At 40.4% G+C, this 72,089-nt stretch overlaps 1 long non-coding RNA gene across 1 annotated transcript; it reads left to right on the forward strand.

The window, feature by feature from the left end:
- Positions 1-417: 417 nt before the first annotated feature.
- On the forward strand, positions 418-43,468 carry LOC107542975 (uncharacterized). Its single transcript, XR_001603761.2, has 3 exons — positions 418-528; positions 12,137-12,189; positions 43,344-43,468. It is a non-coding gene; the product is annotated as an uncharacterized LOC107542975 (long non-coding RNA).
- Positions 43,469-72,089: the final 28,621 nt, after the last annotated feature.

The raw sequence follows: 72,089 nt of genomic DNA on the forward strand, positions 1-72,089 counted from the left end.
AAGCCCATTTATTTAATTTACACCCGAGCTTTTGGCACTGTGTGAAGCCTTCCTCTGGAAGAAACAGACAACAAGCTAATGTCCTGGGGAGAGAGGGACAATTAGGTAATTCATGAATGAAGGTGGTAGTTACAGTATACTCTTTTAGCCAAAGATAGTAATGTGTTAGCTTAGCACCAGACCAAGATGACCAGTGTTACTAGAGAAAGTGCTGCTCAAGGGTAGGTCAAGCCACAAGTTATAAAACTGAAATTCAGGGATGTTTGGGATGCCCAGAGATATTAGGATTTACATAGGGGATTTTGCAATAATGACAGAAAATCAAGCCTGAAGCAAGTTATTATCCTGATCAATAGAGGTATAAACAGGAATAATAATTATTATTCTAATAATTTTTAAGGAGATAATATGATGTCAGAGCTGGAAGGGGTTTGAGAGTTCATTTAAGAACTCATTTATTCACACTTTTTTTTTTTAGATATGGAAACTGAGAACCAGCGAAAGGAAATGCTATGGCCAGTTCCATAGGTACAGTAAAATGTTTCTCATCTTGATTTTCTTCTGGATGAGGTGATGGGGCTTATTGAGAAACATAGTTTATAGGAGTTCATAAAGCCAGAGGCCTCGCTAAATTTAGATTTGGTTCCTGCTTATGTAATTTTCCTTGTGTTTTCAATTATTTATACAAATACATTATTTATATATGTCTGGAACTTGTGCTTTTAGCACTCAATAAACAGGAATAATTTATAGGATTATGGAGTGCTTCCTGTCCTTACCTTTCAGGGCATGTTCTTTTGCATTGTTAATTAGTTGTTATATTTCAGCCTTGTGCAATTTCCTCTCCCAGCAGTCTTGTGGTGGTACTTAACTAGCCAGAGAGAGCTATGTTAGGACCTACCTTCATCTTCATCCACAACCCCCCAAATCCAGGTTAATTATCCCATGAGCCATTTCCCTAGCACAGCTACCTGTGGGGGCTTCCTGGCAGGAGCCCGCCGATCACATTCCTCAGGTAGAGGGAGACCACCCTGAGAGGAAGCAGGCTTCCCATCCTAAATAGAAATTGCCTCTGCTTCAAATTTCTTCTTTGCATCTGTTTTTTATTTTTAAACAGTCGAGTTCTAAACATACTCTTTCCTCTACTCTCCCTCATCACTCTTCCTTTTTACTGCCTGGCCTTGACTTCAGGTACCTGTGTCCTGGCTCAGGGGGATGGATCCGGATTCTACCGCCAGAAATCCAGACTCATGGGTTCCCCACGTCTGACTCCTAGTCCTTGGTTCTTACTTTGTCTTGGATGTTGGAGGTTCTTGCCCTGGAGCCCAGGACTGAATGACAGTTGCTGAGAAGAGCCAGCACAGCAGGTGCCCCAGAGTGGTGCTGATATGTAAAGAGGCCTCAGCAGGACGAGGGCTGGGCAAGATGGTAACTCAGTCTCTGCCACTTGGGCCCTTTCTTCACAGCCCCCTCAGCACTCCCCAGTGCAAATGGAAAGGGGTCCTTGGTTGTTTCTCCCTGAGCCTAGAGGGTAGAGCTGTCTAATCAGTTTTTAGAAGAGAAAATATAGTGAGATACATAAACTTTCCCTCTGTGGAAAGAACAAAGATTTGCAAACGAAGATGGGCTGTCTTTTTTTGCTGCTGTCACTCAAAGGTATGAGGTCCTTGGCTGTGGCTTAGGCCTTAAAGCAGGTCTTTACTGGATTCCTTCTATCCCTTCGTTGGAGCCAACAGGTGAGCAGCCCGCTCTGGAACATTTAATCTGAAGGCAAGAAACCACCTTGCCACAGTCATGAGTGTTTATGGGGATATAGACGAAATATATCACTGACTTGACATGGAAGGACTGCTGTGATATAAACAAAATAATTCTTAGGAAAAGGGGCCATTGAGGGAAATTTCTCTTTCCTTTTCTCAGCATTTCGGTAACTTATTTTCCACATAGAAATCAGCCATAATACTAGGTGTGAGGAAGGGCCAATGGGTGGATGAAAGAGCATCTCAGCTAAAAATGTGGAACTCTCTAGACCCGAGCTCATTCACAGCCTTGAGATACTTTATATATGTCAGGAGCCCTGACAGCATCTTTAAAGGCTTAAGGAGCGCACCTGGGATGTACCTAGTTTCATGAGACTGACTGGCCACAGCACCGGCTGCTGGGAGCCTCGCTCTCAGGGCTATTTGTTCTCTATCACACTTCGATGGATAGCTGCCAGAAGGTTCTGGTGCACTGTGGGGCCAACTAGGTGGCCAGGGAGCTCCACCCAACCCTAGCGGAACTGGCCAAGTAGCCAGTAGTTAATTGTGTTAAAGGTGAAGGAGAGGATTCTGAGAAAGATACTCTGAATGCCCCGGCCAAAGAGATTTTATAAATTCCCCTGGCTATAAAGTGTATATCAGCTTCATATTTCAAACATCTTAAATCTTAAGAGTGATTTATGTTTATTGTAAAAGGTACAAAAATTATGGATGAATGAAACTAGGTTCTCCACCTGTGTGATGCTCTATTCCCTCACCTTGAGCAAGCACAGCTTCTTGTTTATCTCTTCGGGGATGTTCAATGCATGTGGCACTGGTATACCTAACAGGCTAGACTAATGGGGGGTGAAATCAGAAAAGTCATTTGCTTTATTCTCTCTCTAACACAAGCCCTTCAAACTCACTCTATAGATCTCCCTGCACAGCACTTGGACAGTATCTTGGGCAGATCCTGCAACTTTTTCAAACACATCTAGATGTTCAAATAGTCTTTTATTTTCAAATGCATTTAAAAGGGCAATCTGATCAAAATCAAGAGTTCTTTCTTACATTTAGTTTAAAATTTCCCCTCTTCTGCCAAACTCCTAAGCTGGTTCAGAAACCTGCAGGGAGAAAGAGAAGCGTGGGAGGTGGCTTTTCACTCTTCCTTGCTTTTCTACTCCTCTGGATCCTGCACTGAACCCTGCTGCCCCTGGATCCTCCAGGACTGGGCTGAGGAGAGGGTGGATGTTTCACAGGACAAGGCCTTGCTCAGCGGGTGTTATGTTATCCAATATCTATGCCCTCTGGGTGGTGGGTACCTAATGCTGGCTTTGTCTTACATGGGATGGTTCTGTGGGTTTTTCAGAGGCTCCCTCTGTCAGTAAAAGACTCTGCGCTCTGGCCTCGGAATTGTTCTCTGTGGTGGGGATGCTTCCTCAGCCCAGCCTCTCATGACTCTCCCTCAAGTGCAGTCTTATGATTCCTCTCCTCTTCTCAGAAGACTTCTGCTGGGGTTATTTTGCCCCAGCAGGCAAGACTCTGGGGTAAGACCTTTGCAAAATGAGACTGGCCTGGCCACTTTCCAGGGTGATCGCTTAGCTCATGGGAAAACTTGGCAACCTCTGGCCTTTAGCCTTTTCTAGGCAAGAGGCAGGCACCTCATTCTGTGCCCCCAAGTTCTAGGGAACATAGATTAAATTCACTCAAGAGCTGCCTCACCACATTCTGTTGTAGGAGCAGCATGGAGGGAGCCATCTGAAATTTTGCATATTGGCAAGCAACAAGATGGGGGCGATATGCTTTTTCTTCCTCTGGCAGGCCCCGCCATCCTTTCTTTTCTCCTCTCGCGGCACTCCATTCAGCCTCCTTCATGAGGAAGAGAGCCCACAGAACTATAAAGCTATTAGGCCAGTGACACGTGTCCAAGCTCTCTGTATTCCTCACTCTGATCTCCTAACATCCTCTTTGATAGAGACCGAAGATGGGTGATGAGCAGAGGATCACAATTTAGGGTGTTGTTTATCTTTTAATAAGTCCCGAATGGACAATACAGTACTTCTATTTAGAATACGGGGGAACATATCACTTACTATTATTAATATTGAAACCTCAGCCCAGATTCTGATTTAAACAAAACACACACACACACACACACACTACACATGTCTAAATATTATAGATCATTTAAAAAAATTTTAAAAATATATCTTTATTGATTTAGAGAGAGAAATGGAAAGGGAGAGAGAGATAGACACATCAATGATGAGAGAGAGTCATTGATCGGCTGCCTCCTGCACGCTCCTTACTGGGGATTGAACCTGCAACCTGGGCATGTGCCCTGATGAGAACTGAACTGTGATCTCCTGGATCCTAGGTTGATGCTCAGCCGCTGAGCCACGCCCAGCCGGGCTATAGATACTTTCTTAACCTCAAATGGGAATAGACTATGTTTACTGTCCTAGAACTTGTCTTCTTAAGAATATGTCTGAAACAACTTGTATTGTAAGTCCATAGGGATCAGTGGAGCATTACACTCTACGGCTCTTTCCAGATCTCTGTTATGACAAATAATGCTAAAGTAAGGAGTCTTTGTACACTTTGGGGAGAATATTTGCAGAATAAATGCCTAGGAGAATTACTTCCAATTCACAAGTAAAATTTTAATATATGTTGCCAACATGCCAATTTTTAATCAGTTTTCAATCTAACCGTTAGAATATGGAATGCCCATTTCTTTACACTTCTGCTAACCAGGGGATTTAAGAAGCACTTAAATATTTGTCAACCAGATAGGTAAAATAATTGGTATACCTACATTATTTTAGTTTATATATTTTTTTCAATTATGAGCATGGAGGAACATCTCATACATTTTGGGGGAACTTTTGAATCTTTTTTCTGTGTTGCCTGTTCATTTCCTTTGCTCATTTTTGTATTCATAATTTTCACATTGATTTTTAAAGAGCACATCATATGTTAGGGACATTTGCCTTTTTCTGATAGGTAAATTGAAACATTGCCTCCAGTTTTTCTTTGATACATTGACTTGATGTGTACCTTCTATTTTTCCTGTAAAAAATTTTTACAATGCAGTAAATCTACAGTTTTCCCTTTGTGGCATTCAGATTTTATGATATCCTTAGAAAGGCTCCAAGGTTCTAAAAATATTCACTCATATTCTTCTAGTGTTTTTATGTCATTTTTTTTTTTTTTTTTTTAACATTTAAATGATTGATCCTTGTGGAATATATTTTAGGGTAAAGTGTAAGCCTTTTTGCACCTAACAAACCTTTGCATTCTGACGTCTCTAGCTTCTCTTTCTCTTCTTCACATCACTGAATGAAAATCTAGGTTAAACTCAGTCCCTCTTTAAATACATAGCTTTTCACATAGTTAAATACCAAGGTAAATAAAATTAAAAAAAGGTAAAACATTTTTTTTTGTTTTACATTATACCCACTGCCCATTTTCTAGGATTCTTAGCCTGACTTACATGGGCATTCGTCTCTTAGACCAGTGCTTATTTTCATGGCAGTTACAATGCACTTTCAAATGCAGTGGTGAAAGAGGCAATATTTGCTCCTCCCTGTTTTTACAGCGGGTGCCAGGTGAGGGGAAGTAATAGACCCCAGGTCACAGAGCAATTTAGAGTGTTGAAATCCAAGGTTCTGTGCCATCTAGCCTGTTGCAGTAATCATCAGACATCATGTACAAAGCACAGGTAGAAAGCATTCTTCCTCTGATTGCATCACTCACTAAATTACATAATCCACAACAAAAACAGCTAGAGGGCAGCGGACAGGGTGAAGCTTAGCCCATTGAAATGTGCAGATGTTTCAGTGAACCAGGAAAATGGCCTGCTCATAGAGATCATATATAATATTTGACAATGTGAGTCAGACTTGGGCATCATTCAAGATTAATCTTATCCCCTTAATGAAATAGCTGATTGTTTTGACTTGCTCCTCTCTGCCTGTTCCAAGTTGCCTGACAGTGTGTTATAGAGACAGTCTTGCTGGTCTGAAGCTCTATTCGCAAATGCTGAATTATGGAGTCCATTAAGAAGTTCAAAAGATCTGTTTGGAGAGGCAGGAATCCAGTAAAGCTTCTAATTTTTCCATGATGACTGATGGATTTGGAGCACTCTTAAGGGGCGGCTGTATAATGCTAAGTGTTTAGTGTGTGCCAGCTTTGTCACCTTACATGAACCCTGTAACTACCTTTTCTTCCAACCTCATCTTCACAGGCTGTGTCTGAGGGAAGGAGAATTTCTGACTTTGGGAGCTGGGAGAGACTGAAGGGAGGGTGGGCACGGGAGGGGGAGGCCCCGAAGAAAACCTGCCTGTGTCTTAATTACCTGGCAGATTCCCTACTTTAGTTTCATAGGTCATTGGATTTCTTCCAGAACCGTTGTTTTGCAAAGGGTGTGCAGAGTAGTGTAGGCCCTCTGGTAAATAGGACACTCCTTCCCAGCAACAGGATATGGGCGAGTTCAGCACCAGGAAGGTCCCTGTGTCTAAAATGGTGGGGAGAAGTCGGAAATGGTCTCTGTCTGACCAGCTGCTATTTTCTCTAAACTCAAGTGGCCCTGGGGATTGGCCCCAGCACCTCCTAATACTGGGAGGCTGTGTTTAATCTGAGGTGCCTGAAGTCCTTCAGTTAGTCTGTGGTTTGTGCGGTCGGTGCTGACAGCACCGGCTAAGTTGGAGTTACAGGCAGTGATTGTGCTGGTCATAGAAATGGTTCATTCCTTGATGTGCTTTCAAGCGCTGTGTCCTATGAATCCTGTTGGCAACAAAAACCATCCTCCACCCTAGCACTTAGTTAATAAATATGGCTTGAAAAGCAGCCAAATATGCTTATGTTTGCTGTGCTGTTAGATTTCTTTTTGAAAGGGAAAAGCTCTTCTGATTGTGATTCACAAAACATTCTATTAATTAGGAGACCTTATGTCTCCCTATAGAATAAAGAAAAACAATAGCCTGCGTTACTACTCCACTGGTTCCTTTGTTGGACAGAGTTTATTGCTCTTGCTTCTAGCACAGAAATTGCCACTCTGACCACTCAGTTGTGTTTCTTATCCTCGCACTGTGCACACACAACTATTCATTAATGTCAACAAGACGTCTGAGTGCATATCCGGTGGGGTGGAGTCAAGGGGACTAGATCCCAAAGTCAACATCTTCGCAATAGATTCCAATATGAAAATGATGAAAGTCTCATTACTTGTAAGTGACTAACAGAAAAAGTCAGCATTTACGATACAGGTTAAAGATGAAGCAGAAGATTTTAATTTTCCCCCCTGAATCCTGTCTATGTAGATACCAGGCTGTAAAACATTTCAACTCAAACTTGTCCCTAGGTATAGCAGGACAGGGTCATTGCAGCTCACTGGGAAATAGAATTTCTAGAAAGAAATTTAAGTTTTCAGAGAGCTGAAGGAGAAAAGGGCAGCCTCCCCAGGCAGAAACCAGGCACTAAACATCCTGAAACACACTAGTCTATAATCAGAGGAGATGTGTGTTGATTGAAGGAGCTGGGGAGGGGTGTTTGTGTCCCTGAGGAGACAGAAGGGTTTCTTAGCTCCTTTCTGCCTGATGAGTCTGTAGTTAGACTGAGGAGGGCTGCAAAGACACCTAATCTCAACTCTAAGAACAATGCCCCCAGACCTCCATCTTATTCTGAGGGACAGTATATCCCTGTGGTCCATTTTTCTTTGCCTTGTATATTTTAGGAGCCCCCAAAGATTGACACCTGACTCTTCTCCACTCTGAGCCTTATGAAGCTGATGCATATGGACTGAATCAACTGGGCTCCCTTTCCTCTGGCTTCTGTTTGGGTTTGACTGATGGGAGGGACTGGCAAGAAGTCAGGAGGCAGCAGGAAAGCAAGATCAATCTCCTATTCTCCACAGTCCTTCCTGCCAGGCCTCAGGTTTTTAGGGCTGTGTACTTTTAGAAAAGGCCAATGCTCCTGTTGGGTCTCTTTCCTACAGAGCAGGTCTCACTGGGCTCCAGCAACTCTTTCCCCTTGCCCTTCAGGCCTAGATTTCTGGTGCTGTCCTTCCCTCGCTAGCCCAGGGATGATTTACCATCCTTTGTCGACATTCCTTAACCATAATTACTCTGGCTCTCGCACTCCTTGAGTGGGCCATCTGTTTTCTGCCAGAACAATGACATGTATGTACATCTTTCCACCTCAGCCAAGCTGGGAACAGAAGCAAGCAGCCAGCCCCTGACCTGGGTCCAAGAGCTACACTTTATAGCATTGTGATTCCCGGTAGTTGTTCTATCTTTGGAGATGGTGTTCCTAGGTCCCCACTTTTTAAATTTTTTTATTAAATATATCTTTATTGATTTCAGAGAGAGGAAAGAAGAGGGAGAGAGAGAGATAGAAACATCAATGATGAGAGGGTCATTGATCGGCTGCCTCCTGCACGCCCCCTACTGGGGATGGAGCCTGCAACCCTGGCATGTGCCCTGACCGGGACTCGAACCCTGATCGCCTGGATCCTAGGTCGACGCCCAACCGCTGAGCCACGCCCGGCCGGGCCTAGGTCCCCATTTTGAATCGTCACTTTGCGCTGTGCTCCGCCTCTGTCCTCCGGGAAGTGGAGATCTTGGCCCACCCACTCTCTTTCTTGCTTTGGATAATTTTAGTACATGCTTCCTAGGAGGCAGGTACTGCGCTGAGCTCTTTACCTATATATGTTATTTATTCTTCACACAGAGTAGTTACTGTCTTTATCCTCACCGCACAGGTGAGAAAACTGAAGCTCAGAAGAAGTGGCCCAAGGCCACACAGCTGGAGAGCGCGGATTCCGATCCCGCCCTGTGGGAAGCCAGGGCGCTGGGACCCGCGACCCGCTGGCGCGGGAGCTCGCGCAGCTGCGGCCAGCCTTCGGGACGCGCCGGGCCTCCGCGCCTCCTCGCCCTGGGATCCCTGGCTGTCCCCCTCGCTTACCGGCTCCCAGGCCTGGCCCATCTCTTGCTCCTCTCAGTCTGGAACTTAGTCTGCTAGGGCTGCCCTAACAAAATTGAACAGACTGGGTGGCTTAAACAGTAGAAATTATTTCTCAGCGTTCTGGAGGCTGGAAATTCCAACATCCAGGTGCTGGCCAGATAGGTTTCTTTCTGAGGTCTCCTCTCCTGGCTTGTAGGTGGCCGCCTTTGCCGTGTGCTCACATGACCTCTTCTTTATAGGCACGCAGAGAGAGCGATATATCTGTTGTGTTCTTCTTTGCATGAGGACACCAACTCTATAGGATTAGGGCCTCACCCTATGGCCTCAGTTAACCTTTATTACTCCCTTAAAGCCATGTCTACCTAATACAGTCGGTTTTGGGTTGGGGCTTCAACAAATAAATTTTGGTGGGGACACCATTCAGATAACAGTCTCTCTCCCTAGGAACCTGGACTTAGCATTGAATCCTGATCCATCATGTCAAAAGCAAAAATCAGACCTTCTATGGCAGGAAAAAAATGTCCGTTCTCTCATACCTACAAGGTAATTAATCTTTCTAAATCCTTACAAATAAGTGTAAAAGTTAAAAAAATATGCCTGGATTTGGAAATATCATTTAATCTCAGTTTAAACTGTACACAGGTGAGGACCTTGACGGAATATTTATGGTTCGAGCATCTTACCCTAATTTCAGGCAGAGCAACATTACATCATCCTAGGAAGATGTGGTCCATGTCACACTTAATGGTTCTATGTTGAATTTATACATTTCTAAAGTGGCCAGGTTGCTTCTACAACGTGAGAAGGCTATGAGGATGAGAGCTAACAGTCATAGATAAAACTTGATTGGAGGTGCTTAATTAAGAAAACAAGAGCCACATTGATGAATTGAAGGGGTGGACGAAACATTTTGTCCTTTGACTTACTTTTCGTGTGATAAATCATAGGACGAAAAAGGTGGTCACATAAACAGCTTACCTCCCTTTCCTACAACTCCTGCCTTTGCATTCCCTTACATATGATCAGTAGTTTTTTGTTTGTTTGTTTCTGCTCAGTTCTCTCTCTAGAGAAGAAGACAGATTGACTATCTACAGTGGACCAAGTTGGAATTAGCTAGTTCCTGAATTAAAGTGGGCATTTTTTGATGAAGACTCTTTAAATTTTAGGTTGTCTCTGCTTTTAAATAACTGGCTAATCTGGTAGAAATATCATAGCTCTAAACAAGAGCAATTTATTCCTTTGTTTGGAAAAAGAAAATGTATGTTTTTACACATAGAGAGAAAAGTTTGCCATTTCTATATATTTTTCAGTTGGCATGTATAGGGGTATGGTGTCTGTCAACACAGATGAGTCTTTTTGTTTACACTTTGTGTATTGTCTACACTTTAGAAAGGAAATCTAATTAACACTAGTGATGCCGGCTATTGGGGCAGGGGTACACCTCAGAGCAGGCAATCCAAACCACTTGTTTCTCCAAGGTCCTGGGTGTGTTTTGAACTGAGATGGTAATAGGAAGAAGGCAAAAGTTTGGGCCTCAGGACAGTTACAGGCCTGGGGCAACTGGCTTCTTCAGTATGTGAGGCAAAAATCCTTGCAGAGACACACTGATAAGATGTTTCATACACCTGTGTGTCCAGATATTACCGGTGTGGAAAATCCTGGTCTGTTATGACTAACCTTTTTAGGAAGCAGAACCCACGGTCTCTCTCAGACACCCCTTTTGGTTGGTAGTTCACTCAGAATCACATAGATCTGTGTAACTCCAACCACTTAAGCTAAGTCTAAGCTCATTGTCTCTTGCTCTGTGTCTATATTGAAGCTAAAAATCAACTAGTCTGCATAATGATTCTTGCCATTAAAAACTTTCTCTTCCCTTTATTAAATATGCTTTCCCCCTTTGGGTTATAAAAAAACAACAAAGAAAAAACAAAACAAAAAATGGGTGTGGTATTAGATTGAATGTCTTCAGAAAGTTCCTGTACCCTCTGAATTCTGACTTTTTTCCTCTTGCTTATCCGCTTGCGTGTGGGGATATAGGGACAGAGAACCATTTTTTTCTTCATGAGCATTGGGAGGGGTTTTGTGAATTAAAAAGTTAGCTATAAAGCCGTGAGGAAATTATGACTTGATATCACAAATGCAGCCAGATTGGTTAAACTACAGCACACAGCTCCTCTGTCTTCACATAAGCACAAAAGGATCATAGGGAAGCTACTTTTGTGGGAAGTCCTTTTTCCCCCCCTTTTTTTATAAAACGAGAACGTGGGGGAAGAGTTTCAGCTCTTAGATGTCGGCCTTTATAACTTCCTTGTTGAAATTGGGAAGTTTGAAAGTTAATGTCTCCCTCAGGGAATTTCCTTGACAAGCTAAACAGTTCTCGCCTTATTCTTCCAAGTGGGGCGCTCTCAAGGGGGAAGGCCCCTCAGCCACTCCTCTTCCTGGAACATCTCACCACCCCACCCTGGAATGTGGGACCTGTGGGGCCTGTGGCAGGTGGGAATCCCGGGAACACAAAGCCCGGTTGTGTTGCTTCGAGACTGCTTTGTCTGTTCAGAAAATGTCTTGATTGAGCTGCTGTCCTGGCAATGGAGGTGCCATGAGAATCTCTGGGAGTTAATTCACTTAGGAGTAGACCCCAAGGATATTGGGATTAGGCGATGTGCTGTCTACAACCCATTCATTCATTCATTCATTCATTCATTCATTCATTCATTCATTCATTCATTCATTCATTTTTTCACTCACCTGTACCAATAGGTATTTGTGATGGGTAATTTTTTATGTCAATTTACTTAGGCCACAGTACCCAGATATTTGCTCAAACATTATTCTAGATGTTTCTGTGAAGGTGTGTTTTTTTAGATGAGATCAACATTTAATTCTGTACGTGTTAAGTAAAGCAGAATGCCCTCTATAACAGGAGTGGGGAACATTTGGCCCGGTGGCCAAAATCATTTGGTCTGGCCCTGCAAAGGCAACCACAGGCAGGACTTGAAATTCAATAAATCTAGGAGCTTTTTTTATAGGTAATTTTTAAGTTGATAATTTCGTATGGCCTGCAAATGATGTTATAATATCCAAATTGCCCTTGGCAGAGAAAAGGTTCCCCACCCTTTCTCTATAATGTGGGTGGGCCTCATTCAATCAGTTGAAGTCCTTAAAAAACAGAACAAAACTGACCTAACCCAAAGAAGAGGAAATTCTACCAACAGATTGCCTTTGGACTTGAATGCAACTCTTCCCTGGGTCTCCAACACACACACACACACACACACACACACACACACACACACACACACACTCTTTAGGAGAATCCTGATTAATATGGCACTGAATATACCTTAAAGTTGGTTATTAAAACTTGATTAGAAGCATATTTGTGAAGTTATTTGTATTATATCTTGATAAATTGACAATATTTTCTTTTTCAGGCTAGGGTTCCATGTGAGACTACTCTGAAATATGTAGCCCTGGAGAGACTCAGGTAGGGATGTATTCTCCACACCTTGGCTTTCTAAAACTATTATGTTATTCCTGTGCTTAAAATTTTTTACTACTTTCAAGAAAAAGGTCAAAATGATTAGCATGGCCTATGAGTAGTGTGGTCATATAATTATTCACATTGGGACACTTTTGAGAGTTAAAGTAAGTGCTATAAACAGGATCATCGGGATCTGCAAAACCTTGTTCTGAACACCCCGTTGCTTCCTCTAGCTCCGCTTTCCCTTCCACTCGCCTGGCTGGGCCCATGCTTCTCGCGGCAGGGCCTTTGTCCATGCTGATCCCTCTGCCCAGAACACCCCTTTCCCAGGTACCCCCAGCTGCCTAGCTAACGCTACCTCAGCCCTCAGATTTCACTCACTTGGTTACCTGGATGAGGCCCAGGTGCTTTCAAAGCAGCATGTGCCTTCCCTTTGTGGCCCTTACCACTTCATAACTCTAACTTTTTACTTTTATTTGGGTCATTACTGGATTCAAGTTTGTCTCCCTGACTGTGGGTTTCACTAGGGCAGGGATTGTATCTGTGGTTCAAACTGCTTATGTGATTGGCACATAGTATGTGCCCCCCAAATATTTATTAAATAAATAAATGAGGGAATCTTAACCACTTGAATCCCTTAAAAGGAAATGTTATTTTTGCTGGTTAATAATTGAGGAAACCAGGGTTCATATAACATGCCCTTGGTCACACAGTGGGAACACTGATGTTCAATGCTAGGGCTGCTGACTCAGAGCTCCTGCACTTTCCACGTCACCAAACTGCCTTTCTCTGCAGCCTGCAGAAACCATAGGCAAGGTGATTGAAAGAAAACACTCCAACTGTGGACTTCCCTGATTGCTTTAACTGTACAAACACACCCCAATTCTTGACACTATCAAGAGAAATAAGAAATCTGTGTGATGCTTCCAAATAACCAAGCATCATAGTGAAACATCTCACTTGAAGGTGGGAATGATCACATGAAGAATCACGAGGGAGAGAGTAAGACAAAATGTATAACACCTTCACATTTCATAAAAAAGGAAGTTAAAATCTCATGTCTAAAACGGTCATTCAACTCAAAGGTGTTTTTTATATAATTCTAAAGGATCAAAGCAATTGATTTTTAATTGATTCCTGTCCCGGTTGTGAAGCAGATAATTCCATTTCAATTTAGAAACACAACAGCTTAAGAACTGTGCAACCTTCCTTGCCTATCATGTAATGAGGAGACAGCTCAGACAGGGAAACTTGCAAAAATCTAATCAAAATGCCTTACAAAGCTGTCTCCTGAATTATAGACCCACAGGGCAGTTTCACAGCCAAGTCTGAAAGACTTGAAAAAACAGGGTTAGCTTGGAAGTGCTGACACAGGCCCAGCAGAGAGAATGGCCTCACTATATTGCTGCAACAATCTGAGAAAAAAAATGAATAATTTTTTTGTCTGCATTAATCTTCAAGCTGCTTCTACGTGACTTGAGATTATGCCACCGAAACCAACATAACTTGGCCATGTCAATTGTGTGCACATTCCTGGTGAGTAGGGCCCTTGATCGCATTCCTACCGATTATGCTGTTCTCAAGAAGATCCGCGCTGGGCCCTAACATGTTGAGAATGCTCAGGGGGTAAAAAACAACAACCGTGGAGAATTTTGCTTCTCTGTTATAAAAATAGAGGAAGGAGGGGCTTATGGCAACAGCAAGTTAAGACTTTTTCAGGCAACTTCTGCTGAGGTGCAGTAACTGATGGAGTCATTATTAGGTGAGTTTAGGGTTATCTCGATGACAAAGAGCTTCAGGCTCTTCAGGAAAAGTCCCTTTGGTTATACCTGTGCTGCCACAGGACTTGGCTTTCCTCTCACGGCATTTGTCTTACCCTGGCCTGCATAACAGGCATTTGTGTTTTCTGCTTTCCTTTCCATATCTTTACTCCCACCTCCAGCCCCTTAGATCTGAGTTGCTGGAGGACAGGAAATATGTTTTATTACTCTTTAAATCTCATATGGCACTCAGCTAACTGCAGTAAACATAGCGAATACAGAACACACGTTAACCGACTTCAGTACTATTTAGTCACTGGCGACATGTACAGTGTGAGATACGGGCAGAGGAGATATATTCTGGAAGATAAAAGTATGACAGCTCTTGAAATTTAAAAAGCCACCTGGGCCTGAGAGTCTTTGTGTGTTTTATCATGAGTTTCTTGAACACCAGCGCTCTTGGCCTGGACCAGGTCGCCTGTCAAAGCAAATGGACAGCGTTGTTTTTCCTTTAAAGGAGCGCTCAGAGCTGCAGTTAACAAAGCCATCGCCACCGCACAGACTGAGTTTCGGGAAACTTCGATTTGAATCCCCGCTTTGCCAATTCCTGGCTGTGTGACCTTGGGCTAATTTCTTAATCTCTTTAAGGGAAATTGTCTAGACAAATCCCAGAGGCGAGTGCCTCTGGCTGGCGGGTGTCTCCTGTGCATTTGTGTGGGTGAGCTGGGTTCATGTAATGGCCCCAGGACAGGACCCATTGGAAGCCTAGGCACATTAGGGACTTCCGAGAAGAGTAGGACTTGGAGTTTGGTCTACAACTTTGGCATCATCATAAAATTTTCCTAATTTTATCTGGGAAAGTAGGATAGAGAATAACAATCACCCACCATATCTGGATCTGGAAATGGCTTCTTGCAACCTTGAGGGTTTCTGGCCATCCTGCACATGCACCAAATGTCATCCTCAAGCTCCCCTACTGAGGTTGCTGCTGGGAATCCCAATGTCATCTCCACACCCTTGAACTGTGCAAGAATTGTGGAAACCCCCAGATATTCCTTCCTCCATGCCGACCCATGATAGGAAATTACCATGCTACATACCCTTTTAGGCTTTTTAGGATTGAGGAAATGGAATTCACTGACATTTCTGAGAAGTCCATGTGAATCACTCTAAAAACCTGAGGTTCCAGTTTAGATTTTGGTATCTCACATCCTAAGCTCTACCCTATGCAGTTCAGCTTTCCGTATATGTTTATACTGGTGACAAAGTGTCACTGGTGGCACAGATGTGGTGGCTGCTCCTGGGAAGATCTTACCCTCATTTTACAGACAGTTGAAAAGGAGACCTTGGAGTGGAATGCTTGTGTAGTGCAGGCAGGAGTCTCAGGATTTTAGGTCCAACTGGTTTGATGTTCCAGGAGAGTCTTTTCAGGATTGGAAAGTGGGGAAGCTACGACATGGCAGAGCCTTTCATTTCTGACTCTTTCTGAAATGGGCCGCATCATCTGACTCTCTGAAAGTAAGTTCACTTTAAAAAAATTAATGGGGATTTTTATTACAAAGGAGGCAGCATTTTAACAACACTGCATGATTCGGTGAGTCATTTCAGAGGTTAGTTACATAACAGGGATTTCCCTCAGGCCAGACCAGTCACGGGGGAGAGCTGGGATGTCCTTCTGTAGCAAATCGATGTTTCTGCTCCCCTGGCCCCAGCCCTGTGGGAACTTCCGACTCAATCCATCCTTCCCTCTGCTCAGACGAGGGGGATTCCCTGAGGGATGAGTGTCTTAAGAACTCCGGTCTTTTCTACACACTTCACCTCCGTGTCTGGCAATGTCTGGCCCAGCCACGGGCCGCAGAGCCATGTGTCGGTCCCCCTGCCCTGGTTCAGATGCTGCTCTCCCCACGTGCCCATGCGGAGCGCCTTCCTCTCCCTTCCAGCGGGTGTGGACATTTTCTGTGCCACAAGGAGGAAGATGGACTCAATGTGCAAAGGTCTTTCGTACAGATTCCTCTCTTGTTACCTCTGTGTCAGCCAGTCCCATTTAGCTCCACTCCTGAGGAGTGAGGTCCCTAAGAACCATGCTGGTCTGCCCCCTTGCTCTCCTCAGGACAGTTTCAGAGTCTCTGCCTCCAGCTATTTCTTCCCACCTCCTTTAGTAGATTCCTTTCAAAATAGAACCAGCAGATTTTTTTGTGGGGGGTGGGAGGTTGGGATAGGAGTAGGTGGCTTTTGTCTTACCTGCTTGAAAGGGGAGGAATCCAGGATATCAGAATACAAAATAAATTACTCAGATATACTTGTCACCTTAACTCTGATTCCCTGTGAGGTTCTTGTTTTGTCTTTAATTAGTAGACTTTATTTTTGAGAATAGTTTGTAGCTTACAGAAAACTGAGCAGCTAGTACAGAGAGTTCCCCTATACCCCCTCTCCCCACTCTGTGAGGTTTTAAGCTCAGTTTTGGAACTTGTGAACTGCTGAGGAATAAATGCAATCTTGCAAGTAAGTACAGCATTCTACCCTACTGAGAGATATGCAGGGAAATGAGTAAAACCAGCATTCTAAGTAGATCACTTATTATTTCGGCCCACAGGTAATTTATAAAGGCAAATTACTAAATGTACTAATTTCAGAGCATTTTCAATTATTCAGATAAGAAGCACAAATAGTGAAAAATGTTTATTTTATAGTTACTGACCTTTTTTTTGCCCTTTGGTTAAAAGAGGTCTAATATAATTAAGTAGCGTTCTAACAATAACTAGAATTTTCTAATTGCTTATCTCCCTTTTCAGTTGCTTCTGTTCTGGGTTTCCACTCTAGTCCAGCCCATTTGTCCAGAACCACAAATAGACTCTTAAAAGCTACCTGCGGTTGAAGTATGGGAGCAGAGTGGGAGCTTACTAGCTCTGTGCGGTTTCATCTTTCTGCAGCTAAGTCCCTAAAGCATTTAAGGGGCCAGGGAGTTCGAAGTCTTCTCTAATGATCTAGTAATGGTTGGAAAAGCTTGTTGGAAAGGTTGTAAATATTTGCTGATTGATTGTCAACAGAGAAAAAGCCTTTTACTCCTCCATAGTAGCCTAGAGGAAAGAGAGGGAGGAAGCTTTTACACACCCATTTGAATTCAGCTTTTTTATTTCTCATGCTTTGAGGGCCTAGACATACCTTTTAAGAATAGACCTTTTGTTTCACCTTCAAGAAAGAAAAATCAGAATAAAAGAGTTTTCTTTAAGTTTTTCTCTTTAAAACTAGGAAAAGTACAAGAAGCTACCAAGATGGACAAGGCTAAGCACAGCTCTTCATGAATAAGAAGGAACTTTTAGTTTCAATCCACTGAAGCAAGATGGAGTGGGTGGAGTAGGCAGCTGCTGATGTCGTGAGATGTGAACATTACCAAAAGGTTTGCCTGCACAAAAATATCTTTCCCCTGGGTCTATCCTAGGTAGAAAGGCAGCCAGCTATTGGAGCTCATCTTCTAGATAAAGACATTGTCTCCTTTAGGTGCATTAAAATATATACCTATTTCTTGGGAAAGGTAAATGTTAACACATTCAGAAAGATTAAAGAGTGTGTGTGAGAGAATTTTATATTTTAAGGTAATTGTAGACTCACATGCATTTGGAAGAAATACTACAGACCCCATATACCCTTCACCCAGTTTCCCCACTTTGCATAACTATAGTACAACAGCAAAACCAGGAAATTGACGTGGATACAATCCTCAGACCTTATTCAGATTTTTCCAGTTACACGTATACTTATTCGTGCACGTGTGTTTAGCTCTCTGCAATGTTATCACATGTATAGTTTGTTGTAGCCACCACTATAGTCAAGACACAAAAAAATACAAGATCCATCACAAGGTCCATTGGGAGCCCAGAGCAAAAGTTTCCCATTAGAGGATTCCTACATTGGGCAGGAATGGCCCTGCGGTAGTTGTGCTTCCAGGCTCAGTCACTGGTTGGGGGCAGCCTGGAGGGAGTGTGGACTCAGTAAAAACACTACAGTAGATTCGAAGATGTGGCACTGGTGGCTATAGGCAAACTATATTCCTTGTAGCGGGTTTTTTCTTGACAAGAGATCTGACATGTACACCGCTATGACTGCCATGACTACCTTTCTTTGTCTTTTATGGCACTGACATTTTTGAAGAATAGTCTTTTGTCTCTTCTGTTTTTAACAGAACATTCTTAATTTGGGGTTTATCTGATGTTTAACCCAGTGTCTTTCAAACATTTTTTTCCATAGACTCTTTTACTGATAACACCTATTAGCATCCCTTTGAACTGATACTCTAGAAAACAGACTTTGAGAAACTATACATGTTGATGTTGTGGTGGGTAATGATCTTTCTCCATCCTTTGTCTAGTGATCTTCCTCTTCCTTCAAAATTCACACTCTCCAGTGTCTTAGATGGTCATAATCTCTTCCCACAATATGCTGTGAATCTTTCTGCCATGATACCTATCAGACAGGCTGTTATCTATTGACCTGTCCAGCTCCTTTAAGCTCTTATAGAAGATGTTAACAGATGATTGTATGGAGTGCTACACCATTTCCAAAGGGCAACATTTCTAGAAATCCTAATAATGTTACCTAAATTCTATTTATGTAGAACCAAAATACTAAGGGCAAATGATTTAAACAGTTCACAAGAAACAAGAGGGGAGAATATAGAACATCCCCTTACACTCTGGTAGCAAAGTCTTATTAATGGGAATTCTTAAGGAGTTTTTATAGTAGGTTACTTATTGGTTATAAATATAATCCTATGAAGATGCCATCTGGAGGCAGAAGCTCCAGTACTGATATTGCTGATGAGCCTTTGAGCCCTGAGAGTTTATGTGCTGAATTCAGAGTTGGAATGAAGCATGTGAGTTCCTGGGTAGGCTAAAAACTTGGCACCCTAAAATCAACTTACTTAAAATATTTAAGTAGAGGAGAGGATGAGCACTGCAAGGGGAAAGCACAGAAGAAAGACCATAGAAAGCAAAGCCCTGCCTATTCTTAGGTCCAAGCACTTCAGTGCTGTGCTCAAATTCATGTACACCATGAAGCAAATCAGAAACACTGAAGTTAATTTGACCCGCCTCTTTAGAAAATGAGGTCTTAAACATGCCCCTTGGGAGGTCTCCCATCCCATCCCATCCCAATATTTACCTTTTCTAAGTATTTCTTTAAGTCACATATTTCTCTCTTCCTGAGAAAATTTTTGGTAAATACAATGTTCTCCAACTCATTACATTATCAGCAAAGGTGGATTGCTCCCTAGTATGTTAACTCCCCATAAAATAGCCTGGCTTGCAGTCCCTTAATCTAACTCTGATTGAATTTGGGGAATGAAGAGACATTATCTTGGCACCAAAATTTCTACTCCTTACTTATCTTTTGTTTTAGGTACAGATATTGACCTCCATTTTCATTTTAAAATAATTACCTACTGTAATGCACATACTGAGCTGTAAGATTTGTGCACTTGTAATATTTCAGTAATATAATTACCTACTGCCTCTTAGAACTTAGACCATCCAGAGACAAAGTGGATGGCTGATTGTGGGATAAAATTTGAGGGGAAATGAAAAATTCTATCTGGTTAAAATATATTTTTTACTGACTTACCCCTAATTTTTAACTTAACTAAAAAAGGAATACAAGTAATACTCATCATTGGGTAAAAATAGAAAATTCAAATAAGCAAAAGTAATAAAAATGAAAATAATTCCAAAACACCTGCCAGAGGTTTTATAATACACATTTTTGTGTATAATCTTCTAGGACTTTCCAGAAGGGTCTGCACATGAAAAAATATATACATATAAAAAATATATTTACAAAGACCAGATGGTTTTCTATACTGTGCTATGTAACCTATTTTGTATATTTCCTAATGTGTTATCAGAGAATTTCAACACCAATAAATACATATTTAATTTATTATTTTAAATGTTTGCATATTATTGCATAACGTAGATTCCTAGTCATTATTTAACTAATGTAATATACTCTACCGTATTTAACCATTCCCCTATTCTTGGAGATTCTGATTATTTCCAAATTTTCCATTTATCTATTATGATAAATAACATAGTGGTAAACATCTACATTACACACATCTTTGGGTTCAGTTACTTATTTGGTATATATTCCCAGAAGCCTAACTGGTGGGTCAAAAGATTTTCACTTTTTTAAGGCTTTTGCTACGTAATGCTGATTCTTGCTACTGGTTTTTTAAAATTCGATTATCTAGTTCCCCAGAAGATTCCAATGACACATAGTTTACCTGAAAGGAATAATTAATCAATTAACCAGGACCAGTGGAGCAGATTGGCTTTAGGACTCTGAGAACCTGGGAGAGAAGCCTGAAAAATCACATATTTTTTTATATAAAAAGGACTCAATAAATTTTCTTAGCAGATCGGAAGGCCTGGGTGGTTAACTGTCGTGGTAGCCGCTGCTAAGTGTGGACAGAGCAGGAAAGAGAACTACAAGGAGGTGTGTGCGCGTGTGCGTGCAGTGTGTGTGTGTGTGTGTGTGTGTGTAAATGCGTGGGGAGGGAGAGTGGAATGCAGACTTTACTCTCTCACAGTTTTGCCTGCTGTATGTCTTGGAAGGTAACAATATTCTGTATTAGACTGACCATGTGGGACTTCTACCGTGCACCTTCTTGGAGAAACCTGCTGCGCTGCTACAATAATATATCCTGCAGATTTTTTTTTTTTTCATACTTTGGGTCTGTAATACCTTTTTTTGCCATGTTATACACTTTTGTTTGTTTGTTTCCTGGTGGTTAGGTGTGGGGAAGTACTGATAAGAGGGAGTTTTGAACCTTTCTCAGAAAAATAAATAACATATAAACCTGAAAAGCTGTTTCCTACTCTCCCTTGGCCTGGCAGTCATCAGTAAGCCACTGAGCAGGACAGCATCCTGGATGGACTGTTATCTGAACTGTGGAAGAGTCCGCTCTCAGTCAGGGAAATCAACCAGGGGGCCGACTCTGTAGTATCAAGAATATGGCACCTTCGAGGAGGAAAAGAAGCTCCAACGAATGCCAAAGATGGGACTTGTCGCTCGTTACCTAAATAGTAACCAATGGTCCTGTCACTCTGAATATCCAGTTAACCGTTCACTGGAGAGAGGTGCTTGGACCCATGCTCACTAAGCCCATGCCTTTTCCATGCCTCTCAATTTGTAAAACAAATGGCCTCTAAATTTCACGTCATCTATTTAGAGACTTATGAGTAAGACATCCCCTTAAATTTAAAACACAGAAAAACTTGGTATTATTTCATCAGAACACCAAAGGCTTATGTCAGATTGTATTTTCCAAAACTGGCCACAGCGGTATTTCCATTATGACATGCTTCTTCAGAACCGGGCTACTTTGCCATTGAGAGATGGAGGTTATTTCTCCTCCCATGAACCTGGGAAGGCTCATAACTTCTCCCTCCAACCAGTAAAATGTGACAGAACTGACGCTGTGTGACTTCTGAGGCTATGTCATATAAAGTCACAGCTTCTGCTTAGAGCCCTTCTTTTGCAACATTATTGTGGAAGAAGCCCAGGTCAACATGAAGAGGTCATGTCTATATGTTCCAGTCAACAGCTCCTATGAAGTTCCCCTCTGACAGCGAGCACTGCATGTGAGCAAATGAGCTTTCAGGAGATTTCAGTGTCCAGCCTTCAAGTCTTTCAGTATCAGACATCTAGGAGCAGACACAAACCATTCCCCTGGCGCCCTGTCCAATTTCCTGACACATAGAGTGCATGAACATAATAAATGATTGTTTCACTCCATCAAGGTTTCTGTAAATTTTTAATGTAAGCAGAGTAACTAAAACAAAGCTATTGGCCAAACTCAATACTGTAGTTGGTCGATCACTCAACAGACAGGTATTGTGAGCCTGCTCTGATCAAAGTACTCTCTTAGACTTGTGGAGTGTGTAAAAAAAACACACCAAAAACAAAAACCAACCAAACCCTAAAAACATATTCTTTGTCTTTGAAGAGTCCAGTAATCTAATAGAGGGATCTAGTAGAGGAATCCAAATATGTAAGAGCAAAAACATCCTACCAATATGTGGTAAGTGCCAGATGAGACCATGAGCACGTGCTGAGCAGGAGTTGGCTTGAGGGACAGACCACTGTGGGTAGAGCACAGAGACTGGGCTTTATTACGTCGCACCACAGCCCCCAGCAAATTCTAAGAGAGATTGTTCACTTGATCAGAGAAGACAAGTTAGGGATTGAAGAAAGAGTGTCAGGGGCTAGGAAAGGAAAGATAAAGGTGTTTCAAGCAGATTGGAAAAGAAAGTATTGAGTCTGGCATACTTGGGGTGTGGATAATAACAATGATAATATTAAACACTTATGTGTATAACAGTGTACACTTTATAAAGCACTTTCATAGACTTTATGGCATTCAATCTTCCCAATGGCCCTGTGCACTAGGGTATCTTATCTCTATTTAATAGATAAGAAAATTTAGACCCAATGGTCTAAAAACCACTTTGATTTTTATTAGAACTTTCTGGTAGGGCTAGTGCTGAATGAAAAGGAAAATAAAGAGAACTAACATTTAATGAGCAACTAACAAATGCCAGCCATTTTGCTTGGTTATTTTCATAATTTATGTAAAAACCTGAAATCTAATTTTTTTGGTTAATCTTCACCTGAGGTTTTTTACCACTGCTTTTTTATTTATTTATTTATTTATTTATTTATTTATTTATTTATTTATTTATTTATTTTTTATTTTAGAGAGTGGAAGGGAGGGAAGGGGGAGAGAGAGAAACATCGACGTGGAAGAGACACATTGATTGGCTGCCTCCTGCATGTGCCCTGACCGGGGCCGGGGATCGAACCTGCAACCCAGCCTTTGACCAGGAATTGAGCCCTCGACCTTTTGGTGCACAGCCAGTGCTCTAACCACTGAACAACACTGGTCAGAGCTGCAATCTAATTTTATAACAACCTTGGAAGTAACTGTTATTATCCTGGTTAGATAGATGAGGAAATTGAGGCTCAAAGATATCAAGTAACTTTTTTAAGGTCACACAAATAGTAAGTAAGAACCTAGGGACAGATTTTTTCAAATATGATGGCAAGTTCAGCAAGCCTCCTACATTCCTGTGGGATAGTCCCTCTGCTCCCCTCTCCATAGTTTCAAACAAACCTCCCTTTCACACTTGCACAGAAACATCATGTAGATGTTGCCTGTCTAAAGCACTCAAGGCATTAATATGGGAATAACCAATGGGTTTAGCACCTTCCAAAAAAAAAAAAAAAAGAGCTAGTTGTTGACCTCAAAGAATTTCCAGTTGGTAGAATGTGAAAGGGAAATCTGTCTCTCTTTCTCTCTCTAATAAGCTTGAGACTGATGATATACCTAGTAAGTCAGAAGTGAACTAGGAATAGGACTTTAAACTAGCCACTTAAGTCTTCTGGGTCTGAGTTTCCTCACCTGCAAAATGAAAGAGTTGCTGCATGATCTTCAAGGTCCCTTCCAGATGGAATGTTTTATGATTCTATAAATACAGACCTAAGATGTAAAATTGGGAATACACTTTTTAAAAACTGTTACATCACTCAGCCTTTTGTCTTTCTTCACTTTGCAAAGTGAGTGTCTCACTCACTGAGAGCAAAGAATCATGACTGAGAAGAGTGCGTCTTGGTTCGGTGATGTTCTGAAGCACCAGTATGTAGAGGATCCTCGATGTAGTGTAGTGCTTTCATAATTTCTACCAATAATTGGTGGGTCACTCCAAGCCTATGACTTCAAAGGTATTTATGTAAAGCTGCCTTATGTACAGAGGTGATTTCCACACCGTGTTAGCCTAGGTTTTCCTCTGGTAAGTGCATGCCCATTTTTCGGTTGATGCTTTTGAGATGTTTCTGCTTGATGAGACTGCTCTAAGAATAAGTCCCAATAATTTGATCTCATCAAGTGGCAGAAGGTTCTAATTGTATAAAACTAACCACTAAAAAAGTCTGTTGCAATCTGGACTTGATAAAGCAACAGAAATTATGATGTTAATTGCTCTCTTCCACTTTCTCTCTGGGTTAATTGCCACTGATAACTGCCACTTCCCAGGGAATCATAGAATATGGAGATGCTAGGTAGGTTGCCCTCCCTGTCTATATTAAACCATTTGTAACAACAAATGGATATGTAGGATCTGGTAGGCAAAACAAAATTATGGCCTTAATTTTATTGCTTGAACTGAGTTTATGTGTTCCAACACTGTTCTTTAATTGCTATGCCCTTGTCTATTTTTGAAAGCCTGGGCAGTTATAAGTTGTTACATAAGATCTAATGATGGGTATACCTCCTATCTCCACAAGTTGATTTATTTATATTCTCTTGCATTTATATTTAGGAAATGTCAAACAACTCAACATCGATACATTTCTTGGTAATTTTAATTGCTTATAAAACAACAAATTCAGATAGAGCCTCAAATAAGCCACAATCAAACCAATTATTGACAGATGCGTCATAAGGCTTATAAAGCTTAATTTCATTTTTGCCTTCTACTTAGTGTCTCAGTCCTTAAGGAAGATGAAAAAGTGATGAATTTCCTTTATGGCTCATTTCATTGATAGTCTTTTGCCCCAAATGCAAGAAAATTGTGTTGTAAGTAAAATCATTTCAGAATGAATCTCTGAACAACATGAATATTAACTGTTGCCCCAAAAAGGATATAAAGAATCGACCCAAACGTACCTATCCCACTTTATTTCCAAATACTCTGAAGGTCAACTTCTGGTTCCCACCCTACTATGTTTCTTCTAAGCCTCTTTGCCTGCAGTAACCACATTCTAGTTGTAAAAACATTCAAAGCTGTTGAGATCATGATTAACAAGATTGTTGTTATTTAATGAGGCCCAAACTGGTCCCAAAACACATTTTTCTGAAGTGGTGTTGAGCAGCTGACCTCTATCAGCACTTACTTAAATAAAATAATTTTTAAGGATGCAAAAAATAAATGCTAAAGCAGTTGGGTTCATCTTAAGCATCATCATGCAAACCACAAACAACTGGGCTAGCGTAATATGTTTTAACACTTTTTGGAGAATGCAACAACTCCATAGGCCATTGCTGACTAGAAATGGTGGCATTTTCCAAGTTCCCCAAATTTGGTATTTGGTGGAGCTCCTCCAGGATAGAGTGTCCTCTTAAACTTGCTTCTTTTAACTAGCATCGTCACTGTTTTTCTTATTATGGCTGTTTCCAGCAGTTTAAATAGAAGGATGCAACACATTTCTAGGAGAAGGGCCTTATGCAGACCTGCATGCTACCACAGGAAGCAGCATTTAGGCCACACATGTTTCCCAGCGCTTGCCACTGAACAGGACCATTGTCCTCTATCCAGGTCCATATCATAATCACCCAGGGAGCTTAGGAAATATCATAGATTTCCAGGCTTTGCCCTGGACATTCTTATTTAGTAGTTCAGAAATGGGCTTCTACAGTTTAAAAACATGCCACAGCTGGTTCTCCTACACAGCGATCATGGAGTCTTAGGTGTAAAGTAATATCAAGCATCTTAATTTCTTATCTACTATAAACTTTGTAAAAGGCAATACTTATAAGTTAAACTTTGAAATAAGGTAGAGTTGGGCCACAGACTGGGCTCTACCACTTACTGTGCGAATTTGGGCAAATCACTTACCTTCTCTGAACTTCATGGTTTGTGTCTGAAAAAAATGGGGATAATAGTTTCCCAATAATATGTTATAAAAATTAAATGAGATAGTATATGTGCATCAGTGCCTGGCACTTAGTAAATATGTAATATAGCCTATCTGTGATTTGATTTCTCTTTAGGTGGGTAATCCAAAGGACGTTGTACCTGAGTGATCAAAATATACATTAATATATGAAAGGATATTTTATCTACCGGTGACAGGAGGCCTTGAGGAACTAAAAAATGTAAACCTGACAGTTGACATCAAAGCACTTGAAAATCAAAGGTTAGTCACTTTTCTAATGGAGAAAAGTGGAAAAACAGAATCTGTCTTCTTCACTCTGAGGGGAGATGCCTAAAAAAAACCAGCCCTCTGAAAAACAAGATGTAGTAATGGCTGGTGGTTATTGGCCAACTTCAACTGGAGGAAAGAGCTGACCTGTCCCTACCGCGGGCTCCTGCGCTGGGGCAGGAAGGCGGCCTCCTCCTGCCTCCGCTCCCTCCCGGGGGTGTTCCCACCGCACCCCTGGGCTTATCCCTCCCTCTTCGAGGGCAGGCACCCGAGCCCCATCTCCTCTGGTCTCCTCCCACCGCCCAGCCCTCAGTGAAGCTTTCCCCGTCTCTTACACTTCGTTGTCTCAGTTAACACTTGAAACACTTTAAACTGTATTTACTTTATTGCTTTGTGGAGGTTAGTTCTGCCTTTCCAAGTGAACTTCACATTTTCTGAGGGAAAAGATATTCTTAACCTGCATTTACGTCTTTTTCCTCGGCCCAGCACACAAAACCTTAGACATAAAGAACTGCCTCCAAAACAAACAAACAAACAAACAAACAAACAAACGGGTTGAGTGCCAAAGAGGGCCGTGTATATGTGAAACAGAGCTGGTGGGGCCGTCTTTACTGGTTGCTGTGCTAGCAGCTTAAGGTTCGATTTTACTAGCTGTTCTTTCCTTTCAAAGAAAGAGATGCAGCCCTGGCCACGTAGCTCTACTGTTTAGAGCATCATCCTGATACCTCAAGGTGGAGGGTTTGATCCCTGCTCAGGGCACATGCAAGAATCAACTAATGAATGCATAAATAAGTGGAACAAATCTCCCTCCCTCTCTCTCTCTCTCTCTCTCTCCCTTCCCTCCCCTTTCTAAAAATAATAAATAAAAATTAAAAAAAGAGATGCAAAATATTGTTTTTACTGTTCATTGACTTTCCTCATTGATCAATTCAGACTTGATTTTCTTTTCTCCTTTAAATAGTGATTCTCAAAATTGTTTACATGTTAGAAACATCTGGGGAACTTTAGAAAATCTTCATGTCCAGACTACACCCCAGAACAATTACATTAGAATTTCTAGGAGTGAGGCCAAGCCATCAGTTGTTTTGTGTTTTTTTCCTTAAACTTCCTCAGGAGATTCCAATGTACAGCCAAGATTGAGAACTACCGTTTTAGATCAAACTATGTAAAATATGATTACTAGGATCCCAGATTGAAAACAGATAATAAATACAAAATAAACACCCAGGAATGGGATTTCTTAATGGACCCCTACCAATCCTGTGGACTCCCTTCTGATTCTGACTGTTCTTTTCCTAAGCTGCTCTAAGGCACACTGCTCAATGGACCCGAAATTACAGTTTGAGGACAAGCATACGCAAGAAGTGAAACTCCTTGCTACCGCAGGGTTCCTGCACCCACTGTTAATAGCTCTTGGATTGCCCATCCTGCAAATTGGTACCCATTATTCAAATCTCAAGTTGAATGCCATGTTTTGACAGAAGCCTTTTCTGACCACTTCCTACTCCATCAACATTTGAAGCACTAGCTATACTTTCTCAAACACACTGTTTTCCTTTATGGCACCCATGATATAGAGAAATTTGAGTGACCGATCATTTGCTGACTATACCACCTCCCCCTCTTTCTACCCCAGGATTTTAAGCTTCGTGATGAAAGAGACCATACAGCTTTATTCACTGCTGTAAAGCTGGCACCCATCACAGTGCATGTGGTAGGAGTTTAGCAAATACTTGCTGAAGAAATGACAATCACAGTCATTCTCATTTTTGATGGGTATTTATTGGGGTGGGAGAATGGCAGAATCCTGTGCCTCTGTGGAACATTCTATCAACAGTGAGACAATGCAAAGCAGTGGGCACCAGTGATTCTCAAATGCGACCTCCTCACAACAGGCACTTGCATGTTTTCTTGAAAATACAAGTACCTATGCTTCATCTTCAAGAGACTTGGCCTCAATACTGTAAGGTCAGAACAAGCAATAAGCTTGCCAGCTAATTCTGGTGCTCTGGGCCACAGTCCTGTGTTTAGAAGCTACTGTCTTAGACATTGCTCTGAAATGACTTTTAGAATCACTGCCCAATTTGGAGCCTAGAACCTCCATAGTTCAGTTGTCTTTTTAGCTCTGTGATGGAATTGTGAAGGTGAGGTTGAAGGTTTTCTCTGGAGAAGAGACACATGGCGTTTAAAACTGGTCTGGAGTGATAATGCCCGAAATACCACCCACTCTGTTAGTAATGTGGCTGGCCAAGGCTAAAGCATTTTAGAAATCAATACAGTAAAAGCTGATGATAATACTAGAAATGTAGCAAGGCCGTACTTTTTCCAAATGCTTGGGAAACTTAACCATGTTGGCCATGGTCAGTGTTGGCCATATTTTTATATGCCTATGTCTATTTTCAGAGATAATCAACTTGGGAAATATTGTACCAAGTAAAGTATTCATGGCATTTGCATTTATGTTAGAAAAAGAGACACAGATTATACCACTTCAGTTATTCAGAGGTCATTCAGCTAGCAAATTCCACTGGCCAGATAGACCAAAGAAGGAAAAAATAAGCCAAAAGAGAATCCACATACCAAAAAATGGGTATTATAAAAGCCATAGAATTAAAAGGTTTTTTTCTATAGATGAATCCATTTACTCAGAATCTGTTTACTGCAACTTGAAACATAATTTAACTGCTGTGGGGAATCATGATTTGTATACAGTAAACACAAAAACATCCAAATCATAGTTGCATAGCACTTCTTGGGCTAAAATGGCCCCTTATTTTAGTATCAACTTTTTTATAGTCAATAGTTTATTGGTAACATTTACATATGTTATATAATTTAATAGTTACCATAATCACTGAGAAGTCCAGGGAAGATATTATTTCCTTTTTACAGAGAAGGCAACCGTGTGTCAGGGAGGTTGAAGAACTTGATGAAGTCATTGTTGTGATTCCCAATCTCATAATATACCTGTTGCACTAGGTTGCCTTGTAAAATGCAGACCAGCCTTTAATCATCATAACGACCATCTGGAACCATCAAGCAAAATTTAAGATTTCATGTACTTAGTTAAAAAATGTAGAACAATCTATAGTAGTTTAAAAAATGTCCATTAACGATGATTAAAGTAACAATGTTTGAGTACCTACAGGATCAAGTTTTGTTACATGAAAAAGCCACTTAAGTGAAATGTTCACTGAGTAGGAATTCAGATGAAAAAGGAATCCATTCAGACACAAGCGGACATAAGTATATCTTAAACTGAACTTTTCATCCACAATGAATCACGACCATTTCTATGTGCACATATTTCTTATGTGGTGTGAGCTATTTATTATTTAGTTGATCTGCAAACCATTTTTCCGTGCTCAAAATGGCCCAGGAAAGGAAGGGAAGAAGACAGCAGCAGTCAATTCAAAGTAGAGAGGGATTTTTTAGCAGACAGAAAGCATATCCCCAAACCAGAAGAGAGCTGAGACACCAAGACTAACCTCTTCTCCACAAGAAGTGGGTTAGGGACCTTGGCTTGTCCTAAAGTTCTTCTTGGCAATATATCTGGTGGGACTATTACAATAGATTATGTAATTTATACCTTTTCAAATTCTAGCCTTATACTTCATTCACCTAATTTTTCAATCTTAGGATCAGATATTTGGCTTATATGAATAGTAAGAGAAAGTAATTCTATGAGCCCCCTGCCTTCCACCAGCAACTCCAACAATGTGTGGACAGGCTGAAGATTTTCTTTTTCATATATTTACAGGGATATTGTAACCCCTGCAAGGATGGGAAGTGTTATTATTTTGCAACTATTTCATTCATTGCATTATCCACTGATGATAGATCTATCTGTATCATCTATCTATCTATCTATCTATCTATCTATCTATCTATCTATCTATCTATCTATCATCTATCTATCATCTATCTATCTATCTCTCTATATCTATCATCATCTATCATCATCTATCATCTATCTATCTATCTATCTATCTATCTATCTATCTATCTATCTATCATCTATCTATCATCTATCTATCTATCTATCTATCTATCATCTATCTATCTATCTATCTATCTATCTATCTATCTATCTATCTATCTATCATCTATCTATCTCTCTATATCTATCATCATCTATCATCATCTATCTATCATCTATCTATCTATCTATCTATCTATCTATCTATCTATCTATCTATCTATCTATATCATCTATCTATCTATCATCTATCTATCATCTATCTATCTATCTATCTATCTATCTATCTATCTATCTATCTATCTATCTATCATCATCTATCATCTTTATTTGCAGAACTATGGCTGTTGGCCTTGACCTTCTAGGATGTGGTACCTGTATCTATGTTGATATTAATATAAAGAAGTAATCTCTCCAGATATTAATATACTGTTTGATTCTTTATTACATTGCTCTTACACCTTTGTAGAGTTATTTTCCTTCTCTATTATGAAACTAGGAACACTGATTTTGAGTCTCTACATCAAATTCTTCTTCATCCCCTTATACATTAACTTGTTGCATGGTTATGTGCTGGTTTTAAAATACATCCACAAATTTTTGGACACAATTTCTTGCAAAGGTGGAGAGTCTAATTATCTGCCACCTAAATGTGAACCAGATGTAGGGACTTCCTTTTAATAACCAGAATGTGGCAGGAGTCATGACATGTGACTTCTGAGGCTAGGTTATAAGAAAAGCATTAACCTTTCCTTTTGCTCTCTCTGGGACTGCCCACCTGGGCGAGGCTAGCTTTCATGTGGGGAGGGTATCCAAATAGCCCTGAAAGACGCTCCTATGGGGAGGAACTGAGACCACCTGCCCACAGCCAGCGCGAACTTGCCAGTCATGTGAAAGATGCACCATAGACCTGCACCCTCAGCCTCAGCCGAGCCTTCAGACAGCAGCAGCCCTGACTGATGTCTTGACCAGAACCTAAGGAGAGACCACCCCACCCCCCAGAGCACTCCGCTAAGCCATGCCCAAATTCCCAATTCATAGAAACTCTGAGAGGTAACATAGGATTATTGTTTTCAAGGCACTAAGTTTAGGGGGCAATTTAACCTGCCTTTATTTATATAACAAATATTTACTGAGCATCTCCTGTGTGTCAAGCAGTCTGTTAGGTGCCAGGTGTACTGAAGTGAGTAGGGATATAGTTCTTCCATTTAAGGGACTTATAATCATGTGATAGATACAAATATTAAATAAGTAGTTATATATTCAATTACAATACGTGTAAGATGGAATAGCAGGGTTACCAGTGCTTATGATCCTTAGCCTGAAGGTCAGAAAAGGTTGCTCTGTGGCACTGACGTTGAAGCTGACACTAGAAGGTACAGGCGTTAACCAGGGAAAGAGGTGCAGTGAATGAGAAAGGGCCTTTCAGGCAGAGGGACAAAGTAGGTGAAGGCTCTTGTTCAGTGGTCCCAACTGAGAAACTTCTGTGCTAGAAACTATTACGGTATGTTATTTTCATTTATTCAGTTTCTTCAAAGAAATATCATCTGAGTGCCTACTATGTGTCAGACACTGTTCTAAGCACTGGTGAAGCTGCAATGAACAAATCAGACAGAAATCCTTGCCCTTGTAGAACTTACATTCTAGTGGGTGAGAAAGGTAATAAAGACAAATAAATGAATAAAAATATGGAATATGGACTTCCAGTTTCTGGTCCAGCATATAAAGAACTTGAAAGTTGTGCCTTCCACACAGGAAAAAAACTGAACATCAACAGCTCTTCTTCGATCCATCAGAGAACTGAGGTCAGAGGGCAAACTGCTGCTCACAAAATCCAAGAGACAAACAGGCAGATACAGAGAACTGGACGCTCAGGAACAGGAACCAGCTCCAGGGTAGGAAACCCAACGTGTAATTGATGAATTGCTAGAGGCTCAGTGTGGACACGGCTGAGAGACAAAAACTCCAGAGGGGCTCAGCCTTAGGGGAGGCCTCCACACTTCTGAATGTCTTACTTCCAGGAGACTGAGATCAGAGGAAAATCCCCCTGGGTTTCTGGAACGGGTGGGGGAAGCAGCTATTCTGAAATATTCCCAGGGTATTCTGTTCTGCTTAACAGGACCTGTCCTTAGGAGAAACTATTTTACCAGAACCCAGCCTACTGGGGTTTCACTAACTAACCTAGGGGAAGTGAAAGACCCTACTCAGGCACCCTTCACCCTTCTCGTCTGTCCTAAGGGGGAAAAAACTAAAACAAAACTGAGAAGCACTTGTGAAGGTCACAGCCCAAGGGTACAAGCTCAATAAAATACCGAGATCTAATCACAGGGACTATAGAATATTTCTCCTCCCACGTCTCACCATCACGACATCAACAGGACTTCTTTATAATAACAGCTGAAAGAACTGTGCATCTCGGGCAGTAATTGAGAAGTCTTTAGGGAAACCTATGAAAAACAAGGGGGGCAAAAGCAAGGACACCAGAGGAAAATGTAACCTCTGACACCTACTGCTATAGCAAACAGTAAACAGAGCCTAACCCCTAGCCAGATAAACAAAATATATAATATGATGGGTGATGGTAAGTGCTGAGAAGAAAAATAAAGCAGGTAAAAGGGATGGGGTGTGTTGGTGGAGAGGGCGTGTTGCAGTTTTAAATAGGATGGTCAGGAAATGCCTCACTGAACAGGTGACATCTGTGAAAGATCCGAAGGAGGCAAGGGAGTGAGTCACGGAGATAGCTGGGGAAGAACAGGGAGAGAACAGCAAGTGAAAGGTCTTTAGGAGGGAGTGTGCCTGGTGCGTTGGATAAACAACAGGAAAACCAGTGTGACTGAAGCAGTGAGTGAGGTCAGAGAGGTAAGATTTGGCGTGAGATTGTGCATGACCTTGTAGGGCATTGTAAAGACTTGGGTCTCTCTGGTGCCTATGAGAATAGACCACAATGGAGGAGCCAGGGAGCCCAATCAGGAGGTTTTGAAAATAACTCAGGAGAGAGCTAATAATGACTTGGGTAAGGGAGGAAGCTGTAGAAAAGGTGAGCAGTCATCAGATTCTGGGTACATTTTGAAAGTGGAGCTGACAGATGTTGCTGATGGACCAACATGTAAGACAAAAGGGGGAATCAAGGTTGACTCCTTGGTCTAAGCAAGAAGAGGAAGACTGAACATGGAGCAAGTCTTTCATGAGGGAGATGGGACGTCAAGTTAGGAATGCCCATTAGGCATCCAAGTGGAGAGGCCAGGCAGGCAGCTGGACACCCACGTCTGGTGGGGGGAGAGGTCTGGGCTGGAGATAGAAACTTAGGGGCTGCTGGTATATAGATAGAATTTTAAGCCATGAGAACAACTGCAATCACTAAAGGAGTGAACATATATAAAAAAGAGAAGCAGGCCAAAGACTGAATCCTGGGATACTCAGTATTCAGGGGTTGATGAAATAAGGAAAAATGAGCAGAGAAAACTGGGAAGCAGGAAGAAAACCAAAAGTCTGATGTCCTAGAAGACGAGTCAATAAAATATTTCCAGAGGGAGAGCGTGAACAATGGTGTTAAACATTATGAGGAGTCAACTAGAGGGACTGACCACTGGATTAGCAATGTGGACACTATGGGTAAAGCGTAGTTTTGGTGCTTAGAAGGGGCGAAAGTCTGATTATCGGGGGGCAGGTTAGAGAGGTCAGTAGAATAGGGTTTAGAGCTATGAATATAGATAACTCCTTAAAGGAATTGCTGTAAAGAAGAATGGAAATTATAAACATGTTCCTGGAGGGCAAAACAGATGAGAGAGATAATATCATGTTTACATGCTGATGGAAAGATGCAGGCAAGAGGAAACATGATGGAGGAGAAGGAAAAAGGGAGACTATCTGGAGCAATGTTCTTGAATATTGAAAAGGGCTGGGATCTAGTGAACAAGTGGAGAGTTTAGCTTTAGGTAGGAAGACGGACAGTTCATCCCTGGTAACAAGAGGAAGGCAGCATATAGGGCCCAGATGCTGGTGGGCGGGCGGAGGTGTTGGTGGGAACTTGTGGAAGTTCTCTTAGGATTGTTTCTATTTTCTCAGTGAAAGAGCTATCGAGGTCAAGAGCTGAGAGTGAAGATGGGGGAGGAGGTGTTGGGAGTTTGAGGAGATTGGAGAAAATATGGAATCATGGTCCTAGGCTTATAGATGAACTAGGGACTGGCTCTCTGATTGCTGGGCAGAATAAATGACACAATTGAAAGCAGTAGTTGTTAATGTCATGAATTTAGAGAGAGACTGTTCGGCGTGGATGATTATTTTCTTCTGGTTCAATTCAGCTTCATGGGTTCTGACTGAGAGGAACATTTTTTTTTTTTTTTTTTTAATACTCGCCAAAGAATATTTTTACCATTGCTTTTCAGAGAAAATGAGAGGGAGAGAGAGGGACTGGTTGCTTCAAGTGGGGCGGGAGTTAAGCTTGCAACCAAGGTGCGTGCCCTTGACCAGAATCCATCCCAATCTCGGACCCTTCAGTCTGAGGGCCGATGCTCTAACCACTGAGAAAACCAGTCAGGGTGAGAGGAATGTTTCTGCAGGGGAGGACAACGTTGTTTGTTCACACCTAAAAACCAGCTACTAAAATAATCAAGAAATGATGAATTTATGTAAATTCCACTTCACTTAGCACTCTTAGAGAATGGGGGTGGTCTCTGGGTTAATTTAATATTTTAGATAATTAAGTTCATTATGTCATCTATGAACTAATTTTTATAAAATTAGAAGATGAAAATCCCCCTACTCTGACCATTACGTAAGGGTTTTGGGATAGTAATAAATGTTTAAATATCTAACAGCACTTAAGTGCGATCATTATAAAAAGTAACAATCACTGTATAACCCAGGGGAAAAGTCTGGTTATCTGAGTTTTCTGGCCCTTTGGGATCTGGATACATTATATTAAAAACTGTATAAAAGATATAAAAATGAAAAGGGATGTCACTAAATGTAATAAGAATGTCTTCATAGAAACCCACCTATCGTGTCTTGGTCATACCTGCGATAGCACTGCAGCTACGCTTTTGTCCACTGCCTTTATCTTGGGTAGAGAAGCGACAAGACAGTGTAATTAGATTCTGAATCTTCGGCAGTGGTGACGCCAGTGTCGGTGAGGGTGTGATGATCTAGGCTTGCTTCATCTTTGATGGCTGCAACACAGACTCACTTCTCTCTCAGCTACTTTTGTTTTCTAGTAGCTCAAATTCTTTATTTTTGTGAATCTGCTTTATATTATTCACTTATTTTTAAAACTAACTGATTACATAAGCAATACATATTCACTGAATATAATTTGGAAAATATGAAAAGAGAAGAATTATTATCTCACCACTCAGAGATGAACACAATTAACATATTGGTGAATTATAATCTAATATTTTAATTAATGCATATTTTTAATAAAAATTAACTATCACTTTGTATCCTTTTTAATTTAATATTCTATTGTGAGCTTCTCCCATGCCATTGCATGGTTTGCAAATTATAATTTTTAATGACTACATAGTCATCTATTGTATGAATGGCCTATAATTTATTTAACAGTTTTCCCATTATTGCACATTTAGGATGCCTTTAAATTTTAGATAACACGAGGTGAACATCCTTGAACATAAATCTGATAATTTTCTTAAGGTAGATTTTTAAACATGAAATTATAAGGTCAAAGGGTGCAAACATTTTAAAAGTTATATGCAAATACTGCAGCTGCCTCCTGAAAGATCATGCTTTTTGCAGTCCCCTAGAAGTGAGCAAGGCGGCCCATTTCTCTGTACCCTTGAGAATTCCATCAATCTTTATAGTACCTCTTCGCACACTTTACCTGTGATTACTTCGCTGCAGTTTAATTCTCTATTCATGAAGCTCCTCAGGGGTCTCCCTGACTACTCATTCCCAACACCAACACATTCTCCATGCTGCTGTCAGAGGTGTCTTCCCACATCACTGACCTTTTCACGTCTCTGATAGAAACCTCAGGTCCTCCTCAGTCCCAGTAGGTTGCAGGGCGATACACAGGCCCTTCCCTTTTCAGCCTCATTGACCACTCACTTCCAAGTGCTTTGACGAATCCATACAGAATTGTCTTTTTATTTATAAAACATACAATGCTCATTCATGTCTCCAAGCCTTTAGACATTATCACTGTCACACTGCCTCCCTGAAACTCCAATTCATCTTTCAAGACAGCAGGCAAAGGTCCCCTTTGGCGATGCTTCCCCGACTTCTACAGAACTGATTACTCTGCCTAGCAATTATTTGCTTACCTTGACTTCCCCAATGAGTGCCTCAAGGACCTTGTCTTATTTATTTTTATCCTTAGTACCTAGCCTATTACATCGTTGATGATCAATAAGTGTTTATTGACTCAATAGCTAAAAGCACAGAGTTGGTTTGAGTGTTCTGTCATTACCTAGCCTGGAAGAGCTGGATTTCGGGGGTAGAGGATGCCGTTGCTGACTTGTTTGTAGTGTTCTCGTAAGTGCACTTCCCTTAGCTAGCATCTAAGCATATGGCCTGTCCCACAGAGCCTTTGATCACAGCTTCTGTTCATTCTTCCACCTCTTCCTAGTATTTGTCTTGTATTCTGCAGTCCACGCTCTCCAGTTCTTTCAGTCTATCCAACCCATTTTGACTTCACCTAATTGACAAAGCTCGGTGCCATGAGCAGCTAATGGCTTGCGTTCCATACTTTCCCCATTGTTCTTGCACTGTTCCCACAGACACCCCAGCTGTTAACATTCCCTGATCCAGGTGTCTGAGTGCTGGCTGGAGAAACACACAGAATTGTGTTGCTGAGAACATTCTACTTGTGATTCTATTCCAGTCTATATTTATATGTTTTCTCTGCTTCTGATTTATTTTTTATTTTACCGTTCTTGTGTATGCCCTGCGAGCAGCCGTTGTCCTTTGTTAAACAAGGCAGAATATAAATACACACAAAAATCAATGCATGAATGCACAAACACGTGCTTATTTCCATTACTGCAGACCTCATGTTCTCAAAAGGCCACCGGGTGCTCCTTGTTGCTCACCGGTGTATAAACTGATTCATCTTTTCATACAGCTCCTCAGGAATGATGTTCCAAGCTTTTTCTGTTCTCTCTTTTCAGTGACTTAGCCCCCAAATCTACTTAAAAAACAGAAGCTATCTGAGGAGATTTTCATTAACTCCTGTCTCTGCCACCCTGGCCTCTCTTTCAGGGCGGTTCAGCTGGGTACTGCCCATAGCACGGGCTGGGTGGGTGGCGCTTCTAGCTGTGCACCTGGCTGTCCTCCAGGCGCCTGCTCCTCTGCCTACAAACTACTCCAGTGGAGCTCGGTGCACAAACTCAGCTGATAACCTACCTCTCTGCCCTTTCTATAATGCAACTTAATTTCTCACTTGAAGCCCCACTCTGCTGACGTGGTTAAAAAATATTAACTTTTTTCTTTCTTTTTAAATTTAATCAAAATTATATACATATTTTTACAATCAACTTCTTTCTTTTTTCAGGCTTACTCTTTTCCCTCGTGGGACCTGTGCAGTAGGAAGACTGAGAACGGAGCAGAATGAAGGCAACAGTTGTCCTCTCGTGCATTGGTCTGCTGGGTCGCCACTGAGGGGTCTGCTTCCACACTCCTTGGCCCGCGGGCATCTTCGCTGAGCCTGCCCGGGCTCCTGTGTCCATAGCAAGATCACACAGCCCTGGCCTCGCAGGTCCTACCTTTTTCTGTGGGGTTCCTAGGAGGCAGGGCCCCATCTCTGTCCGGGAACCCACCGACAGCTCTCTCTCTATTTTCTTCTCCTGCCCTGCTGTGGCAAATATATTCCCCTTCATTTTTCTTCAAGAAACTGGCCCTTTGACAACACATGTCCTAATTTCTCCTAAGGGCTTAAGAGTTTGGAAGAACAACAACAAAAGAAACTGAGAAGACTTTTGAGTAAGGATAGAGCCGACTGAATGCGATAAATATCAGAAGGGGAAATGCAAAATAATATCTTAAATGGTATTCCCATCACAGTAAACAAAACGAGAGCAAGCGAGCGAGCAAAAACCAGATGTTTCTCCATTCACCCCCATTCTCTTTGCTGTCAGCCGATCCAGAAAAGCAACCTGTAGCCATCGTCTTCATTTTGCCTTTGTCACACCGGTAGCCACTTGCAATGTGGCTTTCACGTCTACCATTCCATTGAGAACACTCTCCTAATCTCCAGCCCAATGGATTAGTTTCTTCCTCCTTTATTCCTAACTCCCCTTTTCTTCCTTCCAACCTCCCTCTCCGCCTGTATTAAGCAGTCCCTCCTTCTCACCAGGGAATACATCCTAAGACCCCCAATGGGTGTCTGAAACCATGAGTAGTACTGTGTGTTTTTATATATACTGTGCATTTCCCCATACATACATACCTATGATAATATTTAATATAAATTACACACAGTAGACTGACAATAACTAATAATGAAATAGAACAATTATAATAATATACTGTAATAAAAGTTATGTGACTGTGACGTTATTAAGTAAAATAAGGGTTACTTGAGCGCAGGCACTGCGAGACCATGACAGTCTAAGAAAACCAAGACAAATACTGAGTGACAAATGGGTAGGGAACGTATACAGCATGGATAAGCTGGCAGAGGTATGATTCACATCCCAGGCAGGATGGAGAGGGATGGCACACGATTTCATCAAGTTACTTACAATGGCATGAAATTCAAAACTTATGAATTGTTTATTTCTGGAAGTTTCCATTTAATATTTCTGGACTGTGGGTAACTGAAACCTTGAAAAGCAGAACTGTTGATAAAGGAGGACTGCTGTCTGTGACTGTTCAGTGGCAGGCATTGAGCTATGCATTGGAAATGCAAGAATGACTTAGACACTTCTTGTTTCTAAGGAATTCAGAAACAGGTGAGGTGTATAGGTAATAAGTGAATATCGCACAAAAAATCTGTTTCTTCTGTGTGTGTTTTTTTAATAAAAAAGTCTCTTTATCTTTATTGTTGAAGATATTACAGGTGTCCCCTTTTTATCCCCATTGGTCCCCTCCACCCCGGATTCATCCCACCCCTAGGCTTTCCCCAGACCAGGGTCTGTTCCCATGGGTTATGCTTATAAACATATAAGTTCTTTGATTAATCTCTCCCCACCCACTTCTCCCTCCCCACCTTCCCTCTGAGATCCCTCAGTCTGTTCCATGCTTCTATGTCTCTGGATCCACTTTGTTCATTAGTTTATTTTGTTTATTATATTCCACATATAAGTGAGATCCTGTGGTACTTGTCTTTCTCTGACTGGCTTATTTCACTTAGCATAATAATTTCTAGTTCCCTCCATGCTGTGCTAAAGGATAAAAGATCCTTCTTTTTTATAGCTGCGTAGTATTCCATGGTGTAAATGTGCCACAGCTTTTTTATCCACTCATCTACTGATGGGCACTTGGGCTGTTTTCAGATCTTAGCTATTGTAAATTGCGCTGCTACAAACATAGGGGTGCATAAGTTCTTTGCGATTGGTGTTTCAGGTTCCTTAGGATATATTCCTAGAAGTGGGATCACTGGGTCAAATGGCAGGTTGTTTCTTCTGTTTTTGGTGCAAGAAAGGCCCTGGCCTCTTCCTGCTGATGTTCACATTTCTGAGTCTTCCTCCTTAAATTTCCTCTCTCTCTTTTTTTTTTTTACTAGCTCCTCTTAAATTTTCCACTCACCAAACTCCTTCCAAGAATTTGCCCAGGGTTTCTTCTCCCTAGGCTTGCTCCTTCAGAGAAATTCTTTGTGTTCATGTGGATTAATCCTAAAGCGGCATCTTTGGGTTGACTAAACAAATCCACTTAGATATCCTCTTAGCATCTCCTCTCCTTTTATTGTTGACATCATAATTCTTTTTTAGTAAAATTTAAGACTGTCACCGCCTTTTCTCTAATCTTAGCAGTCAGCTAGTTGCCATATCCAAATGGTTCTTCCTCTCCAGGATCTCTCTCATTCAGCCTTTCTTTTCCATGTTCACCCTAGCATTTAACTGAAACCATTATAGCACTAAGAACTTTCTGCTTTGTTCTTCTTCAGGAGTGGAACATGGACCTCTCCCCTAAACAATTATAATATCCTGGAAACTTGTCTCCTGGTTCCAAACTTTCTATGTATCAGAATAAACTTTCGAAAGTACCATATCTATAATCATTTCTCAATATATACCTATATCAAATCATTATTTTGTACACCTTAAATTAATACAATGTTACATAAAAATTTAAGGGTCTTACTACCAATTCCAATGTGTGTGTGTGTGTGGAGGTGGTGGTTCCCCACACCATCAAGTCATTCTCTGACACCTGCTGGGTGTCCTACCAGTCAGCTCAATTCTGATACTACCTGGAGATAGCATCAGATCTCACAGATTAAGGCCTCAGTCCTATAAGACTGTCCCCCACACCACTTCAGACGTCAGCTGCCAGTCATGTTGTCATATGGGCTTCTGACCAACCGGCTGTTTATCAGAGATTCCAACCACTCTCTCAAGTTTGATGAATTTGCTAGAGGCTCTCACAGAACTCAGAGAAACATCCTATTTACTACATTACTGGTTTCTTATAAAAGGATACAGCTCGTGAACAGCCAGATGGAAGAGATGCATAGTGCAAGGTGTGGAGAAAGGGCATGGTGCTTCCAAGGCATGGAACTTCCATGCCTTTTCTCAGGAGGTTGCTGTGTCTGAAACTCCACCTGTTCACCAACCCTGATGCTTTCCAAATCCCATCCTTTTGGGGTTTTTTGGAGGCTTCATTACATAGGCGTGGTTTATTAAATCATTAGACATTGGTGATGGAGCTCAATTTCCAGCCCTTCCCTCTTCCCAAGATGTTGGAGTTGGGGAGATGGGGAGGTGTGGGTCTGAAAGTTCCAAATTTCTAATCACATGGTTGGTTCCTCTGGCAACCATCTTCCATCCTTAGGTGTAATCTGAAAGTTACCTCAATAACATAGCAAAAGACACTGTTGTCACTTTCACATTAATCACAGTGATTTTAGGAACTTTATGCCAGAAACAGAAATGAAGGCCAAATATACATATCTTATTATAAATCACAATACCATGAAATTATAGCTCAATAAAATGGGGAGGGTGTGGGGGGAGTATCCCATCTATCATGTCATTTCCTTACCCCAAATCCTTCATTCTCTTTTCTTTGTCAATTGAAATTTAAATTTTTTACCCAGCATTCAGTGCCTCTATGATATAGTCCAAATTTATGTTTCTAGTTTTATCTCTAAGTAGATCCCTAGGAATATCTGATACTGCAGCCTACACTTACTGTTCCTCAGACACCAGATACATTGCTTAATTGCCTTTGCTGGTACTTTTATTGATAGAATATACTACTCCTCATTGTTACTTGTGAGAATCTTAGCCATTAAAAATTTTTTCAAAAGTTTCATTCTAGCCCAGTCTGCATGGCTCAGCTGTTGAGCGTTGCCCTATGATCCAGGAGATCGTGGTTCAATTCCCGGTCAGGGCACATGCCTGGGTTGCGGGCTCGATCCTCAGTGGGGGGTGTGCAGGAGGCAGCTGATCAATGCCTCTCTCATCATGGATGTTTCTCTCTCTCTCTCACCCTCTCCCCTCCTCTCTCTTAAATCAATAAAAAAAAATATATATATAAAAAGTTTAGCCTATGAAGCCATTCAGGTCTCCCTAATAGACACCGTGTTTTCTGCCTTTGATTTCCCAGAGCACCTTGTTTGAACCTCTTGCAGGGTTGTTTTCTTACTCTTCCCTGTACTATGGCTATTTTTTTACTTCTCTGACCTCCTTGTGAAACTTCTGTCTCCTCAGAGATGGTGCCTTTCTTACCAATATTGCAGATTTAACAGTGCTTATCACTGTGTCTTCTATCCAGAGGGACCCAGTATCTATTCTTTCTTTGTCCTTAGTAACAGAACTTCTGTTTTTTTCAGGGTGATAATGTGCCCAGCTAAAAATACTTACTCTCCAAATTCTCTTGCAGTCAGGTGGTCAATGAGTCAGTTCTATAGAAGGAAATGAAAGCTGAGGGTTTCTGGGTTTCTGAATATAGGCACCACACTCCTTTCTGCTTTGTTCTTCATGCCTGCACGTGAACCTGGAGGCCATTAGGGTAGTTTTGTGGTCATCAGGTAATAAACTTCGGGGTGAAGATTAAAACATTGATTCTTTCATTCAACAGGTGTTTACTGACCATCTACTATGGTGCCAGGCACTATTATAGATGTTTCGAAAAGTATCAGAGCAGATGGATGGAAAGAGTCTGGATCCCAGATGACACCATTAAATACTGAAACAACTTTAACTGCCTACCTCTACACTTCATGAATCCCTTTTGCCTTAAGCAACTTTTACTCAGTTTTATTATTTTCTGTTCTTTTTAGTTGAATACATTTCTTATTTATACAGTGCTATTTACTTTTTTAAAGCCTGCAAATTTAAGTGAGGCTGACTTGTTTTTTTATTGAAATAATCACGTAGAGTTTCTCTTTTCTTCTATTAATTATTACTCATTTTGAAATATTTACCAACCTTGCATTCTTGTAATAAGCTCTACTTGATTGAGATGTAGTTATAATAATTATGTCTCTGTGGATTCAATTGGCTAATGTTTTGTTTGAGAATCTTGCATTATGTCTGAGAGACACTGCCCTGTAATTTCCCTTCCTTATAATGTTAGTGTCAAATTTAGTGTCAAGGTTGTAAAATGAGTTGGGAAGTAGTCCTTTTTTATTATCAGGAAGAGTTTGCATGAGATTGTTCTTACTTCCTTCAACACTTGCAAGAATTTAATGGTGAACCATCTGGACCTGGAGTTTTTCATTGTTTTAAGTATGGATTCAATTTCTTTGATACCCACAGAACTATTAAGATTTTCTATTTATTTTTTAGTCATTTTTTCATAAATTGTGTCTTTCAAGAAATTTATGTTTCATTCAAATTCATTTATTATCTGTTTATTATCTTTTTAATGTCTGTGACCCTGTAGAGATGTTCTCCCTTTTAGGTATAGCATTAACAAGTTGTATTTTCTTTTTGTTTTATTATTATTATTATTAATCTTCCTTGGGGTTTATCAATTTTTAAATTTGTTTTCAAAGAGCCATCTTTTGCCTTTGTTAATTTTCTCTAGTCTGTTTGCTTTCTATTTTATTGGTTTCTGCTCTTACCTCCTTTGAGGTTAATATGCTGGGTGGTTGTGTTGTGTTTTGTTTTTCAGCCTAGTTTTTTGAGATGTAAGCTTGTATCCTTGATATTTAGCCTTTCCTTCTTTCTGACATATGCATTTAAAGTCATATATTTCCTTTTCAGCACTGCTTTAGCTGCATACCACAAGTATTGATATGTGAAGTCTTTATTTTCACTTTGTTTCCACTGCGATTTCTGGGATATTTTGGTTACTTCTCTGTTATTGATTTCTAGGTTAATTCCACTGTGGCCCAAGAGCTTGCTCTGTGTGATTGTATCCTCTGAAATTTGTTGAGACTTTATGGCCCAGTGCAAAATCTATTTTAGTAAGTGTTCTAAGTGCAAATATAAAGAGTGTGTGTTACAAAGTTGTTGGTTTTACATATACAGTGTTACATATATTATTATATCAAGTTTTTAATCATTTTGTTAAAATCTTATATATCCTTACTGATTTTATTATCTGCCTAGTCTATTAGTTACTGAAAAAATGTTAAAATTGTTAGTTATGACTATGAATTTGACTATTTGCTTTATACATTTGACACTGTTATTAAATGCCTAGAAATTTATGATTTCTGTTGAATTGATATTTCTGTGAATATAAAATATTTCTCTTTATTTCCAGTTATACTTCTTGCCTTAGAGTCTTCTCAATCTGATATTGTTATACTATGCCAGTTTTCTTTTGGGTAAAGCTGGCATGGCATATCTTTTCAATCCTTGTACATTTAACTTTTCTGTGTCTTTATATTTAAAGTATGTCTCTTGAAAGAGTCAGGTTTGAATCCCAGCTCTTCTGACCCTTATCAGCTAAAGCTCAATTTCCTGACTATAAAGTGAAAAAGATATATATACTAACATAGTTACTGTTACTAGTAACTACTGTATTTAATAGATATACAATCTATCTTTTTAGATACATTTTTTTCTTATTTTTATTCCAATTAAGTACTATTCCAATGTAGTCCTTATTATAGGGCAATATTTTACATTAAGATAAGAGGAAAACACCTCTCTACCTTTGTTTTTCTGGTCCCTCATTTGTGAAACTAAATGTGGGGAAAATACCCAGGCAATTGTATACTTTCTTCTTTGTAACACTGCTTCAGAAAGGAAAGTTAAGCAAGTCCTACTGTATGATCTCACTTAGATGTGGAATCTAAGGAACAAAATAAACTGATGAACAAAATAGAACCAGAGGCATGGATCCATGGAACAGACTGGCAGCTGTCAGAGGAGAGGGGACAAGAGGACTAGACAACAGAAGGTGAAGAGATGAGACAAAGAACTTACATGTGTAACCCGCAGACACAGACAACCGTGTGGTGACGGCCAGAGGGAAGGAGGGGGTAGGCCTTGGGTGGAGGTGGGCAAATGGGGGGGGGGGAGATGGGGACATCTGTAATAGTGTCAACAACAAAAATAATGTTAAAAAAAGAGAAAGTCCTACTATTTGACTTCCATGAGTTAGTTGAAGATATTTTAAAAATATCCTCAGTATAAGGACCAAAAAACAAAGAAACAAACAAACAAGCAAAAACCTGCCCAATTATAAGTTTATATATATATAAACAGAAAAATAGTGATTCACTAAAGATTGTTATTTGCTTTAGTGTAAAGGGCTATTTATACTCTATCCCTCCATCCCTCCATGTAGTCCTTAATTCATTTAACATACATTGATGTTTTATCATGTAGTGGAGACTGTGCTAGGAGCTTGGGTACCAAAATGGGTATGGCAAAGTGCCTCCTTCTGGAATAGAAGAAGGGAAGTCTAACAAGGAGGAAAGAAGAGTATCAGGACAAGCTCCTGTTCTGGGACACATGGACACTGACAGCAGCACATACAAGGTGCTGTGAAAGTGCTGGGAGAAAATGTGAACTTGCACTTAGAACACTCTCCGGTTTTTGCTCATCTTGTGGATAGCGCAGGTTTCCTAGATGAAGGGGCACTTGAATTAGGGCCTATGGAATGACTTCGCATCAGAGAGTGGACCAAACAAGCTTTCGCGTAGGGAAAAGAAGGCACATTAAGTATTTTAAGCAGAAAGGGATTAAGCATAGGGATTTATATACCTATGAAATTATTGGAAGAGCTAGAAAAATGAGCTCTACCCCGGGTCTCCAGGAATGATTCCCAGAACGCCACCTATCATGGGAGCTACTATTTTATCACACTTAGGAGGTGGGAATCAAAAGGCCCAGTGAGCCAACTGATTTCAAAAGCAGGATGCTGCGACTGAAACCAGAGGTCAGGAAGCTGGAATGAGGCAGCTGACTCCACCCCGCTGCCCACACCGCCCAGGCAGCTGGGCGCAGAAATGTCCGTATCCGCCCGGCTTCCCTCGCCCACAGGACACAGCCACCGCGGGAGTGGGCTCCTTCGTTTTCACCTTCTGATCTCTGAGTGATGGTATCTGATGCATGACAGCTCTTTCACGCCCAGGGTCTGGGAATGTGATTGTTAGCTTTCTAGGCTTTGCTGTACAGAGGAAGGTACACGAGGAGGCGATGAGGATGGGTAGAGTGCAGAGGCACCATCACACACACCAGGTGAAGGCGAGGAGGGAGCAGGAGAGTCGGGTGGAGAACAGTGCACGGAAAGGAGGCAAAATGATACAGAGATTTCGGGGAATTTCTGGGATGACGGAATAGGAAAAACAACTAAAGATGAATCTGGAGGGGAGGATCATCCAGACAAGAATAAGCTGAGAGAAACTGGTGGAGGGGAGGGATAATAAACGTAGGTAGACCAACCGAGAGGTTATTAATCAAGGTGAGGGAGAGTGCTGGCCTGAAGGGACGAAGGCTACAGTGATAGAAATGGAGAGAAGAGATAATTTGAGGTGCTAGTTAAAATATGACGATCACTTTTATCGCATGCTTTTCTTTATTAATGGTGATTTTTTTTCTCCCTGGAATGCCTGCTTTGTTCTAGTTTTTTGCTTGTTTTACTACAAGGCTTATCGAATGTATTAGTCTAGCCCCTGGTGAGTCTTCATTTACTGCGCGTCTGTAGCACTTGTGGTTAATGCTGTCTCTATGCTCCTGCAGTTTCGTGTGTTGGTTGCCTTCCCAGTTAGGAAGGAAGCTTTTAAAGAGTGGAGGTCATATTTTATTCTTACTTGATGTAATAAGATACAATGTTTGAAAATTTTGACTAAGGCACATAGAGTTAATAGATATATTTCCTGGAGAGATTCCAGGTAAAAATGCAACGTTTCTGTCTCAAAACCAATTACATGACTACAAACTTACTCCACAAGGGTCCAAAAGAATGGGGTTGAGGAAGGATTTGAAAGGGTATTATTTCTTTGGAGAGAGCTGGGCTGGGATTCTAACTCTCCCCAAGGGGGCAGAATAAGGTACCTTCCCATTTATCTTAACCCTAGTGCAAGGGACTTAGGAGCACTCACTGAACTTAATATGAAAGGAAGATACAAAGAAGACCAGAGTTTTCCTCCTGTCTGAGAAATCTAAAAGGCATCCATAAGGCAGGCTTTCGATGGATGAACTGGAGGAGTGTGCATGAGTCATATGAAGGGAATCTCAGATGAGAAGTCCTCTGTGAGGGGCTCTTTCTAAGAACCCATAAAATAGCCAACAAGAGTCAGTGTTATTGGCCAGAGAGTGCAGGGCCATTTTACAATTGTACTAGTCAGATGAGATGTTTCCTGTCTAACCCCAATCTCTTCTGTCTCCTCCCAATACTTTTTGGCCTTGGAAGGAAGGATCACAACCAGATTAGCAAAACAGTAAAAGGAAGGCACAAGGAAGGATTCCCCTTCTCCTAGCCAACCGTTTCCCTGACTTCCCACCCAGCAAACATCTTACAGGAGGGAGGGAGGAGGACTTTTAATTCCAAATCCGGTTTGAAGGTTTGATTGTTGCATGTAATTGGACACTCTTAATTATGCACTTGACATCCTGTTTGCAGCATAAAAGAACAGCTGGATTCCCGGGGCAATCAGAAGAATCATGGGACTTTTGAATTTCCATCCATTTCAGAGGAAGAATGTGATCATACCCCATGAATCCTGTCTGGCAAACTACTAGTTAAACTTTGTCATTCCCAGAGAACCTTCTGGTAGTGTCCTGAGTCGTAAGTGGAAAAGGCAACTTCTTAGTGTGGTACAAGAGACTTCTGCAGCATCTTAGCTATGGGACCTTGTGAAACACACCTGATTCCTACAAATCATGGTTTTCTAATCTGAAAAATAAAGTGAATACATAATATCAGTCTTTTTACTTCACAGTATTGTTAGGAAGATCAAATAAGATTGCACACTTAAAAATGTGTCTAAATTCTGTTACTCAAAATCAATTAAAGACTTGATGAGCAATGCACCTCGACTAGATGGTACTTTGAAAGCTCATAACATTTGCCCCTCTGGCCCATGGACTGAGACATCCTAAAGCCATAGCCAAATAAGAACAGCTGAAGGAGAAAACTGCAGAGAAGGCTAGTCGACAGAATCCCCAGGGACCCATTCCTGCTCCTAGCACTACCAGGATCATCTGTTCTGCCTGCGTATCCTTAGTGTTTTATCACCACTTATAAAAGCCATTGACGACTTAGCTCTAATGAAAGTTTTCTTCCCTCATCAGTTTCTCAGCACCTTCTCCAACAGGAGAGTTGAATTACTGGCCAATTACCTAGAAACCAAAGTGAGCCCAAGAGAGTCAGTGAATTACTAAGAAAATCATTCACAGAGGGAGGTTATGTTGATGCAGAAGGTTGATTGAAAAAGTGTCTTGATTCGTTTCATAGAAGGGCTGGGAAAGTGGGAAAGTAGAAGAGAGCATGGGGAAGAGGCTGAGGGATGACTTTACTTGTCAGCCATGGGGAAAGAGTACGAGCACTTCACAAACTGTACAATATTTGTCCGTGATTATGGCATGGGATCTTCTGGACAAAGCCACCAGGACACTGGCTGCCGCTAATTGAAAATGGTTCTACCAGTGCATGAATGGGCCGATGTTCCATTGTGTTGTACAGAATAACAAAAATTGTGGCATTAGTGAAGGTAAAATGGACCATGAGATCTAAGGGATGCTTGAGTTTCTGCAGGAATCCATTCCTTTTGTCGCTCGCCTCAGATTGTTTCAAATGTAGACCTTCAGCTTCCTGAAATGAGTGACGACGGTTTCCACCAGCGGGACCACCGGCCTCAACCTGTACCACAGCACCGTATCTGCCTGCTTCGTCTCCTGTGAGGGGTGCCATTGAAAAGAATATAAACCACCTCTCTCATCACTTCTTTGGAGCTTATGCTCTAAAATAAACTTTGCATTCATAGACAAGTAAGAGAATAAATACTCTGTGCGACAGAGTGGATCAAGGAGTGTGAATGACTCATAGAAAGCCTATTAATTGCCCTGTGTTCAGATGTTCAGAAGTGGGGGAGGGGTAGAGGGCAGTACAGGGGAGCTATTTTAGTTTGTGGAGAGATGAGATGTTGCCTAAAGTGAAAGGGGAAAAATACTCTTTAATCATAATATGTAAAGTTCTAACAGTCATGAAGCAAAGGACTAAAGATAAGTTAACTCTTCAAACTAGGAAGGGAGAGGGGGGAAGTGGAATTGAGTTAAGGTGCTTTATCTTTTACGGTGGGCAGTCAAAAGATACTCACATTGACAAGTCAAGAAACAGAAATGTAACATATTTTTATAGCAGTGGAAGTGACTGTCATCAATCATAAATACAGGGGCAGTAGCTTCCCCAGGGGCTGAGGCTGGGCTTCCAGGGTCACGGGGAAGCAAAGTGTACAGAGGAGGTATGCTCTACAAACTCCCTCTCCCTTCCCACTCCCAGGGCAGTGGGAACAGCTCTGCTTTCTACTGTTTTACATCTTGGGTTATAGTGAACTATTTTGCTGGGGGAGCATAAAAGGTTCTATGCTTTTTAAATGTTTGGAAAACATCCTCCGAGGACAAGATGCATTTGTTAAAAGGTCTGGATTAAAAATTTAAATTCTGGCAGGGCCAACGGAATTATAGAGAAAGGTAAGGGGCTTTTATTATACGATGCATTTCCTTTGAAAACAGATCCACTTCCGTTACGAGTTGCCCCGGACACAATGATTTCCCACCTGATCAGGCCATAGCTTATTGAACCAAGAGTGAAGAGCTCACTGAAGTTTGGCTGTTTTCTATTTGGGTTCTTAGGACCCTGGGATTTGGATTGAGATATAGAAGAAAATTCACTGGGGAGAGAAGATGGGGCTCCCTGAAGGAACCAATTCAGGGATATGTTGATGTGTAAACACTTCATTTCTTACTTGTAGTGGTAGGAGATCGTCTCTACCTTCCTAAGAGGCTTCCTCAGTATTGATGATCCTCAGCCTTATGGGTCGCTCAACCTCACTCCCCCTGAAGTCCTACAGGGGGTATTAGGAGTAAGCAATCTAAGGGGATGGCCTATTCACAAGCAGACTCCAGACATCAGAGCCTCCGGCCTACACCACACCTTAAATAATATATTAAGCACAAAATGTCAAGAAATAGATACAATTTGATATTGTTGACAAAAATTCTCAGATCTTTTGACTCTTGCTCTTTTTCCTTTGCTTCCCTCCAAAGTTCAAGAAGACAGACCCACGGGCCCCTCTTTCAGCTTCTGGCCATATCTTCCTGCCTCACTGCCTTTGTTTAAGCGTCTGCGTCTTTGAAACGGCCTTCTTCCCATTCCTGCTCCACCTGGTGCCCTCACTTCATTGTGTAATTTTCCCCAACAGCCCCTCCTCTAAAGAGAATTAATTGATTGTTTTTACATGCTTATCTCTAATCTTAAACCTATTTTTATTTTAATCTTCATCCAAAGACATATTTATTGTTTTTTTGGGGGGGGGGGAGAGAGAGAGATAGAAACATCAATGGGAGAAACACCCATCGGTTGCCTCTCGTATGCGCCCCACAAACCTGCAACCCAGGTATGTGCCCTGATTGGGAATCCAACCCACAGCCTTTCAGTGTATGGGGTGACGATCCAATCAACTGAGCCACACTGGCCAGGGCCTCTCGAATGTATTTTGATGTCAGCTCTTATCAAATTGCATTACAGCTAGTTGCTTTTATAACTGTGGTCTCTGCTAGATCAGTCCAACAAACTATAATAAGTAACCGTGTGTGCCAGGCCTTGGGTTAAGCAACACAGAAATGAATTGCATTCTCTCTGCCTTCCTGTCCTTTAGGAGCTCATACCATAGCGGAGAAGATACACAAATCATTACAATATCCCTGGATAGATGCTGTACATATACAATGCTAAGGGAAATTTGAAGTGCTTAGGGCTATTGTTTAAGATGAGAATACTTAACTTCTGGATGTTGAAATCATCATGAATTGTTAAGGGAAGCTGGATTATTTGGGAAAACAGCTAAAATTTATAAAAATGCTCTTTCAGAAAAGACTTAGTATACCAATATAGTTGGAGACAATATTTTGGCTAGGATCAACTATTGGTCACTACAAATGGTTATTGTTATGACGTAATGAGCTGTGTAGAACTTTCATTTTTGTGCTGCCTTTAAAAGTTTGGGCACGTTCCTATGATTTCCAGTTAAAAATCCCCAGGTGTAGGAGTAAAAAAATACTGGGATTTGAATTCGTTAGGTATGGATTATTTAAGTGGCTAAGTTACTTGCTTTCTCTGAATATCTACTTCTTTGTAAAATGAGGATTAAAAATAAATATCTCGCATGGTTGTGTGGATGATTAAATAAGATCATGCATGGAAAGCACTTAGCCCAGTGCCTGGCACATAAAAAGAATTCAGTAAATGTTGGTTTCCTTGTATCCACTTCCAAAAATTAAAAAACGAACAGGTTGGTCCAGAGCCAGAGGGAAAATGCCAGAAGACTTTTGGAGCAGATATCAGAAGACTTTTGGAGCAGATATCTTCTTTTGATCTGGTGAGTGATATCATTCCACAGCTTGCTGAACTTGTCCAGCAGCTGAAGAGTTAATTTTCAACCCCAATCTCCTCTCCCCGTTTAGACTCAGGCCACTTGGGTTCAGTTTCCTGGGTCCAGGGTGAGCAGAATTCATGAATTGTTAAGGGAAACTGGATTATTTGGGTAAACAGCTAACATTTATAAAAATGCTCTTTCAGAAAAGACCTGCCAAGGGAGGCAGGGTGCTGGAGGAGTGCTCGTGATTTCTCTCTCTCTTCAATACCACACAAGGTTGCTTGGAGAAGAGAAAGAAGGTTGTTCCATGGGCAGCTCAGTAAATATCTCAGGGCTGGGCAGAGTTCAAGGACTTGTAAAATGAAAGAGGAAGGACTTTCTGATTCGTGTCTGGCTCCCCCAAACTCTGAGCAATCTGTTCCTGTTTAAAACAAAAAGCAAAACATGTTTCCTCAAACTGGTTTAAGAGAATAGTGATGACTAAGGCAGTATATTTATTTTAGCTTCACTAGAGGCATGGATTCCTAGATTAAAAAAAAAAAAAAGTCTTCTGCATTTTTGAAAAAGCTGTGGATCCCTTCCTAGGAACTCTTGAAAAGAAATTCTTCTTTGGACATTGAGCTATCAGGGGAGACGGTCTCAATCCTGAAAACATTTTTTGTTCAATAAGATTAGAAAAGTGTGTTGAGAAGAGCATCGATCTACACAGATGGCTGAGCAAGGCTAAAAAAAAATTAATAAAGGGACAAATGGAAATTACATTCACTCGATCAATAAATGATCACTAAGCACCTACTGTATACCACACAGACTGTGAGTACAATTCTGGGTTAAAAAAGCTGAACAAGATGTTCCTGATTCCTCATGTTTCTTAACCTAAGGGGGCTGAAGACAAGTAAACATATCGTCACAATTCAGTGTGATAGAGGCCCTGCCAGTAGAACACGGCTGTATAGGAGAGGACTCAGGGACCCGAAGGAAGAGCAGAATTTCGCCAGACGAAGAGAGCTGAGGATGTAAAGAGTGTCCTAGGCAGAGGGACCGCAAGGCTTCAAAATAAGGAAGAGCGGGGCGGGTGTGAGGAATGAAACTCATCTCAACGCGCCTGGACCACAAATGTCGCAGGAGGACTAGCTGGAGAGGAGGCTGGCGGGGTACCCATCCTCTTCCTTTCCGCAGCTTGATTTGGCATTGAGAGGAAGGTCAAACTCCCTGGAAATGCTGGGCCCAAGTCATGCGCTCCAGCCAAATTTCGCCAAGAGAGATAGATGTGTAACATGCTTCCTTCTCTCCCATTTTGCTGTTATTTTGTATGTGACTAATTTTTGCAGGAGACTCAGGGGATGCTTGATGGAGCCAGTTGGGTATTCCTCGGTTTGTCTGCTAAATATCAAGACCTCATCTCCAGCCTCAAGTGCTGGGATGCTGTCATCCTTGGCCGATGGAACCCCCTGGTTAATGTATCAGCTAATAAATGGCAGGTGAGGGGACCATGATGGGAATGGTTCCTAGACACAAGGACTGGTGAGAGATAATCGATTCTCTGTGACTTGTCTGTATGAACTGCGGTATGAGGAGGCAAGAAAATGCTGGAAGATTAGATGTACGAATGATGACCTAATGCAAATGCTGATTAGAACCACTGGACATGTGGCCATTTTAATACTTGCTACCTTAAAAATGTAGCCATGGGCTTGTTTCCAGTAAAAATACAGTTTTGTATTCTTCCTAGAACACTCATGAATAGTCGTCTTAAAAATAGTCATGAAATCAGAGAATTAAAAAAACTTCAGAGATGATTTGGTTCAATGCCTTCATTTTGGAGATGAAGAATCCCTGTTCCAGACAGAAGTGGTGCATCCAGTCTGGCTCCTGCCTCAGGGCTTTTACACTTGCTGTTCCCTCTGTCTTTTTGCTATTCAGGACTCTGCTCAGTATTTACTGAATTTCCTAATTAAAATAGCTTCTGACCAATTTTTCTTAATGTCCTTATTCGCTTTATTGCACATACATTTTCTGAATTATTTTATTTTCTCCTTTATTGATTCTTTCACTGGAATTTAGGTATTTGTCTTAATCATTGCTGTGTCCCCAGCATTTATAACAATGCCAGGAACATAAAAGGACTCAATACATATGTTTTTAAAATTTATGAATGAGTGAAAAGTAGAGCTTGGACCTGCTAGGTCATTGGACTTTCTGTTACTCCAGTGCTTCTCAAATTTTAACGTGTATACGAGTTACATGGATCTCTTGTTAAAATGCAAATTTGATTGAGAGTGTTTTGCATTCTGAGATTCTGCATTTTGATGCCAATGACTGAGGTCCATGGACCACATTCCAAGTACTATACTGCAGCTGTGCTCCTGAAGCAAAAGTTAATCACTGTTGCCAGAAACATTTTATAGTCTACTTCAACACAAATGGATTAGTCTTAAATTTTTTTCTAAACAAGGAGTAGGGAGTTAAGCTGCATTTTGTCAAGATTTTATTATAAAAATGTTCAAACTTAAAGAAAAGCTGAATGATTTTTACAGTGAACCCATCACCTAGACTACACCATTAACATTGTACTACTGGAGCTTTTCACATTTTGATCCAATTATCATCTCCCTAGCCAACCTCAATCTACATTGTATTTTGATGCATTACAAAGTGAGTTGCAAAAAGCAGTGCATTTCTTCTGAAACACTTTTAAGCTGCATTTAAAAATGTGACTCTCTTCCCGCTGGATGACCAAGCTGTGAAGGTTAATAAGGACATCTACTCGGCTGGCCCCATCTGTCATTTTTTTACCAGTATTTTTTTTTATTGTTGACACTATTACAGAGGTTCCCCATTTCCTCTCCTTTGCCCCGCCCCCCCAGCTCCCACCCCACCCTGGCCTTCACCACACTGTTGTCTGTGTCCATGGGCTAAGGATATAGGTCCTATGGCTAGCCTCTTCCAGTCCCCCCCACCTCTCTGAGATCTGTCAGTCTGGTCCATGTATCCATGCCTCTGTCTACCCATATTCCTGCTCCTGGCCTTTTCCTACCAGAGGACACTGAAGTTAGTGCTCTTGGAAATGCCTCCATGTCTTCTGAAGGCATCCCATTAGGTTTTAAGCCCAAACCAAGTTTGCCCATGGGGATAATTTAAATTATTCTGCAAAGGATAGAATGCAAGCAAACAATAATTTATTTTTGGCTCCTGGCATTCTTGACAAAACTGAATAAAGGCTGTGAAGTTGAGATTTTCCTTTTAGACTAACAATTCCTTGAGGGCAGGGACCATTTCTTCATCATCACTGTACCCTCAGTGCCCAGCACAGCCTCTAGCACATAATAAATTCTTTGTTTGCTGAAAGGGTGATTGAATAAATGAATGAACATTCACAGTGTAACAGTGATTTTCCTGATTGGTCTTTGCTTGTCGGTGTCAGTCTCTGCCAGACCCATCCCTAGCCAGGGCAGAGTTTCTCCCCTTCCCCCTCCATACTATTTATATTTTGGGCCAGACCACTCTTTGTTGTGGGGAGCTGTCCTCTGCATCGTAGGATGTTTAGCAGCATCCCAGGCCTCTATTAACTAGATTCCAGTAAGAATCTTTCCAGTCATGACAATCAAAAATGCCTCCAGACATTGTCAAATGTCACTTGGGGTAAAAAACTGCCTGTCTTTGAGAACTGCTGAGTCATAGAAATTGGAGCTTCACAACTTGAGGATAGCTCTGCTCAACCTCTGAGCTGATAAGAGCCAAGCCTGAATATATATTAAGAGTTAAGAAAAATATTTTTATGCCCTAGGATTCATGTTAGAATTGAGAAATGGTCTGTGGCCTATACACTTAAAATGCCGTGGATGAATCCGGAGTGCCCTCCCTAGTTCAGTATTTTCCCAGGTCCTATTGTGTGTACCCAGTCTTTATGGCTGGCTTCTGCTTTCCTTTCTGGTCTGTACTCTAGTCTCTGCTGGGATTCAAGCACAGTCCTAATCCCTGATTCCTTGATTGAGCAGCTAATTTCTTGTCAGCTTCTTTCCCTGTGGATCTTGCTCACTGCACAAAACACTGTTGCCTGAGTTGCTATTTAAATCCAGAGGTTCTCACCATCTTAGGGCTCTAACTGTGCAACTGCTTTGACTGTGTGCTACTGCTGCCTCATGGCTCCTGTTGGGGTTCCCTCCCTCAAATAGGTCCCTGGATATTGGCACTATGTCGGATCTGACTTGAGCTTTCTAGGTCCCTTGGAATAAGGTAATTGGCACCACTGGCCACCTTCCGTTGGCGCTAGCTCTACTTTTTGCTTAGTTTCTCTTACCCTGGGACCATCAATTCTGGCCTCTTACCCTTTCTTTGCCAACTTGTTGAAAGTTCTAATTGTCAGTCTTGACAGTTTCCTTCCTCTGGCCATGTTAGCCTCTCTCCTCATCGTGGACCAACTGTTTAACAACTTCAGGGTGAGTTTCTAGCCTGTTTCACTTTTCTGGTCCTGTTCATCAGATTCTGCCACCATCAGAGGCACCTCTTTTGTCTACTGCTCCTAACCACAGAGAGCTACTAAAGAAAGACTCGTAATTAAACCCAACTGGCCCACAACAACACTTCTCTTTCTTCCGTGGTCATCATACATCAGCTCTGTTGCTGTTCCTCTGTTACCTGCCTAATTCTGTTCTTTAATTGTTGTTTCGAATACAGTTCTTTTGCTGTGAACCCCCAAGCTTTTGTTCTTCACCACTGCAGAAATGCTGACAATCTTGCCATTCTTCAGCAACAGTAAGGCTATTTTTCATCTCTACCTCAACGTATCCCTATTTCTTTACCTGCATTTGGTTCTTCCTTCCAGGCTCAGCTAAGAAGTGTGCTTTCTCTTCTCTTGCTTATAAACTGTTCTTTCTGGTTCTGGGCTTCTTAACCAGGTTGAGGATCTATATTTGTTTGACTTAGAATTGCTCCTTTATGTACTTGTGGGCAAAGTCCAATTGCATCCTGCTTTGCCTCACCCAGAGTTGACAAAATGGTATCTCTTTCCCTTCTACAAGCTCTCCTTTTGTTTTGCTGTGGAGGAAGAAAACACAATGTGTTGTATTTATTAACTCAGCTGCCAATAATATTTTGGTCTGTTTTCCATGATTCCCTGAGCGCATAGCACAAATTTAAATACGAAACTTACTCCTCAATTGGTAGATTAAAGTAGTGCATAACTCTTTTTCAGCTCTACTTATTTCTTTCTTTTGAAGAACAGCTGAATTCCTGGTATAGTTCATTTGTCTGGCTAATTATCTCCATGACTGATTTACCCTAAAACTTTTTTCCTTTAATCGGTCATCAGTTTTCTCAGGCATTTATGATTAGAACTTGTTTAGCCCACAAAGGGGCTCTTCTCTTTAAATCAGTTTTCACTAATTAGCTCTTATAATACAGTTCTTAAGAAATTGGTAGAAACTTTATTTTTGCAGCCACCCACAGAACATCAGTGTGGGTTTGCTTATACAGTGAGCAAATATTCAGCTCCTCAACTGAACAGGCCTTTTAATTCACAATATTTCCAGTAATCTTTCTTCGAGTGAATCACTCTTGTTTGGCTGCTCGGGCAGGAGTCAATGTTGGAGGGCCAATTTATCATGTTTCTGGGTGAACCAGTTAACCCCTCATTATCCCAATGGTGCTCTATAGATCGCTACTGCACCTCCCCATATTCAAGACCCTCCATGGCTGGATTAGAAAATGGGCTGAGCATGGATTTGGATGTGATAGCTATGATATTTCTAATGTTTTAGGAAGGTCAGTAATGTGAAATAGCATTAAGCATACTTTACTGAAATTCATGAAATTTTGTGTTTAGTCCTAAATCTGACAATAGCTTGAAATGAAATCATCCTTAATCTCTCTGTGTCTCAAGTTTATCTTCTGAAAAATGTAGTTTCCCTTAGGGTAAACATTTTGTGGTTCCTATGTTTCCAGCACTACTGCAAAAGGAATATTTTACAGACTTTTATTCTTTTTATCCCCATTGCTTCATAATTTTACTATGATGGACCTTGCTATGGATTTTTTAGACAATCTTTACGTCCTATCAATTTGGAAACACATGTCTTAGAATTTTTTCATATTATCTGAGCCTCAGAATTTTAAAGGTGCTTACCCAAAGTCTTCTTTTTTACATCCTAGTAGTATAGTATTCCTTGGTGTAAATGTACCACAGCTGTTTTATCCCCTCATCTACTGATAGACACTTGGGCTGCTTCCAAATCTTGACTATTGAAAATAACACTGCAATGAACATAGGGGTGCATATATTTTTTTGAATTAGAGTTTTGGGTTTCTTCCAATACATTCCCAGAGGTGGGATCACTGGGTCATAAGGCAGTTCCATTTTTAATTTTTTGAGGGAACTCTATACTGTTTTCCACAGTGCTGCACCAATCTCCGTTGGAGATCTTACCCTTTGAGACAGCATGGGGGGACCTGGAGAGCATTATGCTAAGTGAAATAAGCCAGTCAGAGAAAGACGAGTACCCTGTGATTTCACTCATATGTGGACTCTAATAAACAAAATAAATAACAAGTAAGATAGAGACAGACTCATAGATAGAGAGCAAGCTGAAAGCTTTTGGTGGAAGTAAAGGCTGGGTGTGGGGGAGGAGGGATTGAGTAAAAAGAAAATAAAGAGAAAAACTCATGGACTTGGACAGTAGTGTAGTGATTGCCTGGGCGAGGAAAGGGAGGGGAGGTGGAGGTGGGTTTTGGCGGGGGCAATAAATGGTGATGGAAGAAGACTTAGCTTGGATTGGTGAACACACCATATGATGTACAGATGATGTATTGTGGAACTGTGCACTTGAAACTTGCGTAATTTTGTTAACCAGTGTCACCCCAATTAATTCAATAAAATTCTTAAAATAAATTTTTAGAAAAAAGCCCCAGCCAGTTTTGCTCAGTGGTTAGAGCATCAGCCTGCTGACTGAAGAGTCCCAGGTTTGATTCCAGCCAAGGGCACATACCTCAGCTGCTGGCATGTGAGCGGAAGGCAGCCAATGGACATGTCTCTCTCACATCGATGTGTCTACCTCTCTCTCCCTCTCCCTTCCACTCTCTCTGAAAAGCAATGGGAAAAATATCCTCGGGTAAGGATTAAAAAAAAAAAAGGTGCTTACCCAAAGTTTCATACCCTGAAATTATAGGGAGATTAGATTTAGAGAATCTAGCTTGTATAGAAGATAAGATTAATGGCAGTTTTGGAGAGGTGATATTTGAAAGCAAATTGGCTGAGAATTTTCCCGAATTGAAGAGATGTGAATTCTTAGATGGAAAGTGCATTTCAGGTTTCAAGTAGCTTAAATAAATCCACCTTGGAGCGAACGGAAACTGCGGAATATCAAGGAGAAAGAGAAAATTGCGAAGACTACCTACTCCTGAAGAAAGATTACCAAAAGAATTAGATTGCCAGTGGACTTCTCATCTGTCACCACAGATTTCAGAGGACAGTGACTTCAAAGTCCTGAGGGAAAACAACTGACAACCTACAGTCCTATTCCCATAAATGGCTATTCAAGGGTGAGGGTAGACTAAAGACATTTTCAGACACACATTCCACCCACATACCCCTTCTAAAGAGCAACTATAACATAAGGCAACGATACTCAGAGCAGACCGGAGAAATGTAATAAACAACACTGAGCACAGAAGTTAAAAGGTGCTGGGAAATTTAAAAAGAACAATTGGACCATTAAAAATAATAATACCATCTTATGTTAAAAAATAAGCCAAAGCTAGATAACTAACTTTATGGGGGTGGGAAATGTTCATATGCTCTAGGGTCACTGTCTTGCTTGTTTGGAGGAGAAACGCTAAAAATTTAGACTTTGTTAGAAAAACATATAGCAAAGTACAGTATTTAGGAAAAACACTAGAAGAATAGAAATATAACCAAAAGCTTTCACACCAACATAGAAAAACCTTATATTCTGTATGGTCAGGTGTGGCTTACTGGTTGAGCATCGACCTAGAATCCAGGAGATAGGGGTTCGATTCCCGGTCAGGGCACATGCCCGGGTTGTGGGGGTGCACAGGAGGCAGCCAATCAATGACTCTCTCATCATTGATGTTTCTCTCTCTCTCTCCCTCTCCCTTCCTCTCTCTGAAATCAATAAAGATATATATAAAACAAAACAAAACAAAACAAAAACCCTTATGTTCTAACTGAAGAGAGGAAAGGAGAGGGGAAACAAGACCACTAGAAACAAAAGCAAACAAAGATGGATAAAATAAGTCTAAATGTATAAAAAATAATGACTGCTCAGCACACATTAAATTGTGATCATAGGTCCTATGGAATTTCAGATTACTCTAGATTTCCTGGGGGGTTGGGAAATGAGAGGAGGTGGCAAGGGTATGGAAACCATCTAAGATACCAGGATTACCAGAGCTGGCTTATTGTCATATTCAATTGTCAGTTCAAAGTTGAAAACATTCTTCCTTTAATATTATTTACAACATAATCTCAGACATGTTTCTGGGTTTTCTGTATATAAGCTAGAAAACAGCTTATATGAAAACCATTTTCATTTAACACTGAAATGAAGGCAACAACATCTGTGCGTTGCGTCTCTAACACCTGGAATCTGGTGCCTGACTCCGCTTCCCTGATGGAGTCTTTTACTCTGGCCCTTTAAACACAGCCCGTAGGTTAGGAACACCAGGTCACATGCTGCAAGTTCAGAGAACGTTGCCTATGTTTACTATAATTATAGATGCATTTAAGACTTTTGCATTTTGCCTCTGGGAGGAGAAAAATAGAAGGATTTGGGGGTAATAAGTTGTATGGACACATCTTGAAGTTAAGTTGAAGCTATGTTTAGTTTGCCTGTGGCAAAGTCTGATTTCAAAAAGAGCCTGGGCTTTTGAAAGTTGAGTATTTGCAAATATTCTAAATTCAGTGGCTTAAGTTCCTCAACCAGCCACTGACCTTCAGAAACCAGGGAATCAATAGATTATGCTTTATATTTATGATGAGGCTTATATTCTCAATTTAATTACCTAAACTGTTCACTTAATTAGCAGCTGTTTTCTTCTCCAGGAAATATATACATACCATACATACATACATACATACATACATACATATATATATATATATAGAGAGAGAGAGAGAGAGAGAGAGAGAGAGAGAGAGAGACATCGATTTGTTGTTTTACTTATTTATGCATTCATTGGTTGATTCTTGATTCCTGTATGTACCCTGATGGGGGATTGAACCTGCACCCTTGGTGTGTCATATGATGCTCTAACCCACTGAGTTACCCAGCTAGAGCCCTTTTTAATCTTAAGCTTGGGATACTTGAGCTTAAATTTATATTTTTGTTCTCAAGTCAAATTGTAGCCTACTGAGTTATGAGTATTAGTACTCTCAAGAATCCCCTAGTCCAAACTTTCATTACATAGAAGATGACACTGAGGGTCAAAGAGAAACTGTAACTTTCCCAAATCCTCAGGACTCATTAGTGACAAAGATTTGGCCTGAAACTTAAATAATGTGTGGGTTGTCTCTTCACAACATGTCCAAAGGAGAGTGACCATTTTGCCAGTTAGGCAAAATAGTTATTTAATTATTTTAACATTTAATAAACACTTTTAATCATTGACACATCCTAATGGTGAACAAAAAGTATCAGTAGAAATTCAGTGAAGTAGTTTATTGATCAATTTTTGTGAAATGTTGATGCTGCTGTCCACACTGTCAAATTCTTAAGAGAAAAATCATTTAGAAAATCCCTGGATTCAGCCAATTCTAATTAACAGTGTGTAAAATAGCACCCTACTGGTGTGGCTCAGTGGTTGAGCATCGACCTATGATCCAGGAGATTACGGTTGGATTCCTGGTCAGGGCACATGCCCAGGTTTCGGTCTCGACCCCCAGTCGGGGGCGTGCAGGAGGCAGCCAATCAATGAGTCTCTCTCATCACTGATGTTTCTATCTCTCTCTCACCTTCTCCCTTCATCTCTCTGAAATCAATAAAGATATATTTTAAAAAAGTATATAAAATAGTAATTTATTATTATTTAAAAATTACAGAATATTTCATGCATACACAAAGGTTAGATAAAAATCAAATGGACACTGATATTTCTACCACTCAACTAAATAAATGTTTAATTCAAACTTGTGGCTTTTAGTTTTATCTATTAATATCATGTTAATATACATGTAAATTATGATGTAAAATAATTCAATGTAATATTCAATTTTATAATTTATTTTTCTATTCCCCAAAGATAATATATAGTTTTTTTCCTAATTTATTTTTGTTTCCAGAAGTAGTTAACATCCTTGTACACCCTTCTTAGTATACCTAGGGGATTTTTTTTCCAGTATATATAGCTAGAAGTGGACAGGCTGGCTCAAAATTATTTCCTCAGTTTATCAGTTATTGCTCAATTGCACCAATTTTCCCTCCCACCAGCACATATAAGAGTTCCTGCTTCCACCATCCTATATACCCTTGAAATTATTAAACTTTAAAATGTTTATCAGTTTTATAAATGGTATCTCACTGTTTTAATTTGCATCTCTTTTGTTACTGCTGTAGGTGATATTTTTATATATTTTATTACATTTGGCTTTTCTCTTGTATAAGTTGTCTGGTCATAGGCTTACTCAATTTTCTACTAAATTTTTAAAAATTGATTTGTCAACATTATCCATATGTTCTGGGCACCTATTCTTTATCTGCTATATATGTTGCAAGTACATTTTCCCAGTGTATTGTTTGTCTTTGTTTGTTTGCTCATCATATCTTCTTAAATACAGAAATTTAAAATTTTAATAAAGTCAAACGTATCAATCTATTTAAAAGGATATCCTTTTTTTGTCTTATTTGCAAAAACCTTTCTATGCTCTTCAATATTTTCTTCTAAAAGAGTTAAGGCCTTGTTTTTCTTATTTAAGTCTTTAATCCACCTGGAATATAATTTTAAGCATGATGGAGATAATTCTAATTTTACAGTTTTCCATATGGATGAAAGTTTTCCTTGTAGTGTTTATTTAATGGTCTATCATTTCACCCTTTGTCAAATACCAAGTTTCCCTATACATGTGGATATTTTCCTGGGGTCTCTCTTCTGTTCTGTTAACCTGTGTGTTGATCCCTGTACATACCACAGTTTATTATGGACTTATAATAAGTCTTGACCGTTCGTGGGACATATGGCTCCTCCAGCTCTTTCCCTTTTATTCAAAATTGTCTTACTCATTTTAGCTTTTCATCTTTCCATGTGAAACTCAGAGTCAGCTTTAGAACAATGCTCTTGGGATTCTGACTGCATTGAAGTTACAGGTTAACTTAGAATTACCACTTCTATGATGTTGAATTTTCTCCACAAAATGGTATATTTTATACTCATTTAGGCCTTTTCTTATACCCTTGAGATATTAAAATTATCCATATAAATGTCTTAAACATATTTAGCTAGATGTACACTTAGGATATTTTGTTCCTGCAGTAAATAATTTTTTTTAGAAAAAAATGATCTTATGTTTTCAAATTGACTATTGCTAGCACATAGAAGCATTGCTAATTTTTTGTAGAGTGTATTGTCTACCTAGATGCCTACAGTTAATTCTAAAGATTTTATTTCTTCCTTTCCTACTATTTTTTTCCTACTACTATTTCTACTTTATTTTCTTGTTTTGTTGGACTATATAGATAGTCCAATAAAATGCTGGAAAAAAGCCAGGAATAGCAGGCATTCATATCTTATTTCTCTTTTTGTTTGTTTCTTGAAACTTTCATTGAATTTATTGGGGTGACATTGGTTAATAAAATAAATTTTTGACTAGGCTAGGGATACTTCTATTATTTGGCCATTAAATATTGTTTGATGTCTTTTTAGTAGATGTTCTTTATTAGTTTAAGGAAATTCCCTTCTATTTCCAATTTTTTGTTAATTCTCATCTGAGGATATTTTTTCCATTGATTTTTAGAGAAAGTGGAAGGGAAGGAAGGAGGGAGGGAGGGAGAGAGAGAGAAACATTGATGTGAGAGAGACACATCCATTGGTTGCCTCCTGCACTTGCCCCAACCAAGAGGGGATCAAACTTGCAACCCAGGTACGTGCCTTTGACCAGGAATCCAACCCCTGATCCTTCAGGGCATGGGCTGACACTAAATTCTGAGCCACACCAGCCAGGCTCTATTTCTAGTTTGTTTTATTTCATGCAGTGGACTTGAGGCCTCATAAATCGTTTCAATTATAGGTTTAAATTCAATTTTTTAAAAAACCTAATGGCATGTAGGGAATATGTTGTAGGCTGAAAACATGAGAGCTGCTAACTTAGACTTTAGAATCAGGAGGGAAAGGAGGTATGAGCGAGAGCCTAATTGCCAGAGAGGTTCTATTTAATAAATGCTGAGGCTACGTTGGGTCAGAGTGTATAGGCCCTGGACACAGTAGTTCTGATGAAACGTGAACATTAGTCTAGTGAAGTAAAAAAGTCTGGTGGATCACATAGGCTGTGGGCTGGTGAAAAGTAATCAATTCTACTTACAAATACATGTGTGGGGAGGCACATCTACTTAACACACCAGGATTACAAAAGTCTTCAAAGTTCTTGTGCAAATAGCTTGTTTGTTAATCCCCGAGGATATTCTTTCCACTGATTTTTTAGAAACAGTGGAAGGAAGGGAGGGAAGGGGGAGAGAGAGAGAGAGAAACATCGATGTGAGAGAGACACACTGATTGGTTGCTTCCTGCACGCACCCCAACCAGGCTGGGAACTAACCTGCAACCCAGGTACGTGCCCTTGACTGGGAATTGAACCCAAGACCCTTCCATGTGAGGGTCAACAATCTAACCACTGAACCACACTAGCCAGGGCTAACTAGCTTGTTTGAATGCCCAAACTGTACAGTCATTATTACTTTTAAATAGAGGCTAGGCTACAGTGAGTTAGGTAACCCTCTCCATGTGCACATGTGCCCTGCTCCAGCCTGTTAGGAAAATCATCAGCCTTTCCCACAGCTGTTCTCCTTCATCATGTAGTGGAAACAAGCATTAAAGGGTCTTTCCACGTCACTGTTCCAGGTTTGATCCCCACTTCAAAAACACTTGCCAGGAAGGTCCTTGACATCAAATCAGTTCAATTCCACAAATATTATTGGCAGCCTGGTTTGTCAAATGTATTGTGTAACTCATCATGTGACCTATAAAGAGGAAGAATTCTGAAAGACTTTACAATTTAATTGTAACAGGGAGCCAGTGGAGACTGAATTTGAAATTTTTGAGGGTAGAATACTGCTATTTTGAAGTTGAATTTAGTTTTGGCTCATAAAGTGAGAAGCAAGAATTAGCCTTTAGGGGAACCTTTTTCCTTGTCTTGGTAGGGATTATTTTGCGTTTAGTTATGTAGATTAAAATCATGGACCTCCCTACCTATTCTTCGGGGAGCCCTGAATGCAATAAATTAATGGAAATGGACCTGCTTTAGACTGAGTTGCAAAATAATTTTTTTAAGTAAATTGAGTGTACTAGCACAATTATATACCAGCAGAATTAAATAATCTTTCTCTTGAAATCTGAATGGAGGTTACTTTATAGACAGAAATTGATTTTTCCTTGAGTATTTGTGATTGCATTTGCGAAAAACTCTGTTAGCTGTTTATAAACTGTTTCTTCTATTTTTTTTCTGAGCATAGAGCTGGACTATATTTCCTAGGCTTCCTTACAATTAGCTGTGATGGTGCAATTGGTTCTTGTTAAAATATGTAAGTGGGAGTGATGTGTGGCATCCTCCAGGCAAGGCTGCTACGAAGGAAACAGGTCTCCAGGCTCGCTCTTCTTTTCCTTGCTGGGTGCAGTTGACAAAGAGTCTAAAGGATAGCAGGGCCCCCAGATGAAAGAAGGTTGGGTCCCTGAACAGCCTCCAAATGGAACATGACCTGGAATATTGTCTTTAAACAGTAAATGAAAGGAAAATAAACGATTTTGTTGAAAATTTCTATCTTATTCGTTATAGCTGGCCATGCCACCCTAACTGAAGCATGTTCTTGTCTAGCACTGCTTCATAGCTAACGGGGGATCTGGGCTTCTCTCAGATAAACACACAAGCTCCTCTCTCCGCTGAATATGTGAGGAGGTAGTGAGAAGGATCTGAAGTTGATTTGGAGCTGCAGCGCATGGGTTGAACATTGATATCTCACACCTGGCTTTTCTTTCTTTTCGACAGAATAATTCGGACATTAGGATATAAGATATCAGAATATTATCATTGATTAATTTCTCTGGTCTCTGAGGTGAGACACACCTAGTAGGTATGGAGTAGGATCTTTCTCAAGGGAATCCATGATTCTACTCTCAATATCATTCAGGGCTGAGAAAGTGAATCATAGATGAGGAGAGTAGGGATTTAGTTAGACCTGGGTTTGTAGGGTGGAAAGGCCTGAAGATTTATGTTGGGAGCTGTTGAGCTTGACCCAACCACATGGAATTCTGAGGTTTTAGACTGAGTTTAGCTTTTAGGTTTATTTTTAAAGTTTTTATTTTATTATGATAAGAACATGTAACATGAGATCTACTCTCTCAACAGATTTTTAAGTATACAATTAGTGTTGTTACCTATAGGTACAATATTGCACAGCAGATCTCTATAAGTTATTCATCTCACATACATGAAATTTTATGTACATTGATCATCAATTCTCCCCTTTCCCCTCTTCCCAGTCCCTAGCAACCACCACTTAATTCTTTGCATATATGAGTTTGACTATTTTAGATACTTTATACAAGTGGAATCATTCAGTATCTATCCTTCTGTAGTTGGCTTATTTCACCTAGCATAATGTCCTCAAGTTTCATCCATATTGTCACATATCGCAGAATTTCCTTCTTTTTTTTAAGGCTAACATTCCATTGTAGGCCTCTACCACATATTTGTATCCATTCATCCATTAATGGACATTTAGGTTGTTTCCACTTCTTGGTTAATGTGAATAGCGCCACAATGAACATGGGAGTGCTAATATCTTTTTGAGATCTTGATTTCAGTTCTTTTGGATAAATACCCAGAAGTGGGATTGTTCATATGGCAGTTCCAGTTTTAATTTTTTGGAGTAAACTCCATACTGCTTTTAATAGTAGGTGACACCATTTTACATTCCCACCAATGGTGTACAAGGGTTCTAATTTCTTCACATCCTTGCCAACACTTACTCTCTTTTGTTTTTTGATAAGAGTGATCCTAACAGGTTTGATTTGCATTTCCCTGATGATTAATGATGTTGAACTTTTTTTTATATGCCTGTTGGCTATTTGCATTTCTTGTCTGCATATGACTAGACATTGTGCTATAGTTACATCATTCTTTAAGCCTTCAGTGAAATATGGATGAAAGTCACAAACTGGTTTCAGGTTTAAATGTGGGAATTAGGATGAGGAATGTCTACTTCCTGAGGTGAGATTGCAGGGATGTGGGTCAGTGGTAGTTCACTGGCAGCGAATGGCAGTTCACTGACATGGTGTGTGCGGAAGGTCATCCACAGCAGAAAAAAAGTGCAATGGTAAGAAGGCTAGAGTGGGAGGAAACCAGGGCTCTTTCTTCAGAATATATGTGAGGCAGTACTCTGAGAACCCTTAGAAATAACTGGGGGATGCTCTAAGGAGGCTCTTTTCCTAAAATAGGCCAGTGGGATTTGTATAATTATAATTTGGATATAAACAGTGTATCTTTATTTTGCAGTCATAGGCTGGTGAAAATGCTGAAATATGGATGACATATTTAAGTTTGATGTGTTTCATTTTTACTGTTCATATCAGGACTTTCTTCTAGTAGCAATGATTAATGAGAGTTCAAATAGCCAATAATGGACAGTGGGTTTAACACTACCCCTATCATACAATACATTTTATGGTAAAGCGGTTGTGCAGACCCAAGTATCAATTTTGATCAGAGACAGTTGACTATCTAACCCTGAAGGAGGAGATGAACAGGATGGCAGGAGCCTTAAGTGGAGGACGTTAAGATCCCTACTTGTCAAATATTTACATAATTATTGATTTTAAACATTTATTGATGCCATTTAGTTTGTGTTTTCTATTTGTCCTGCAAATATAGTTTATTTTTTTCTCAATTTTGTTCAAATTGATTGAGATTTTGGTTCTATATTTATTTTTTTACTTCTATATTTGTCTCCTTTATTTGCTCAAAATATATATACTTTATTATCTATTGTTTTAGTCATTACTCTTGGAATTTAAGGATGTACATTTAACAAAGTCTAAGGTAAGTGAATATTTGTACTCAACTCCCTAACAGTATGAGGATCTTGGTATATGTGAACTCAGATTACCCTTCTCTCACCTTACATGTAACTGTGTCTAATGTCTTGGCTCTATTTTTTATACTCCATGAAATAGATATTACTTTTTTATGCTTTGAATACTAGTTTAGATTTACCATAGGTTTATTCATTTCTTTAGTTACAATTCTTTCTTGGATTTGAGACCTTTTTTGGATCATTTATTTCCTATTAAAGTACATCCTTTCTATGCTCATTTAGTAGGATCTTTGAATGGTAGACTTTTTTAGTTTTTGTCTATCCAAATATCTTTATTTCATTTTCGTTCTCAAAAAAAGTTTTTCTAGGTATAAAATTCTAAGTTTGAAATTATTTCCTCTCACAATTTTGAAGATATTATTTACACTGTCTTCTGACTGAGAAGTTAGTTTTTAGTCTAATTCATGTTACTTTATTAGGCTCCCCTCCCCCCATCTGACTGTTTTTAGGATTTCCTCTTTGTCTACAGTTTGTCTTACTGTATGGATTTTTTTTCTCTAGTTGATATTTACTGGACTCTAAGAAATTGTATCTTTAATTAATTCTGGAGATTACTTGGACTTCCTGTCTTTTATCACTCATCTGTTCCCTCGTTAATCTTTTCACACTTTAATTCAACATATGTTGGAACTTCTTGCTGCATTCTTGAGTCTCTTCATCTCTCTTGATATCTCTGAGCTGAACTTTGAGTAGTGTCTTTGGATATAATTTCCAGAATTAAAGCTCTCTTCAGCTATGTCCAAACTACTGTTTAATTCATCTAGCAAGACTTAAAAACAAACAAACAACCCAACTTTCTTTCTTAGATGTACAGAAAAATGAAAAAGATCCTACAGAGAATTCCCATTCACTCTGAACGCAGTTTCTCCTATTAATATCTTACATTAGTGTAGTATATTTATTGCAATTAATGAACTGATTTTGATACACTATTATCAAAGTTCATATTTTATTCAAATTTCCTTAGTCTTTTACCTAATGCCCTCTTTTTGTTTTAGGATGGCATCCAGGATACCATATTACATTTAGTTGTCATGTCTCCTTAGGAGCAAGCCCCCCCCCCCACCCCCCCACCCCGCCCCAATGTTGAGCGAATACTTCTTGTGCGGGTTCTGGGAGGTGAGGTCGCAGAGCTCATGCCACAGCTGGTGGTTGGACTTGAGAGCCTTGGACACTAAGCGCTGGTCCTTCAGCCCAGCGTCCAGGCGCTGTGTAGCCTCGTGTGGCCGAGATCGCTCCACTTGAGATGCTTCACTCGCTCCTCCGCGCTCTCAGGGCTCGGCTAAGGAAGCACCAGCAGCCCCGCACAGCTCAGGTGCGAGCACAGGAAGGACAAGGGCTGGGCCAAATACGAGCGTGCCGCGTGATGGCAAAGCCTGCAGCGCACAGTTGAAAGTGCGGCGGCTGTGTGTGTGGCGCCCCTAGTCCATCGGGAATTGGCTATAATCTAGCCACAGACTCGACGACCTGTGCATGAACACAAAGGCCCTCTCGTGGCAGGAGTTGACATCTTCCAAGGCAGGGTCGGTCACACAGCGATGCCACACCTGTGCCTGGTGCGCCTTCAGGCAGCGGTGCCAGTCTGCAGCTACCGCGCAGCAGCGTCAGCACCTGCTCACACAGCTGACTGAGCCTGGGAGTCCGGCTCCCCGTTTGAAGCCTAAGCAGCGGAGCCAGTATTGGACCGAGAACGGTTCCGTACCATTTCCTCCGCATAGGGGAGGTTCTCTCCTTCCAAGATGAGGTGTGGACGCTCTGGCCAGAGTTGCACCATCACCACCATCTTCCTGGCTCGCTAGTTATAGGCCAGAATCGCGTTATGACTTTTTTTTTTTTTTTAGTCCTTTGCTCTTTTTAAAAAAATATTCCCATTCCTTTAAATTTTTCAAAATATTAAATGTATCTTTTATGGTTCATATCTGATAATTCCAATGCCTGAAACTGTTGCAGGTCTAGTTTTGTGTGTGTTTGTTTCTGTGAGTTTTGCACATTGCAGCTTGTTTCCTTGTTAGTATAGTGCATTTTTTTAAAATTATGAATTATTATCTGTTATTTCTCTTATGCATAGAAATTCTCTGAGACTTGAGATTGAGGGTGTATTTTCCTAAAGAGGACTATTAATCACTTCTGCCAAATAATTGCCTGAGGGCCCTACGGACCTTATAGCACTTTAAATTACAGGGCTAAGCTTTTAGATTTTAGGTTTCATTATCAAGCGAAAGCTTGATTTCTCCAAGTTACACATTCTCCAGAGAGGTCTTTCTTTTGGAATTCCCATCTAAATCCATAGTTTCTGAGTCCAGGTTTTATACTGAGCTTTCTTCAGTCTATAATTGTGCCCTCGTTGCATTGAAGAGTGTTCCTAGCCCTACTGTGTACTGAAGCGCTTGGTCATGGAGCTCACAAGCCCTGCGGCCAGACTCCCTGGACTCGTTTTGGCTTTGCTGTTTGCTGGATTTGTGGCCTTACCCACCTTCTGCCTTAACTTCCTCATCTACACAACTGGGATAATTATAACCTGCCTCACTGGGTTAATAAGAGCTTAGATGAGTTAACACATGTAAAGTATTTAGAACAATGTCTGGCACACAGCAAGTCCGTTTGTTGGTATCCACATCTGATGTTAGGGTGGCTGGAAAATGTCAATTCTCGCTTAGCTTCCTGGACTTGTATTTTATTTCGGGCCTCAGCAAATTTCTTACTTTGTTGCAGGCTCATCTATTCATTTAAAATAGTTATAACAGTCAGGGTTTGGGGTTCAGTCAGAGAAGCAAAATATAGATAGTAGAAAGGGAGAGCACAAGAGAGATTTTTCATTGTTGTTTTATAGGGATTTGACCTTAAGCAGTTGTAGAAGCTGGTTAAGAAGTCTCTAAGCTTAGCTCTTGTCTTTGCTAGGGCTTAAAGTGTGTAGGGCAGGCAACGGAAGATGGATGTAAAGAGGTAGAGAGCAAGACTAATCTGGAACTCACAAGCACAAGTGAGAGCCCATGAGGATGCACTAAAGACCCTAATAGTTCTTTTGGTCTATGATGTTAGTGGTATGGGTGTTCTGCAGATGCCAGGGTCCTTGGTCACAGAACTAAACATACACACCTGGCCCATGAATCAGAGAAGGTGAAGGAAGATTTAGGAAGAGCCAACGTGAAACAGTTGGTGTAGTTGTTTCCTCAGGCTAGCAGATAAGCAACGTGTACAAGTTACAAAATGCTCGCTGACTCATTTCCCCTCTCCAAATATCTCTTATGACCCACTCTTGCAGGAAAGGGAATTCTGGGAAATATAGGTCAGCTAAGCCAAGCTGACATATTACAAAGCCACCAGAGTAGCATTTTAAATATTTTGTGAGGCACTGTCTGATGTTATGTACAGGGAGAATTTCAGGATTTCTATTTCACCTTGTTGGTTGATATGGAATTCTTGACCTTAAGCTTTGTGAGGATAGGGAAATATCTTTAATTGCCTTCTTTTGAACTCCAATGCCTAGCACATTAACTTTTTTCTGAATAAATATTTGCTGAATAAATGAATGAGTATGCTGTTCTAGATATCATGGTAAGAGTCAGGGATACAAAGCTAAAACATGTTCCTTTCTTCCCTCATGGGAATTCAGAGTATAGTTAGATAAGACATATGTAGAGATACATTAGAGATATTTATACATATGCACAATTTTTGCCAACATATATGATGAACAATTAAAAGTTAGTATAAAAATAATTTGTTTTATTATTAAAAGATGGCTAAAATAATTTTTAATCTAAAATTCTAATTTTTAAAATTTAGGATGGAGAAGACTGAGATTTAGCAAGATATGTTATACATTCAATTTAGGGGAAAAGGTTTTGGAATAAAAATTTCTGATTCTGCCAATTTCTCATGGACAGAATAATTGTGGCAGAGACTGGCTGGATGGTCACCAAATCTGTTTTCTTTTTTTATCTGGGCCCACATGAATACTGCAATTCCCAACTTTTCTTACAATTAAGCATTGTCATATGTCTGGCAATAGAATTAAGCAGACATGATGTGTATCACTTCCAGATCTGGTCCATATAAACTTCCCATATGTGATCTCGTATTCTCCTTTCCCTTCTGTAGCTCTGTGCAGATGAATACGACAACTTTGCAAGTTATATGTTGAAGGTGTCTTGGAAACCACATGCTCCTCATGCCAGAGTTATAAGACTGAAGGATCCTGGGTGTCTGATCTACCATTTAGAGGAGAGTTAGCATCTAATTGGAAAGACCTGCCACCCACACTAGATTATTCATTGAGGAAAAGATACACATTTTTATTTTTGAAGCCACTGACATTTTGGGATCAGTTGTTACAGCAACCCATGTGACTCTACCTAATATAATGATTTATAATGAGATATAAGAAATGTTCCTGCAGCTTATATATAAAAGGTATTACATAATATACATATATAAAACATATATAAATTTGGCTATGCAGAGAAATGCATTAAAATAAAAAGCAAAGTGTATAGATTGTCATCATATATTGATGATCAAATTAATAGCAAACTTGATGTTCCAATATTTACCTTCAATGGCCTACCTATTGCATTTAATCTACTTTGTGATGCTTTGTTTGAATGTGTTACAGGGGATTGGAAAACCTCTAAAAATGCATTGTTTCCTAAGCCTGTAAGAATCATTGGGTTGAAAGTCAGAAAATCAAGAATCTGAAGATGATTGTGTTAATTTTAAATCATGTGTTCTCAGATAATCACTTTTCATTTAACCAC

This window comes from Miniopterus natalensis, chromosome 1, assembly GCF_054644295.1.
Source record: "Miniopterus natalensis isolate mMinNat1 chromosome 1, mMinNat1.hap1, whole genome shotgun sequence".
Classification (NCBI taxonomy): Eukaryota; Metazoa; Chordata; class Mammalia; order Chiroptera; family Miniopteridae; genus Miniopterus; species Miniopterus natalensis.